General features: G+C 32.1%; 4 protein-coding genes across 11 annotated transcripts in view; 2 read left to right on the top strand and 2 right to left on the bottom strand.

The window, feature by feature from the left end:
* Positions 1-6,247, top strand: part of LOC109357440 (ABC transporter D family member 2, chloroplastic-like) — an 8,277-nt gene extending 2,030 nt beyond the window's left edge. For 2 of the 3 annotated variants that reach the window (XM_019601403.1, XM_019601404.1), the window contains 7 exons: positions 1,044-1,370; positions 1,484-1,648; positions 2,045-2,273; positions 3,526-3,764; positions 3,882-4,185; positions 5,362-5,630; positions 5,910-6,247. In XM_019601403.1, the coding sequence (XP_019456948.1) occupies positions 1,044-1,370; positions 1,484-1,648; positions 2,045-2,273; positions 3,526-3,764; positions 3,882-4,185; positions 5,362-5,630; positions 5,910-6,077 (1,701 nt within the window). In that variant the 3' untranslated portion in view covers positions 6,078-6,247. Of the gene's footprint in view, positions 1-1,043; positions 1,371-1,483; positions 1,649-2,044; positions 2,274-3,525; positions 3,765-3,881; positions 4,186-5,328; positions 5,631-5,909 lie in introns of those variants that run through there. The other variant, XM_019601405.1, reaches the window with a different exon arrangement.
* LOC109357284 (CTP synthase-like) lies at positions 30,155-37,129 on the top strand. 4 transcript variants are annotated; one of them, XM_019601130.1, is made up of 23 exons: positions 30,156-30,398; positions 31,275-31,286; positions 31,317-31,437; positions 31,934-32,013; positions 32,263-32,349; positions 32,441-32,491; positions 32,583-32,700; positions 32,962-33,018; positions 33,123-33,187; positions 33,439-33,522; positions 33,618-33,668; positions 33,756-33,818; positions 34,030-34,076; positions 34,213-34,282; positions 34,394-34,456; positions 34,635-34,724; positions 34,825-34,863; positions 34,976-35,203; positions 35,291-35,376; positions 35,523-35,571; positions 35,654-35,734; positions 35,829-35,922; positions 36,503-37,129. In XM_019601130.1, exons 3-23 carry the CDS (start codon positions 31,320-31,322, stop codon positions 36,703-36,705), a joined length of 1,824 nt encoding a protein of 607 aa, XP_019456675.1. In that variant the 5' UTR covers positions 30,156-30,398; positions 31,275-31,286; positions 31,317-31,319; the 3' UTR covers positions 36,706-37,129. The 4 variants fall into 4 exon arrangements, with proteins under 4 accessions (XP_019456677.1, XP_019456675.1, XP_019456674.1 ...); XM_019601131.1 differs by having other exon boundaries at positions 30,174-30,248; positions 31,277-31,286; XM_019601129.1 differs by having other exon boundaries at positions 30,156-30,399; positions 31,277-31,437.
* On the bottom strand, positions 47,542-52,036 carry LOC109356061 (protein SOMBRERO-like). Of its 2 annotated transcripts, XM_019599391.1 has the most exons (5): positions 51,854-52,036; positions 50,308-50,509; positions 49,498-49,769; positions 48,090-48,393; positions 47,542-48,047 (listed from the first exon to the last, which is right to left on the bottom strand). In XM_019599391.1, exons 2-5 carry the CDS (start codon positions 50,474-50,476, stop codon positions 47,887-47,889), a joined length of 906 nt encoding a protein of 301 aa, XP_019454936.1. In that variant the 5' UTR covers positions 50,477-50,509; positions 51,854-52,036; the 3' UTR covers positions 47,542-47,886. The 2 variants fall into 2 exon arrangements, with proteins under 2 accessions (XP_019454936.1, XP_019454935.1); XM_019599390.1 differs by having other exon boundaries at positions 47,542-48,393.
* Positions 67,201-69,197, bottom strand: part of LOC109355792 (myosin-12-like) — a 15,079-nt gene continuing 13,082 nt past the window's right edge. For both annotated transcript variants that reach the window (XM_019599011.1, XM_019599012.1), the window contains 8 exons: positions 69,096-69,197; positions 68,906-68,976; positions 68,700-68,799; positions 68,555-68,611; positions 68,408-68,464; positions 68,092-68,172; positions 67,500-67,582; positions 67,201-67,386 (listed from right to left, as the gene is read on the bottom strand). The exon at positions 69,096-69,197 is cut by the window's right edge and continues 48 nt beyond it. In XM_019599011.1, the coding sequence (XP_019454556.1) occupies positions 67,248-67,386; positions 67,500-67,582; positions 68,092-68,172; positions 68,408-68,464; positions 68,555-68,611; positions 68,700-68,799; positions 68,906-68,976; positions 69,096-69,197 (690 nt within the window). In that variant the 3' untranslated portion in view covers positions 67,201-67,247. The remainder of the gene's footprint in view (positions 67,387-67,499; positions 67,583-68,091; positions 68,173-68,407; positions 68,465-68,554; positions 68,612-68,699; positions 68,800-68,905; positions 68,977-69,095) is intronic.

Raw genomic sequence — 69,197 nt, 5'->3', positions numbered from 1 at the left:
CCCCCCCCAAAAAAAGAAGAGAAATTATAACATCATGACCATTTTTCCGACAGTAATTTCATTGTGTACCTTAGTTAAATACTTTGTTTTCTTTGAAGCAGTTATCAACTGGTTATCTGCAGGTCTGTAAAAGAAGTGCACTGAAGTTTCACGCCTATCATTTGTTCCTGAAGATTTTTGTAACATCAATGAAAACAAGCTCTATGGATGCCATGTCTCTGTTATTTATTGGTTTTTTGTATGCTATTCCATTCCTAAAGAATTCCTGAACAGTATCACATATGTCTTTTTTCTAATAATGGGCCAACCATGTTTAAATAACCCTGTGTAAAATCCATCTGGTCCAGGGCTCTTGCTCTTTGGAATTGAGAAGAAAATGCTTTTGATTTCCTCATTTGAAAAGGGTTTTAGAAGTCCTGTTTGATGTTCAATATTCAAACATGGGCCAACTTTGAAGACCAAATCATCCACACACCATGCATTGCTTTGATTATTGCTGAACAGGTCCTTACAGTATTCTTCAAAATCTTATAGACTTCTGCTTTATCATGGTCCCAATTACAAGCTCTCCGTTATCCTTCATGATTGATGTAATCTTGTTTCTGTACTCATTCTTCTTCAACACTTGGTGAAAATAGCTTGTGTTCTTGTCTCCCTCCTTTATCCAAGTTGCTTTAGATTTCTGTCTCAGAAATGATTCTGCAATTCTGCCTGTTGCCGTATAGTTACTCACTTCCTCTTCTCCTTCATTTGCTTCTCTTCATTCTGAGGGTTTGCTTGTAATTCCTGCTGAGATTGGATAATAATCTCCCTTTGTTCCTTCTCTCTGCCTAGCATGTCAGAGTATTCTTTTCTATTAGCTTTGACAAATCACCCTTCAACATTTTCATCCTAGTTACAATCTTAAACATCTTTCACACAGACATATTCTTCTGCCATGTGTTCCTGACAATTCCCTCACTGAGGGTTTGCAGACCATATATTAAAATCGTAAACTTCCATGTGTTCCCATGCTTCTAACATTGTTTATCATTCTGTTGCAGTTTTTTGTTTTGAGAGATTATGCAAGAGACTCCCTTTCCTTGAGATGGAGGTCTTGGATGACGAGATATTACATGGATCGCTATCTTAAGGATCATAATTTCTATAAAATTCAGTCACAGTCAATCATTGATAATCCAGACCAGCGAATTGTTGATGATCTAAGTTCTTTCACCGGGACTGCCCTTTCTTTATCCCTGAAACTCTTCAATGCAGTTGTAGACTTAATCACATTCAGTAACATCTTATATGGAATCTATCGTCCTCTATTTTTTGTTCTTATAGTATACTCCATTGGTGGGACGGCTATTAGTGTTTTCCTTGGAAAGGTAACATGTCTTTTTTCTTCTTGTTTTAGTGACAGTTTAATGATTAGTCAAAACTACCGCATCTCCTTTAAGATAGTTCTGTTTTTATTTACTTGAAATTGTCAAAATTACAGGGACTGGTAAACTTAAATTTCCTGCAAGAGAAAAAAGAAGCAGACTTTCGTTATGGGCTTGTACGAATTCGGGAAAATGCTGAATCGATTGCTTTCTATGGTGGTGAAGAAAGTGAAATGCAACTTCTTCTGCAGCGCTTCAGTAGTGCTTTTGAGAATTTGAGTGTGAGTTGTTTCTTGTTTATGCTAAATTTTTTTCCTTTTAAAACTATTCTTGTACAAGATGTTACCAGTATCAATCCGTGTACCCAAATTTTAAAAATAAGTGCTGCGTACCGGTACCTGGTACGTGTGCATCACTCTTTTTGGCTGTAATGAGTACTGGAATGGACCAATTGCTTTGACTGTATTTGCTACAAATCATTGTGGTTAAACCCCCCAATGGGGTTGGTTAACTTGTTCGTAGCAGTTGGACTGGCTTAGGAAATTCTATTGAATGCCTAGTGTAACCTTGTTGCAGCATCATTTATTTTTCTTTATTAAGTTATGCAATGTACTTCCATCGTCAAACTTACCATAAAATAATTGAGAGATGTGGTAACCTATATTTTTACTTTACAGAAAATGTTGATTTCTTCTAGAAACCTGGAGTTCTTCACCGATAGCTACCGCTATGTCATTCGAGTTCTTCCTGCTGCTGTTGTTGCTCCGATGTACTTCTCTGGAAAAATTGAATTTGGTGTCATCAGTCAGTCAGTCTCTGCATTTAATCATATCCTTGGGGACTTTTCCCTCATTGTGTACCAGTTTCAAGCAATAACTGCTTTTTCTGCTGTTCTTAACCGGCTCGGTACAATATTCCTTTTCTTTTCCTCTTGTTTTTCCTGTTAGATGTCAACATATAAAAGGATATGCACACAAGTGATTAAAGTTTTACTCTGAAGAAATGAAAAAACTTTTAAAACAGTTCTGTTTGCATATAGACAAACTAAAGGCCCTAGAAAAGAAAAAAATATGGTACAACTATGTTCATGAAGAGGTTATTTGTGACACAAATATAAATGTCCTTTTCTATCTATATGGTAAGACCCACAAACCAACAATTGAAATGTGTAATATAGCTAGTGGAACCAGAGTTTTTTCTTTTTTCATAGGCAAATAATTTTTTCTTTTATTTGGGGGTGAGAAAGCACACTTCCTTGGATTTGAATGGTGTGTTCACATTTCATGATTCACAACCCTACAAACTGAATTGACTCTTACATGACTTATAGGGTTGTAAGGAGCAAATATAGCTAAGTGGATTATGCCAAACAAACTGGTAGTCATTAGACAGAATTGTTGATATTGTGAATATTTGTAAGGCCGAAGTCTTTGAGAGGCTCATAGTCTTTCTTTGCATTCTTTTATATATTGTACATCCTTTAACATTAATGATACGAAGTTTTCTCTCCTTCATCTCTTTCAACAATAATAAATATGATGTTGAGGGGAGCTGGTTGGGTCCACCCCAAGAACTCCAACTTCCAGAATATCCCAACTAATATTTTAAATTGCGGTTGCGGTCGCGAGTGGTCATTGTGGCTGTTGCAATGTGGGTTGCGGACGTTGCAGTGTGAATTATCTTATAACTAAAAAAACATTTTCGAATCCGATGCGGCCTGATGCGATCCGATGCGGTTGCAATGCATTCGAATCATTGTGATTCAGAGTCACACTGCAATTGTGGTGTGATGCGATTGCGGCGGTCACCGCAACCACAATATTGCAGCCACATCAGGTGATGCGGTCCGCAATTTAAGTCACTGATCCAACCAAGCTCCTCACTAACTACCTTTTGATTTGCCATAACCCCCTTAGGTAAATACTAATTGTTGCCCTCTTAATTCTCTCCACCCCCACTAACTGTAAATGCCCCTTATTGTCAAAGTAAACATTCTTTGCTCCTTTGTTATATTTTTGTCAGTAACTTTCCTCTTAATTTTCAGATGTTGCTTTTCTGAAACCTTATCGGTTATTGATCGATATATGTATGCTTTGACATGCTAGATTTGTTGCTTTGAATGTACTTAACACTAATACTGTCTTCATCACATATGCAGGTGAATTTGATGATGTTTTGGACAGGAGCAGCTCTAAATCTCTCTCCAATACTGTAGAAGATATACGTATTTCATACAATAATTTTAGGAGCTCATCTGTATTGGAATCTAATGGATCCATGCCAGGAGAGAAATATGAGACATTGCTAGAGGTAGAAAGTTTGACTCTGAAGACACCATGTGAATCTACCCTTATTAGGGACTTGTCATTGATTATCAAGGATAAGGATAATTTACTGGTAAGCAATTCACTGGCCTCAACCCCAACACTTAAAATATATTGAGATCTGTATTGTTAAGTTCATAATACTGTAGTGCTTTACAAATACATTTTATGTATATAACTAATTTAACAGGTGATGGGACCAAGTGGAAGTGGTAAGACTTCTCTCTTAAGAGCTATGGCTGGTCTATGGAAAACTGGAACTGGAAAGATCTCATACTACGTAAAAGATGGAGAAGATCCTAAGCAATCCATGTGTTCAGATGTGAATTATTATCATGATGCATCTGAAGAACATGGAAAATTGATAGGCAAAAGATCCCAAATATTTTTCCTACCTCAAAGGCCATATATGGTTTTGGGTACACTTCGTCAACAATTACTTTATCCAAGATGGGCTGATGCCACAGTTCCGAGATCAGATTCTAAGCCGATAAGTAAGTGATTTCTAGTTTCTTTTTCCCTCAGACCTAAATATTTTGTTGAGTTCTCATGGAGACTCATTAACATTTTAGTAAAAGAATAATGTCTTTTGCAGTATGAATGCCAGAAATAATAATAATCTGAGATTTTTTAGGGAGCCTTTATAATGATGATAAGATTCAAGGGGAAAAAAATCTGACCCTTTCATTGAATAGATGAGTTATAGATAGGGCTTGAGAAAACATATTACTTTTATGCATAGGGTATTTTTAGCTTATTTGTTTTCAAGATGCAACTGTGAAGAGACTTCGGGTGAATAAAAGTGATGACATATTTTTGTTAAACTCTGCCTATACATTAAGCTAATCTAATGCTGAACCAAGCCTAACCAACACCTTCCAAATATTCATACAAAAATTTCTCTTAAATCTGAACTTTCATTGAGCTCAACTAAATGGAGAATTAGTCATCCAGAATCTTGCAAAGATTATGTTAATTCCTGTTTTTTAGGATCAATCCATGTCCACAAGATGAATACATCTTGGTATTTTTGTAAGTTAAGAGTCCTACACCCAGTTGAGAATATGATCTAAGAGCCATTTATAATAACATTGGTAATCCTACCTCTATCAGATAGCTTTTGGGGTGGAGTTAGGCCCAATAATTCTAAGTTCTAACACATATCAGACCCACCTTGATGTTGTGCCACCCAGTGATGTTCATTCTTGCAAGCTTCATGCTCTAGATGTTCATTCCTAGGTGTGTTAAGTGTCAAAGTCCCACCTTGGTTTTCAAACATGAGCCAAGAGTCATTTATAGTAACATAGACAATCTTCCCTCCGAGCTAACTTTTGAGGTGGAGTTAGACCAAATTATTTTAGCACTATCCATGCCCTTCCCCATTAGAATTGAAGACTTTATTATCAAGTGAACAAATTCAAAATATTAATTTTGAGAATTAACTTTTATGCTGGAACCATTTCTTTGAGATTATATAATTCATCTTAAAAATATTGTTCTACCAAATTATTTATGAAGAGCCTGAAAAACCACATAACTCTGTCAAATAAATACTATCATGACATCCGATTAAATAGAAAATCCTTTCTGATTTATGTCATAGTTATATTGATTTATTAGCAGGTAATATTTGTTAGATTTACTGATTTAGTTTAAGCATTGGTCTGCAGATATGCTTCCTTTCTTGGCAAACTTGCCAAACTCAGATCACGTGAAAGATAAGCCTATGAAGCCTACAACAGATGAGCTGATAAAAGTCTTAGAGGATGTCCGCCTTGGCTATTTGTTGGCTCGTTTCAGTTTAGATTCGACACATGAATGGTCTAGTGTTCTTTCTCTCGGAGAGCAGCAACGCCTTGCGTTTGCTCGTCTTTTGCTTTCAAAACCTCAGTTGGTTTTATTGGATGAGTCTACAAGTGCACTTGATGAAGCCAATGAGGTATTCCTTGATACCTAGTGCATCTAACATACTGTGAATGAGATATATCATGTTGAACTTCATGTTATTCAATAAATTTACAACAATTATCCATTCAGACACTTGCCATATTCTACATTCATGTTTTTGTGAAGTATTGCTTGAAGTAAACCCATTTTCTATTCTTTGTTGTTCGATTACTTGTGCTATTTCAAAAGAGTGTCAGGTTTTAATCAATGTCATGATTTTATAACCCTTCATATGATGTTTATGTTCATTTTCTTGTGCTTTGACTTACAGGTTCATTTGTACAATAAGATTGGAGAAGCAGGCATAACATACATCAGCGTCGGCCATCGATCAACCTTGTGTAATTACCACAACAGGATCTTACGTGTATCCACAACGGATGCTAAAAATGAACAGCCAAATTGGTACATTGAACCCACTAAACATAATCTTCTCTAAAAAAAATACAAATCTACCATTTTAGGAGACTTCAGTATTGATTACATTCTTTTGCTGCTTAACATCTTAGCAGACATCTAAACTTCAAATTCATTTAACATTTTTTATGTTATGTCACTAAAGAAATTTCACTGCAGTTAAAGATTCTAGTTTTATATACAAGTTGATAGGGACTCTTGTTAGCCCTTAAGTTATGTTCTAGTGTCCTTATTGGTCTTGTTAGAGACTTTGACAGGAACTACATATTGCACCTCCAATCTTCTTTTATGGGCAAACTCAAGAAGATCCTCAAAGGCCACATGTCTTCTCTATATAGTCATTGCATGAGCTTGTGCTCTTTATCAGCTTGAGTCTTAGAGGCCACGTAACACTTAGACAAATATAGATGATAGTTCGGTTGAGTTTGTCATGGTTCTAGAAAATTTTAGAAGAAGTTTAGTATTTGTAGAAGGTTTGTTTGGAGTAATAGGTGTTGTTATTTTACCACATATGTAGAATAATAGTTGAATGACGATGCCCAATATATGACCAAACGTAGCTATGATATCACTTGTTGATTTTAGTGGGTGATAGAAATAATAGTTGAACATAGTAGGAAATTGTCAACAAATATCTAATTGATCAATAATTGGATGAGTAATTTTGATGGGTTGAAGGATTTACATTTTCACACATAGAAGAATAGCCTTCACTACCATACCTTACATTTCACCTCATAAGTCCTATTTATAGGACTATCATCACCATCTAAAGAATCTCATGAAGCTTCTATGCAATGCACATTATATCTATCATAATGTAATTTATCTAGAACTGTCTAGATATAAGCTAAATATTATCTCTTTATTCTTCTAGAATTCTTTACAAAATTATGCCACATTTCAACATAAGTTCTTGTGAGTATTACAACAGTTGAAAAGATTGATCAAACATGGTGAATGCATATTTGTTATATTATATTTATTGTCCACGGCAAGCACAATATTAAACGAATGCAACAATCTTATGGAACTTTACATTATATTTTGAAAGGGTAATTACACTTCTTTGTCCAAGACATATGTTTCATTAAAGATTTGTGTTAGTTTAGTGGTATAAGGTCTCGTTAGATCCCAAAATGATCAGAAGGTTAAAAAATTGATTTCTGGGAGCAATACTTGTTGGGAGAAACAACAACACACTCTGAAAGAGATTAGTTCTTTACTCATAGGGTGAGAGGATACCCTTCTAAAAAAAGGTTTATATTGCTTATAAATTTTGCATTTTTTAGAAACCATAATAAACATTTGTCTCTTACTCAACTCCACTCACTATAACTTCACAGTGATGAGAAAATGCCTAGCAAGTACCATACATTATGAAGCCAATTGACCAAAGCATTATGGTGTTGGGAACAAGCGAACAATCAAATAATAAAGAGTATAGAGACAAGAGAATAACACAAGAGATTTGGTAACGAGGTTCGGCCAATTGTGCCTACGTCCCCGGGAGCGTTGAGCGGCTACCACTATATATTATTAGAGAATAAGGATTAGTGTTTTACTATTCTTCTCCTTGTTACATTAGGTTTACATAACATAAATATATAGCCCTCTGCACCAACCCTTTTACATCAGCCCAAGCCCAGAACTTATATTGTTGTTATCTAGAGATATGAGTCATTGCACAACAATCTCCACCTTGGCGAATATCATCAATCTCCATCTTCCGCCATTGGGTTGGGGGCGCTCCATAGTCCATCATCAGTGAATGTTCAACAAGCTCAGGCAATGCCTGAACTTGTCCACGGTAACCGGTTTGGTTAACATATCAGCTGCATTTTCTGAAGTGTGAACCTTCTGCAATAGTATCTGCCCACAAGCTACCAACTCTCTGATCTTATGAAATCTCACATCAATATGTTTGGTCCTAGCATGATACACCTAATTCTTTGCTAAGAAGATATCATTCTGACTGTCACAATGCAACGAAACTCCACCTTGCTCAATGTCTAACTCATTTACTAGCCCCATAAGCCACAGGGCTTCCTTAGAAGCTTCACCAGCTGTCATGTACTCTGCTTCAGTTGTGGACATAGCAACAACAGACTGAACTGATGATCTCCACATAATTGGTCCACCTGCAAGGGTGAAGACAAACCCCGTTGTGGACCTTCTATCATCCAAGTCTCCTGCATAGTCCGAATCAACATAACCAATAACTGAAGGCTTACTCTGTTGGCTACCAAACATGATACCGAGACCTGTAGTCCCCTTCAAATATCTGAAAATCCATTTGACTGCTTCCCAATGTTGCTTCCCTGGTTTCGACATGTACTTGCATACTTGACTAACTGCTTGTGCCAAGTCCGGTCTAGTACAAACCATAGCATACATCAAACAACCCACTACACTGGCATATGGAACCTTTGACATGTATTTCTTCTCTTCATCTGTCTTTGGACACTGATCTAGGGAAAGCTTGAAGTGATTTGCCAAAGGAGTGCTCACTACTTTAGCATTGCTCATATCAAAACTCTCTAAGATCTTTTCAACATAGCTTTGCTGGGAGAGCCATAGTTTTATAGCTCTCCTATCCCTGTGAATCTTCATCCCAAGAATCTTCCTAGAAGCCCCTAAATCTTTCATGTCAAACTCCTTACCTAGCATGACTTTCAGCTCATTGATATCACTCAAATGATTGGCAACAATCAACATATCATCAACATAAAGTAACAGAAAAATAAACGAACAAATGTCAAGGCTTCTGACATAAACACAACAATCATACTCACAACGCTTATAACCAAGCTTCAACATATAAGTGTCAAACCGCTTGTACCACTGTCTGGGAGACTACTTCAACCCATATAGAGACTTCTTCAACTTGCAAACCAAGTGACTCTGTCCAGCTGCACTGAACCCCTCTGGTTGTGTCATGTAAATTTTCTCCTCTAATTCACCATGGAGAAAGACAGTCTTCACATCCATATGTTCTAAGTGCATATCCCGAATGGCTACCAAGACAAGCATTACCCTGATAGAAGTGTGTCTCACCACTGGGGAGAAAATCTCATTGTAGTCGATCCCCTTCTGCTGTGAATACCCTTTTGCTACAAGACGAGCCTTGAATTTTTCCCCTTCTTTTTCTGATACTGCTGGCTTCCTCTTGTACACCCACTTGCACCCAACTGCACGCTTGTCTGGGGGCAATGGAACAAGCTCCCAAGTTTGGTTCTTTTGTAAAGATTCCATCTCCTCCATCATGACACTCATCCATTGTTCTTTCTCCTGGCTGTTTATAGCCTCTTGAAAGCTACATGGATCTCCTGAACTGATATGGAGAACAAATGAAGCCATATCCTCAAAGACATATCTCTCTGGAGGTTTGATAGGACGTATATCACTGTCTCTAACAAGTAGATACTCCTACACACCTGAACTCTCTACCTGATAATCATCATGTTCTTGACTTGAACTAGTGCATGGTTCCTTGCCTTTATTCACCTGATCCATTTCATTGCTCACTGGAATCATATTTGAACCCAAAGTCTCTCCATTTGGCATGGGCACCTCTGTCAAAACTGACTGTTTCATCATGAAATCTTCATCAAACACTGCATCTCTGCTCAACACCACCTTTCTGGAAACTGGATCCCAGAACTTGAACCCCTTCACACCTTTGGTATATCCAATGAAGATACACCTCTTTGACTTAGGATCAAGTTTAGATCCTTCATCACTGGATACATGTACATAAACAGGACAACCAAATATGCGTAACATATTATAATTAACTGGGTTACCTGTCCATACTTCTTCTGCAACTTTACCATCCAATGAAGCTCGTGGTGATCTATTGATGACATAACATGCCATACTAAGTGCCTCTGCCCAAAATCCTTTGGAAAGTCCAGCATTCAGTCTCATACATCTGGCCCTCTCTGTAAGAGTTCTATTCATCCTATCTGCAACACCATTCTGCTGAGGAGTCTTCTTCACTGAAAAGTGTCTCTGAATGCCATGTTCCTCACAGAATTTCTGAAACTGTGAGTTTTTGTACTCTGTGCCATTATCTGACCTCATGTATTTGATTTTCCTACCAGTCTGGTTCTCTACCTCTGCCTTCCAAACCTTGAATTTGGCAAAGACTTCTGACTTATGCTTCAGAAAATATACCCAGACCTTGCGAGAAAAGTCATCAACGAAAGTAACAAAATACCTAGAACCTCCTAGGGATGGTTCCTGAGTGGGTCCCCATACATCAGTGTGGACATAATCTAGAATGCCTCGAGTCATGTGTTGGCCAACCTTGAAACTAACTCGTGTCTGTTTCCCGAGCACACAATAATTGCACGAATCTAGCTTGCATTTGCTGACTCCCCTCAACAGTCCTCTTTTGCATAGTTCTGTCATACCACGCACACTCATGTGTCCCAAACGCATGTGCCATAATTTTGTAGCACCATGGTCTGAATCTACTGAGATCTCTTCAGCCACTCCAGCAACTCCACCTACAACTGTTCTCCCTAACAACTTGTAAGTGTTCCCTGCAGTCCTTTTACCCTTCATCACAGTCAGAGCACCTTTGCATACTCGAAGAATATCACTGTCCCCATCAGCTCTATAGCTAAACCCTTTGGCCTGCAATGTCCCCAAAGAAACCAAATTCTTCTTCAAATCTGGTATGTGCCTAACCTCACATAACGTCTTCACTACACCATCATCCATCACAATTCTGAGTTCTCCCATACCAATAATTTCACATGCTTTATTATTTCCGAGATACACGAAACCAAAATTGCCTGCCCTGTATGTGGTGAACCATTCCCTGTTAGGCGTCATGTGGTGGGAACAACCAGTGTCAAGTATCCACTCATCTGTATTGTGATTTGATGATACAGATAGTAGATCAACTTCACTATTGTAACCAGAATCATCTTTCTGTGCAACATTTGCAGATGTAGATACCCCATCTTTCCCCACCGGCTTGCTAGGACTCCATTCATTGGGACAATCCTTTTTGAGAGTAGATCAACTTCACTATTGTAACCAGAGTCATCTTTATGTGCAACATTTGCAGATGTAGATACTCCATCCTTCCCCACCGGCTGGCTAGGACTCCATTCATTGGGACAATCCTTTTTATAATGCCCAGTCTTTTTGAAGTATGCTTATCTCAGAAAACTTCACTTTCAAAAAGATGTTGGTTTATCATCAACAAAAAAAAGGAGATTGTGAAGAAGATCTTGCTCTTGACCTTGACACGGTTTTGATAAAGACACCAAGATCACAAAAGGAAGAAAAATGAAGAAGACTTTGAAGATAAAGAAAATCAAGCTTCAAGGCAAATAAAGTCTAAGTTTTCAATAGGTACTTCTATCCTTTAACTCTAAATGTGTTTAGTAAACAATGCTAAAAAAGATGTTAAAACTATTTTAAAAGACATTGGAAACTCTTAGACAATTTAAAAATAAAAAATTTAAAATACTAAGTAATGGGTTATTTGACCTCGTAATAGGTTACTAGACCTAGGTAATAGGTTACTTGACTGTGTAACAGTGAGTAGCAGGTTACTGAGATTACGTACTAGGTTACGTGACTGAGTAAATAGTTACCCAGCAAAAATAATAGTGTAATTGATTACTATAAAGTAGTAACTAGTTATTTACTAAACAAAAAGTTTATGTAATCAATTACACGAAGTTGTAACTGATTTCAGGAATTGAACTTTCGACCTTGAGGATCCAATGAGGCCTTACACCACAAGATTAATGTTTTGTTGGTTCTTCAACCATTTTTTGGTTAATAAAATTGCAGCATCTATTAAAAACAACACATAATTTTAATTATGTTTTCCAATATTTAATTTTTTGAATAAATATCACAATTTTATTGGATGAGATAGGATTTACAAGTTACAACCCACTTTAAGAACAGATGCGATTGAAATATTCTTTTTCTGTTGTCATGTATAAGTATCTCAAGAAAATTGTTTAAATCACGAAAACCAATAACTTTCTCTTTTTGAGCGAACAAAACCTCACTAGGCACTTATGGTTGTTCTATTGGACCACCTACGAGTGGTTTACTCATGTGAATATATACTTATGTTAATGTAAATCATTTTTTACTAACCTATCTAATGAAATATACATTCTTTTAGAAAAATAAGTCTTAACTGTTAAATCTTATATACGAAAATTAAATTATAGGTACATTGATTTTTTTAAAATGTAATAATCTAATGATATCTAACCAATTTTTTTATCCTCATTCGTAGGTTATGTAATAAATTATCTTTCCTTCTCTCTCTCACTGTAATCTTCATTTATGAGGTTTAATTTGTTGAGAATAAACAAAAACTTTAAATGATCCTCGCTTCACTTTATATATATGTTGATATTTTCATTTTTATATTTTATAAATTCAATATATATTATACTCTATTTTACAATCATGTCCTTATTTATTATATTATTTATTTTTATCACTCTTGTATTATTTTTCAATGTTTATTTAATGTAGTTTTCAATATCTAAATAGGGTAATATAATTAAATTATATCAAATTTGATAATGATTTCTTAAATCATATACATAACCCTAAAATAAAAATGTATAGAGTACTAAAACTCTAGTATATTATGTTAAGTTAATCTTCGTTTTTTTTTTAATTATTTCTCTTTAGTTCATCATCTAAAATTCCAACTTTCAAATATTCTCATAATAAAAGAATAAATTGAGTCTATCATTATATATGTTAAGTTTATGAAGTACTCTTTCACATCTTTTAATTTTTAATTTTTTCATATTATTCTAAATCTTTTAATATTTTAGAAATTCAATACATATTTATACTTTATTTTTGTTTGTATTCTTATTTATTATTCATCTTTTTTACCATGTATTTCCCGTTTCTTTTTAACTCAATTTCTAACCTTCATTAAATGATATTATTTTAATTAAGTTGTATTAAACTCTTATATTATTTATTAACTGTATTTATAACTTTAAACATTACAAAATTGAATAAATATATTAAAGAAAAAAGATATACGCGCCTATAGTATAAGTGATTTTTATAATGTTATTATATCATCTACCACTTATTTTTAATGATTGTTGATAAGGGTGAGCAAGACCCGACCTGATCTATAGACCCGTCTAAACCCGATGACTTAGTGACAGACCTGACTCGTCCAAATAAATAAAAAAGGACAGACCCGATTAAAAGGGTAGACCCGTCGTCAGAAAAGGACGGGTTCAGGACTATGTTCCGGTCACCCGGTCCGTCCTTTATAGTTATATATCAAGAATAGTTGAATTAGTGTCTATCAATACACATTATGTTCAGTCCACATAACTCAAGTATTTGCAAGCTCATGAAACTTGATTGATAGAAAATCAGTCAATTTTTAGTTTTTGAGTACTTTGTGTGAACTCCAATTTAAGTTTCATTTTTAAGTTAATAGCAAGTTATTGTATTCATCTTTGTATGGACTTTTGAGTATTGGCATGTTGTTATCATTTTAGTTCTCATGTGTTTTTTTATCATTTACAAGAACACTTCAGCTTATGTTGATATCTTCTATAATTTTCAATATCTTCTATAATTTTCAGTCACAGGATTGTGATATTTTTAGTTTGAAGGATGTAATCTATAGTTTGTAGTTTATATACTGATGCATGTGGAAGACAGGTTTTAGTTGAGTTTATATATAGATTGTAATAATTTTGATTGTGCATGCTTAAAGATTTAAGAAAAAATCTATGTTTGTCATTTTGTCTTTTCCAACTCGGGCTCGTGCCTATCTTGACCCGTCTTATTTTGGACTCATCTCAATCTTGACCTGTCTTATTTTAGACTTGTCCTTCACGCATCTCATCCTAAGTAGAGACGAGTACAAAATTTAACTCGACCAATATTTAGGAACAAGTGAGGGACATACTTAACTCGTCTCAACTCGTCCCACGCCCACCCCTAATTGTTAACTTATAAATGAATATTAGATGACTAACTATGTATAAGTCTTTACACAATGAATATATAGATCTTAAACTCTATATTAAATCATAAAACAGTAGTTGAAGTTGATGAACTCGCATTTCGGTGCACCGATTAATTTAATTAAAAAATTAAGAATCAGTATATATCACTCACATGTGAGTCAGGAAGCAGAACACAATGAAATGCAGCAGGTGCATGTGGGTTGTCTTTGTTCTTATGTGACTTTTAAAATAATGAAAGAAACAAAACAAACACATAAATAGGCGCGCACCTCCAATAAAGACAAATGGTCCTAGGGATTGACCATGTTTCTATCTTTTTTAACTCTAATTTATTCATCTCTTTTAACCCTATGGATAGTAGTAAATGGTTTTTCTAATGTACGTGTAATACCATATTTTAATTTAGAGATTGTGTGTATTATTAAGTGTATTATTTTATTAAGGAATTAATCTATTTTGATGTGTGTAATTATTTCTCTTAACAAATGTTAGTCATATAAATTGAACTTTTTACTTTTTAATTTGTCTGAAAATCTATTTTAATCTTATACCACGATATCAACATTTTATTAATATTTTAATTTAGAGCTGATTTAAGGTATATTCTAACGCATTTTTAAAAATTATAATTTATAAACTGGTTAATGTTTGTGATATCCAAAAGCCACTCTTTACACTATATTTGGTTATATAGAAAATTATCTTCTATAATTTTCAATATCTTCTATAATTTTCAGTCACAGGATTGTGATATTTTTAGTTTGAAGGATGTAATCTATAGTTTGTAGTTTATATACTGATGCATGTGGAAGACAGGTTTTAGTTGAGTTTATATATAGATTGTAATAATTTTGATTGTGCATGCTTAAAGATTTAAGAAAAAATCTATGTTTGTCATTTTGTCTTTTCCAACTCGGGCTCGTGCCTATCTTGACCCGTCTTATTTTGGACTCATCTCAATCTTGACCTGTCTTATTTTAGACTTGTCCTTCACGCATCTCATCCTAAGTAGAGACGAGTACAAAATTTAACTCGACCAATATTTAGGAACAAGTGAGGGACATACTTAACTCGTCTCAACTCGTCCCACGCCCACCCCTAATTGTTAACTTATAAATGAATATTAGATGACTAACTATGTATAAGTCTTTACACAATGAATATATAGATCTTAAACTCTATATTAAATCATAAAACAGTAGTTGAAGTTGATGAACTCGCATTTCGGTGCACCGATTAATTTAATTAAAAAATTAAGAATCAGTATATATCACTCACATGTGAGTCAGGAAGCAGAACACAATGAAATGCAGCAGGTGCATGTGGGTTGTCTTTGTTCTTATGTGACTTTTAAAATAATGAAAGAAACAAAACAAACACATAAATAGGCGCGCACCTCCAATAAAGACAAATGGTCCTAGGGATTGACCATGTTTCTATCTTTTTTAACTCTAATTTATTCATCTCTTTTAACCCTATGGATAGTAGTAAATGGTTTTTCTAATGTACGTGTAATACCATATTTTAATTTAGAGATTGTGTGTATTATTAAGTGTATTATTTTATTAAGGAATTAATCTATTTTGATGTGTGTAATTATTTCTCTTAACAAATGTTAGTCATATAAATTGAACTTTTTACTTTTTAATTTGTCTGAAAATCTATTTTAATCTTATACCACGATATCAACATTTTATTAATATTTTAATTTAGAGCTGATTTAAGGTATATTCTAACGCATTTTTAAAAATTATAATTTATAAACTGGTTAATGTTTGTGATATCCAAAAGCCACTCTTTACACTATATTTGGTTATATAGAAAATAAGAGGAAAGAAAAGAGGAGGAAAGAAAAATGGTGGAAAATTTCATTTCCATCATTTGGTTCCAAAATTAAATAGGGAGGAAGGAAAAAATATGGGTCCCACAAAAAACTTTTCCTCCCTAAATTGGAAAGAAAATAAAGGAAGAAATGAAAACCATAAAAAAATTTCAAATTTCCGATTGAATTGAAAAAACAATAATCTAGGTGAAAATAATTACAATGTAGTAAATTTCTTTATTTATATTCATTTTTATGTGAAATTAGTTAACTTAATTTTATTTTTGTTATTTTTAAGCTCACAAATAAATAGTAATTATGTATGCAAAAGATGAAGTGAAAAGAAAAAAGAAATATCATTACTTAAAGTTATCAACAAAGTAACAAATACTAAATTAAAAATATAAAAGTGATTGTCGAATATTAGTTATATTTTCTTCCAGACACACTATTGTGAAAAAAAATATGTAAAGTGTTAATGATTTTCTTTGAATTTTATAAACAAATATTGTTATTGAACTTAGATTATATGTTACTTAAAAAATATTAATTAATATTATTAAAAATAAATTATTTAGCTATGTAATTTTAAAAATTAGATATCTACATAATTATATAGATATAATGAGGGCACTTATGTCATTTTTAATACATTATATATAAATGTGTTTTTCTTTTCTCTCACTTTCCTTTCATTTTCAATCATACCAAATAATAAAATTATCATCTCATTTTCTACTACTTTTCTTTCCTTCAATTCTCTTCCACTTTCTTTCCTTCTACTTTCATTTCAAAACCAAAGCCTAAAGAAGGTCTATATAATTATATTCATCTTTGTTATGGGGATATTAATCTAACAATTTAATATATATATTAATAGTGTAAGTATTTTTTACACTGTCAGCAAATCATTCACTATTGATTTGTAATCCACGTTGACTTTCAAACAAAAGTAATATAAGTCAATGATGGATAATGATCTGACTGTGTAAAAAATTTACATCGGCAGTTTATAGATTTTAAACTGTAAATCTAATGTTTGAATATAAATTAGATGTGATTTATATAAATGTAAAAGTTTGGCACTATTTGTCATTTTATTAAACCTTAGGAAGTGCCAATGTGATTTAATGTAAGAAAAATCCATATATTAATTCTAAATTATGCTAATACATTTTCTAAAGATTATCCTAATTGAAACCCATATAATAATACTTTTTATATTCTTAAGAAAATGATATGTTAAAAAAATTTGCTTCACTTTTTCCTTAGATAATAACATCATAAGAATCTGATATATAAAGAGCATATATACCACAACTCAAATATTTTATTTAAGATATGTTTTTTTACTAATATATGTTTAATGTAACATTTTAACTCTTTAGAAATGATCAGTTTGTATTAATCAATTTATCTGTGAGTTCAAAATTATGAATCCAATTTTTTTATAAATTAAAATATGCTCTTCAACACATACCAGAAAAACTCTTACGAGGATAATCTTTAAAATTGAAATGATGAATAAGTAATACTTTTGAAAATGACAACTTTAGCATTTAAATATATAACTTGTAAAATTTATCCAAAGCACACTACACTTTACTACCTACTATTATTTGAGCACATGGGACCATTAATTTGATTTGATGAGTTTCATGGCTTAAAATTTCCAACCAAACTATACAGCATGTGACATCAAACCGAACAAACTGTCATGTGATATCAAATCTATGTTAACCAACTTAAACAGTTGAAATTTTTATATTCGAATCTGGAATCAATATTAATAATAAATAATTCATTAAAATATACTATGTTCATATGGAAATATACCCTTGATGTTTAAGACCCCAATGTGTTCTTATATAATTTTAATAAGTGTTATTTATTATTAATTTAAAGTATTAGAGAATAAGTTTAATTGTCATAATTTTTATTGATTTTTGTGGTTTCATTTTCAGAATATGAGTTCTTTTTTATATTTTAAAAAATTAATCTTGAAATACTTTTAATTTGTTGAGTATTTTGACGTTGGTGGTTTTGATTTATATTCTGAATTGAATGGAAGAACTGCTAGCAGGAAAAAAGTGATAATCAATTAACGTATTAACTATATATCAAGAAATTTATATTATTTTCCAAGTGTAAGAATTGTGTACAAATTATTATTTACAATACTCTTAACTGCCAAAAGCAATTAGAAAATTTTCAAAATCAAACAACATAAAATTGATTTGATATGAGCTATAAATGTTACCAGATAAATGGATGAAATCATCATTTTATGATCATGAAATTTATGCCCTCAAAAGTTTTAAATATGGGGAAGTGTGCTATGTCCCCTCCTCTCATAAAAAGTGAACAATAAATATAAAAATTAAATGTATAATTATAAACATTAGTAAATGATATTGCAACTCTAAGGGTAAAATAAGTAATTAACAAATTATATATATTGGTAAGGATATTATTTTATAAAAATAGTATATAATTATAATAAATTGGGAGTACATCTGTTATCTTACAATTTTGTCACTCCAAGTGTTATCCATTGTAATTGGTTAAAAAATATATTTAAATTAAAAATTTAATTATTAAGTATTTTTCTAACCAATGTAATTACAACTGATGACATATGTAGTGACACAAAATATTTAATGGTTGACTCACACTAACACATGTTCACTATCATAATGTATAGTAGAATTTATATGTTTATTTTGTAGGATGATTATCATTACTCTTTTTATATTTATCACATGAATGTGTTCTGGATCTACCATTAATAACAACTGATTAGAAAAGATATAGTATATTCTCAGTCAATGTTAAAGCCATAACAAAATTATCCTAACACGCATAGTCATATACTCATATAGGATGGTCGAAAAGAACAATAAGATATGGATTTGTTGACCTTAATTTATGGAAGATAAAAAAATGGTCATAGATGTAACCTAAGTAAGGGATAATGTAAAATAAATACAAGATGAACGTAATCTAAGGAGGTGGTAGGGTCCTAGAGCCAAGGGAATGGCATTTCAATTTCAAGGTTTGGCATTGACATTAGTAGTAATAGCCAATAGCCTCAAGGTCTATGCAGAGAAAGGGAACTTTCTAAATTTTAATTTCAAGGTTTGCTAAGTGTTGCTTTATGTAATTTATAGTAAAAATAATTATTTGTCTTGTGTGAATGAGTGACTCTAATGTGGAACAACTTAACCTTTTATCTTTGATTCTAATATGTTCAAATTGCTTTTATGGAAGCAACCAATATAAGGAAAAATATTATTCCTCATAGACCCGTCTAGGTGTAAAGGAGGTGAGAGAGAAAATGATAAATACCTTCAAATGGTTCCAAAACTTTTTGGAGTGGTATTCCACGTCCTTAAAAAATAAGTATCTTGAGAAATTAAAAAGATTACTGTGATGACATGGGATTAACCGTATATATTAACACACATATAAGTTATAAAATATAGGAAATATAAGACAAAATATGTGTATCAAACCACATATATAAACATATCAAAACAAACAATCACTACATAGAATTCTTATTTAACAAGTAACATTGAATAACGCAGATCAGTAGAATGTTACTAAATGTAAAGTAGGAAAGAATAAACAGTGCTAGAAGAAAATGATATTAAATATAATAGACGGATATATATTTAACAACGCTTATTGCAATAATCACCGTTGAATGTATGCCTCAAAGATTCAACAATGTTATGTGAAGCAAATGTTTTATATTTGCATAGATTCAATGGCGCTCCTTGTAATGAGTATTGTTAAAACTCTGTATATTTTCATGATTTTGCATTTTTTTAAGCAAAAAGTAAATGAATATTAACATATTTTTTTTATTATGATTAAATTAGATAATTGATACATTTTCTAATCTCAAATTATATCTATGAATCTTTAATAATAACTTTAAAACATTTCTAGCACTAATATTAATAATCTAAAATTCTATTTAATTAATCTACTAAATGCATGCATGAATATGAAATTTATTTATTAAGGAAAAATAATCAATAGCGCTTAATAAAACAAGTGTTGATGAATGTATATTTGCCTATTACATTTAACAGCACTTGCTTAAATGAACGTTGTTAAATATCATAGGCGGAAATACATTCAACAATGCTCATTGTAGTGAACGTTGATGAATGTCAAAATCAAACACATTCATCAACGCTCACTTCAATGAGCATTGTTAAATGTCAGGAATCAACAACACTCAGTACAACGAGCGTTACTGAATGTTACGAGTGTTTAAAACACAAAACATTTTTCATTTCTCTCTACACTCAAAAATTTTCACACAAAAAACCTCATACACTCAAAAAACCTCATTTACTCAGATAACCCTCATTCAATCAAAAAACTTCAACGATTGGATTCTCACAATGGTGATGATGTGACCTCATAGAGTCGAAAACAGACTATAGTGGAATGACGATCATGAAGAAGGTCATTCATGCTAAGAGTAAGAATATCAAGTTACCGGTTGAATGGAATGCAAAAGGCAAACCATTAAATATGAAGGGTGACAATATATTGGTAAGCTACATCTGAGTTGTGGTTAGACAAAATGTATCAATATCATTCAGCTCTTGAAATGATAAGATGTTGGATAGTTTGAAGGATATCATTTAGAATGATATAACAGTAAGTTTTTATATATATTGTTTATTATGTTTAATGAGTTTGATATGTATTTATGAGTTTAGTAGTTTGATATGTATTTGTATTTAATTAGTTTGTATATTCCAAATATGCAAATATACCTATAATATTTTTCATGCAATGATCTTTTTCATTCGGCTTTTGATGTTGTTGAGGAACACAATAATTATATCCTTAAATTTGTCGACAAGAGTCATCGACAATTTAGAACTGATGTCATGAAGTATGTCAGAGATGTTGATATAAACATCAACCTTAAACCTCCAACCAAATATACAAATATCATTGATGAGGCTCATTGGAAAGCTTTTGTCACTAGACACAAAGAAGACGAGTCGTTCTTAGTAAAGTCATCCTATTTTTATGTATAATTTATCCCTTTTTATATATGATAATAGTACATATTGATATAAATGATGTTTTTTTGTAGAAAATAAGTGAAGAAAACGGAAATAGAGCATATAAGCCATTGTATCCATATCGAGCTTCTAGAACATGGTATATTGGTATAGAGGAGTCGAGGAAAAAATTATAAGTATGGTTTATTTGTAAGTATGTGAATAAGTGTGAATTTTTTTTCTAATTACATTTTTTGTTATGTTTTGGAAGCTGGAACAAAACAACACACCTTTGAATATATCGTCAATACACCTTGACATTCTATGGTTCAATGTCCGTAAGAAGAAGGACAGTGTCATTGACAATGAAAACATTTGAGAAGTGGCAAACTGTGTTGTAAGAACATATCATTTAAATTTGATTTTCATACTTTATTTATAAATGTGATTAACAAAATGTTTTTTTATTAATGTGTCAGGTTGGCCTAAAAGAAAATAGTACTACTATATCAGAAGGATAGATACAGACCCCAAATAGTCAGATGGTACTTGATAAGGCACTAGGACTGCTTGGGGACTTTGGTTGTATCTAGGGCGCAAGATTTGGGGTTAGCAAACGAGGCTATTTACCCCCTCAAAAGCGTGCAACCAGAGCCAACATGACTCATATATATGACATGTGAATGCCCTTCTGAACCGCGTCAATGTTTTAGAAAGTACCATTAAAGAGAAGGCCATGGAGGGGCATCAACAATGCGACAGTCCTAACATCAAAGGCAGTTGCACACTTGCTACTCATAGCATTCTCGGGGTAATATTTAGTTGAATTTAGTTTAAGAGTAAATACCTATTTCAGTCCATCATGTTTTTCGACCTTACCAATTTGGCCTCTCAAAAATTGAAAACCCGAAAATGGTCTCCAAAAATTTTAAATTGTGGTCAAATTAGTCCTTTTTAACATGTTTTATGACACATAATAGGGATTAATTTGACCATAAAAAGGACTAATATGACTATCATTTAAATTTTTTAAGGACCATCTTGGGTTTTTCATTTTTTGAGGGATCAAATTAGTAAGGTAAAAAACATGAGAGATTGAAATGAATATTTACTCTTAGTTTAATTATAGTCATAAACTCATATGTTATCACTAACATTTAGGGTGTCAACACTTGCAATGCTGGTAAAGTGCACAACGTATCAGATGTTATGTTGCATAATGTATCCCCCCAATCATGTGCATACCAGAATTGATATTGTTGTCAACAGTGGTGCTTTGTTGCCAATTCCTATTGATGAGGATACCTTGATAGTGGGAGAGGCTATAAGCACTTATGTGGTTTGACAAATAAATCTTGTAGTTGTAGATCCTAAGGTGGGATTTTCAATATATTAACTTGCACTTATTCTTATTATGTTTATTAATTGATTTATAATTGAGATGTTGCCTTAAAAATTTCATGTACATGAACACTCTAGACGCAATGAAAATGAAGAAGATGGCTCAATGATATTCCATCATAGAGAAGATGTTCATGTACCAAAAAAATTCAAAGTGATGAGGTCTAAACATAGCAAACAAAGTAGTGGTCTACTTAGGTCTAAAGGAGCGATTTTCATAATTTCAACAATACCCCTTTAAATGAGCATTATTGAATGTCATAATTTTTATTAAAATACATATTACTACACAATTATTAAAAGAAATTATTAGAAATATTATATATTTTATTTAAAATTATCTAGTTAGTTCTGAAAAGGACAATTTTTAATAAAATATAATAATTTAATGATTCAACAACGCTCTTTTAAGTGAGCTATGTTAAATGTCATATCTTCAATAATACTTTCTTAAGTGAGTGTTGTTGAATGTCATGAATGCATAGATTCAACAATGCTCTCTTAAATTAGCATTGTTGAATTATTAATTCTCAGCACTCCCAAGTGCTATCAGACGGGAAAAACTTACAATTTTCCCGGAACTCATTCAATACCGAAAATCATTCAACATCGAAACTCATTCACTCATTCCAAAAATGAAACTTATTCACTCATTCAACACTGAAAATAATATTCAACATCAAAATCATTACTCATTCACATCCAAATCATTTACTCGTTTAATCTCAAATTCATTTACTCATTCAACCTCAAATCAGTTTAGATTATTCATCTCAAATTCATTTACTCGTTTAATATCATATATATTAGTTTAGATTATTTAAATCAGTTGGTTCCAACATATATCTTTTTATCTACACCAAATCAATTCAACTCTCAAATACACAGCTATACTTTATGATTCATTTTTTTGTTGCAAAAACTATCAAATGTAGACTCTCTAGATGAGGGCATAAAAGGTAGCTAAATTTGCACCTGGATTCGGGTGAAGGAGTAAGAGAAATAAGCTAAATTTACGTAAGAAGACCGAAATTAAGGTTTGGTTTTGTTAATTATTAATAAAGCTATAAAAAGTTAAAAACGGGTATCTTTCATGCACAAAATAAAACATAAGTGTCAAATTAATTTAAAATTTTTGTTCACCAAAAAATAAATTATTAAATTCTATTTGATGAATCATGAAACACACAGCAGGACGTGGCAGATTTATCATCTGATTTTGTGAAGCATGTAGTTTCACATTAAGTCAAACATCCAACACGAGATGAATGAATGTGAGACATGATGTTGAATTAGACAATAATACTTCCCCAAATAAGAATCGGTTTACAAGAATTTCTTTAGAAATTAATTTATAAATACCAACAAAACATTGATTCTAATGATATAAAGTCTTAATGAATCCTAGATCGATTAAAATGTGAAATATTTGATTCCTAATAGTAACACTTATCGAGAGAGACAACCACATTTTCGAAGATGATTAATTCTTTACCCTTAAAACGAGTAGATATCATTGATTATACAAAAAGATAATCGGTGTATAACTAATCATTTATCATTCCTATATTAATAATGGTTGATTATTTAATTAAAATAGTATAGATCAATTGTAGATAATGTAAGAAAATTTACGTAGCGAATATGAATATATTAATCTATAAATGTATGGTTTAGGTTTTAATCTATGAACGCACCAGTTATTTGTTTACTTTATCTATTTATATTGAGTACAAAACTTTATCAGTCTTCATTTTTTTAACAGGCATTGACTCAATGGAAATGTGAGGGGGTAAAAAAATGAATGGTTGAGTTTTTTGTTCTTGTCACAAGTATTTGTTTAATTTTAACCCGTGAGTTGCACCGATCAGATATATATCATTTATATATTTAGGTATTCATTTTTTCTATTTAGTGGACGAATTTAATTGTCATTTTGTTTGTAATTAAAAATTAATTTAAAATCATTTTCAAGCATTTTGATTTATCGTAAGTATTTTTTGTTTTTAAATCAAGTTTTATGCTAGGTTGATTAATGAGCGGATTATAACAATTGTATTATGTAAAAAGGGAGGGAACAATCAATAGTATAATATTAAATTTATTTTGATTAGGATTATGAATTATTTTTAAACATAAAATAGATTTGGAAGCTTTGGACTGTGTATTAAAAATAGAATGATAACCTATAACTATCACGGCCTGTATAATATGACGTGTAACATGCCTGTTGAAGGATTTTGTGGTAAAGAACAAATTTAAGAAAAACTATGGTTAGGGGAAAAGTGTTCTCATTAATATATAGAATGTGGATAACTTCAAAGATAAACATGTTTTTCTATCTTTATATGAAATTCTTTATCATCTATATTTGTATATCATATATTTATTATATACTATTATACTTCTATATATAAAGTCAACACTTATAAAACCAAAACTTGAAATAATTACCATCATGATTCTATTTTTTCTATTTTGCCCTTAATATTTTTTATTTCTAAAGTAAAACCATATAATCCTAAATAACTATAATTAATATATATCACTTTAAGTTGGATATTATAATATGAAGTGCATCTAATAAAAAACATTCTAATTTTCTAAAATAAAAAATACAAATTTAATATTTAATATCATAAAATCAGAATACGGGTCGACAGACACGAAGTATCTGTCAATACACTAGTATATATAAAGTCAAAACAATTAGTAACTATCATGACATAATATTCATATTCCAATTTTATCCTTTTGAAACATTCTTCATTAATAATAAGAAACTTCCACACATTTCTTATATTTAAATTCTTTTTTTTTCTAAACGAATTATAACAAGATGATACATTCTATATCAGAAAAAATAAGAATGTGAGACGACATACATGAAGTTTTGGTCGACATGTTTATAAAGCCACGACATATTATAACTATCTACATGATTTAATTTTTATTCGACTATTTTATTCTTATAATTAACAATTATTTGTAATATTTTAATATACACCTAATGAAAAAATATGAGGGTTAAAAAGTATACATATTAATGCCAATTTAGAAGTTAGAGGAAATTACCTATACTAATAATATCAAATTATTAATGTAGTTTTTAATTGAAGTTTTAATAATAATACAATTCATTTTCATATTTTTATGATAAAAATTATAATATCATATATACTTAATAGAAAAAATGTAACATAGTTCTTCAAAATGACACATTATGGTGGAATTCATATTTAACAATTTTCATTTAATAAGGCATGTGTGTAGAACATTATTAAATGATAGGCAGAAGGAAATCAACAATGTTCAATGAAATAAATGACGTTCAATGTGATAGACAAATATACAACCAATGACTCTTACTTCACTAAGTGAAGTTGGTTGTATGACTCAAAGATTGAACAACGTTCAATGAAGCTACGATGTTCTTTCTCACACATTCAAGATGGGGCTTTCTTTGTTGATAAAAAATAGATGAAAGTCATTTGATTAGCGAATGAATATAATGATAGAGTAACATCATTTATTTGGTTTGCCAATAAGCTTGCTAAAATAATACCTCATTTGTTGTATATTCAATAACCCTTTTTTTTCTTAGTTTTTTTAATATATGGACTAACTTTAAGTCTATAGAAGAATTCTTGAAGATTATAAAGAAATATAATAATAGTATTTCTTTATAATTGCCTTGACTTTATAAGTTGAACATAAAAATTGTATTCAACAACTTGTGAAATTGACATATGCCAATTGGTAGAAAATGTAACACAACATGTTGGTTTGGTCTACAAGAGAGGAATGAAAGATTGTTTTACAAACTTCACATTGATAGTGTTGAGGGTTGCTCCCAATTGTATATACACCTATTATTGGTGATGCTTGCATGAAATATGGGAGCATCTTCCACCATCCTCGCGGTCATTACATTAGTTTGAAAGAGAAGTATGAACTTCATTTCTCCTATATTTATATGCAATTTTTTATTACATTTGGTGCATTGGTTATTCAATTGTTTTCCTTTTGCAATTTATAGGGGGAAGATTCTTGAGGTTTTGAAAAACTAGTTTGAGAGGAGTATTCAAGTTATTGTTGTAATCTATGGTGATAGAATTGTAGGTGTTGGGCATCTTGGATGTCATATATGTTGGCAAGGAAATCAAACATATTATTTATTTAAAATTCAGACAAGGAAAAGGTAGAATTAGCCTTGATATAATGAATAATGTTGGATACACTTCATTATTATAATATCATGTACACTTAATAAAAAAATGCAACACAATTCTCCAACTATGCTTGAATTCACATTTAAAATTGTTCATTCAAGAACGTTATTAAATGAAAGGCGGAATAAAATCAACAACATTCAATGAAACATGTGTTGTTCAATATGGCAGGCAAATATACAATCAATGGCGCTTGCTTTACTAAACATTGTTGATTGTATAACTCAAAGATTTCACGACGCTTAGTGAAACAAACGCTATTGTTTCTCACACATTCAACACATCTTGATTCACTAAGTTTTGTTGAAAGTCATAGATTCAACAACATTTGTTTATTGAGTGTTGTTAAATATTTCCATGTTTAAAAATACAACCTCACACACTACTTGTTCATTTGGACACTAAAACACAGAAAACATTCATATGATTCAAAAGACTCACCTTCACACAAAACCTTCATATGACACTCACCTTCCCACAAGACTCACTTTGTCACATCACCCATTCATTTAACTCATCTTCCCACCACCAAAAATGAAGATACCGAAAATGAGTTTTTGTCTTTTTTGTTAGTTTTCCTTTTTTTATAGCATCCACATGTTTTTCATTTTTGTATTTCTTACTGTTGCTAATCATTATATTTAAGTTAGGTTATGATTTATGCTCATTATAGATAAGTTCTGATTGTTAGTGTTTACATGTTACAATTTCTGTGAGGACAAATAATTAGAAATTACTAAGTGATGAGTTTTTTATTGGACTTAAACAAAATAGGGTAACATGCCAGGTTTTATGACATATATATGTCTTTCTCAATTATTTTTTTATCTTAGCCTAATTTTCTATCTGTATAATTTAAATTGTATTGACCAAAAGCACAAATGGTTTATTATTATAAATATTATGATCTTCTACATGAGTTCATGTCCATATTGAAGCAAAACTATGGAGAAAGAGTTCTTGTACAAGTCGAGAAAAAATAATGCATGATTTATGTCCATAGTGTTGTTGAAAAAATAATGCATGATTTATATGAACATGAATTATGATGTTATTAAAAACTACAGTGATGGTTTGATATTTTCAATGGAGGTAACTTCTTCTATCTTATGTGAGAAGATGCTATCGTTAAAATACTTTAACCCTTATATTTTTTCATTTGGTGTATGCGAAAATATTGTAAATAGTAGTTAATTATAAAGGCAAAATAGTCAAGTGAAAATTACACCTGTATGATTATAACCTATAACATGTTTTTTAGAATTATTTTTGTTAAAATAGTTAATAAGACATATATCATGATTTTAGTGAGACGATATAACTTATATCCTCATATGTGTAGATAACTTATCTCCTAATATGAACAAATACTTTATTTTCATAATATATACTATTTCTAATTAACTATTATATTATGTTCTCTTATTTAGTTTTTATATGTTTCATTTTGAAGAATTGCAACATTTTTTTCCTATTACGTGTACATGATATTATAATTTTTGTGATAAAAATTATGAAAATGAATTATGATATTATAAACAAGTGCACTGATAATTTGATATTTTTAGTGGAGGTAATTTCTTCTCTTATATGAGAAACTGTCATTAAAATACATTTTAACCCTCACATTTTTTCATTTGGTGTTTGCCAAAATATTGTAAATAATAGTTAATTGTAAGGGCAAAATAGTCAAGTGAAAATTACACAATGTATGATTATAACTTATAACATATTTTGGCTATATAGATAATAAAAAACATAACTTGTTGTTTCGTGTCTATCTTTCCACATTGTAGATACCACGTATTCAATTTTATATATTTCATTTGGGAGAATTAGAATATGTTTTATGTGTTCAATGTAATTTATATTATAATTTTTTGCCATTATTACAACTAGTGTGTACAGGCACTTTGTGACTGCCGATGAATATTGTGTGATACTACATATTCAATTTTTATATATTTCATTTTTTTGAATTAGAATGTATTTGTTGTGTTCGGTGTACTTTATATTATATTTTTTGTGTTTATGATAATGTTTAATTTAAGGTGAGATATGTGGTTAATTAATGTATTGGTGATGATTGCTTATGATTATATAATTTTTTTGTAAAAATTAAATAATGTGAAGGGCAAAATAGGAAATGAAAATTATACCATGATGGTAGTTATTTCAAGTTTTGACTTTATTATATTTTTTGTGTACAGGCACTTCGTGTCTGCCGGCGAATATTGTGTGATACTACATAATCAATTTTTATATATTTCATTTTTTTGAATTAAAATGTATTTGTTGTGTTCGGTGTAGTTTATATTATATTTTTTTGTGTTTATGATAATTTTTAATTTAAGGTAAGATATGTGGTTAATTAATGTATTAATGGTGGTGCTTAGGATTATATAGTTTTTTTGTAAAAATTAAATAATATTAAGGGCAATATAGGAAATAAAAATTACACCATGAGGGAAGTTATTTCAAGTTTTGGCTTTATATATAGTATAGAAGTATAGATGTTCAATTTTAGGTGAGAAATGTGGTTAATGTGTTGGTGGTTATCTAAGACTATATAATTTTTTTATGGAAATTAAATAATATTAAGGATAAAATATGAAAATGAAAATTACACAATGGTGATAGGTACACCTAATGTTGTGAAACCCAAGCCGGACATCAAACTGGAAGATGTCTCGTATTAGGTGTAACCAGTTTAAATGATTAAACCGTCCGTTCGGACCGGATGATTTCATATATAATTTAACATTTTTATTTATAAATATATAGTTATATATAAGTACAATATTTTAAATAATTAATAATTATATATAATTATATTGAAATAATATATTTCTGTCTTTTTTGGACCAGAGTAAAACAAAACATTAGAGTAGTGTTTATTTTTTAAATTTTTTAAGTGAATCGTCCGATTCACTTTACGGGTTTTTGCGGCTCAACCATGTTTAACATGGTTGGAGTGGAATTTCTCCGATTCAAAGCGGTCAAACCCCTCACTCGTTTAAGACTACAAACCAGAGCAGTATTCAAGTGCAGTCAGTGGTCAAACCGGTCGGACTGTCTGATCCGATCCATTTATCACAACATTGAGTAACCATGTTTTGCCTTTATATATAGTATAAAAAATAAAAGTATATACAATGACCGTATATGAGATATATATACTATCACCACATCATTCGACATTGCTATTTAATCATGATTAATTCAATAAAAAATAATCTAAATGAATAATAGATAATATAGTGATTACATATAAATTTGTATATTGAGAATACATTAATATTATATGAAAGTAAAAGATTTTTGTAATACTATATTTTATTTATGATTTAATACATATACAGTAACATTGTGTAAGTATTTTTACACTCTCAGCCATTATTCATTATTAATTTATTAAACATCATTCACTCTTAAACAAAAGAAATAAAAATATCATTGGTGGCCACATATATTGTAAACTTTTTTATTTATACCTAAACCAGTAACCGTAAAAGGTGGAAGAAGTTTTTTATATTATCATTTTCAATTAATATTTTCTTGGAATATGGTTTTTTCTTCTTTATATAGTTGAAACTTGAAAGGTATAGTTAACCTCCATTCTCACCAGCCGCTTGTAACAACAACATAGGACACAGAGAGAGAGAGAGTAAGAACAGAACACTCAGTGTACGTGTCTTCCTTTTGTTTCATATTTCATAACCATAGAACCAAAGCAAAAAGCACCCACAATTTAAATTCACACAAATCATTCTAATCTCATGCACCCCATTTGTGAGAAAGAGTTTTGAACCATTCTAGAGGCACCCAAAACAAAAAGGTACAATATTTTTCACTTTGTTATTGTTGGGTGTGTTCTATTGCTATATAGTGACATAAGGCTTTTGGTAGATTTACAGGATAAACAAAAGGTCAAAGTTCGATTCTATGAGCGACAGTTATTGGAAAATGACTGTCACGATCCAAAAGAGATTAATTACTTATCCTTGTAATACCCACACAAAAAAGAGAAAGGCTTTTGGGTCTATTTTCAATACATTAACCTAGAAAAGAAGGAAAGGAAGTACCTTGTAAAACCCGTCATTGTGTTAACAAGGTTCCCTTCATTATTCTCTCTCTTGTAGAGTGGGGTTTGCTGAAAATAAAATTTCACACCTTTTTTTTCTTAGGAAGATATCTATGTTAATGTCTGTCACTGCCATGTAGTTATATATAGCAAACTAGCTATTTAATATGTCTCTCTTATCTTATCCAAATCACTATCCTTTTTTTGTTCAATGCCAAATTTTAATAAAAAAACGTGACTTTACATTGTTTTTTTTTGTATTTTTGTTGTCATCATTTCTTAGTTTTATGAGAGGGGGTTAGCGGGTCTTAGTAAGACTCTGCTAAATCCTTAGAATGACTAGAGTGTAAGGGTTAGATTCCTGACAGCGACATTTTTTGAGAGGGCAACGATATCCTTCGAAAGTATTAGTTTCTGACTCATAAGATGAGATACCTTTTGGCACTATCAAAAAATAAGAGGGTGTTAGTGGGTCTTAGTAGCATAATAACTACTTAACTGGTTCCTCCTACTTCCACTATACAATATTTGTGTGTTTTTTCAGTCCTAGTAGCTTATATATCTTTGATTTTTTCATAGTGCTGATATATATTGTTGTTCTGGGTTTGTGCATTTTGTTTGGTACAAGCAGGTGAGGAATAATTTCCAGTGTCTTAACATTTAAGGGAGAAGAAATGAAGTATGTGTTGGTGACAGGTGGTGTTGTTAGTGGACTTGGTAAAGGAGTCACTGCTAGCAGTATTGGGGTTCTACTGAAAGCATGTGGTCTTAGAGTTACTTCTATCAAGATTGGTATATACTATTTTCCTTCTTTTTGTTCTTTGAACTCAAATCTCAAATTTTTTATTATGGTTTATAATTTTTTTCCACCATCTTATGCTAATACTAGAAGGGAATGCATTTTTATATTTCTAATGTTAGGGAACTGGGTTTGTTAGTAAAGCTTTCTTTCAGTTAATTGGCTCACTGGATAATCAACTTGTTTGTTTCGCTTAATTATGCGAGGTTTTTTACTTTCGTTTGAACGGAACCCCTCTTTCTAGTTGAACAAAAATACAAAGAGATTGGTGGTTTGTTCTTTTTAGCTATGTATTTCTTCTCTGATTTTTGAGAATTCCTGATCCACATGCATTATTTCCTGTCTCAAAAATGATAACAAAAGGATAAGTTCCAGTTATATCCTCAGGATTTATCTTCCATACTATTAAGCAATGAAATTCTTCTTTTTTCTTACTATTATGTTACGTAAAAATATCCCCTTTTTAACTTATCTATTGGTTTTTTGCAGATCCCTACCTGAACACTGATGCAGGGACTATGTCTCCTTTTGAACATGGAGAGGTGTTTGTCTTAGATGATGGCGGTGAGGTAAGTAGATTAGTTTTTCTACCCCAGGGATGCCAATTAATTATTTATGTTTTTTTCGGATTATAGCGCGAGACTGAGATTTCATTATTTGCTTTTTAGTGACACACCATTAGCCATGGTGTAAATCTTTACATATGTTGTATTTTTATTTTCTCCCCTCCTTTAAATTTAGTCATTTCATTTTTTTACTATAAAGTTTTGTTATTCACTTCCTAATCTTTTTATTTGTATTTTTGGTGTGTGCTGAAGGTTGACCTTGATCTTGGAAACTACGAACGTTTCTTGGACATCAAATTAACCCGTGATAATAATATCACTACCGGAAAAATATATCAGGTGAACAAATGACCTTTGAAGTTATTCTTTATTTTTTTACTAGCTGTGCCTACAGTTTCTTATTGGTATATTTTATTTTGAATGTTTTTAGTCTGTTATTGAGAAAGAGCGAAGAGGAGATTATCTCGGCAAGACTGTCCAGGTCTGTTTAATCATTCTAATTTTTCTCTTCGAAGCTATCTGTAATAGTTGCTAGTGCCTTAGTTTTCATTTTGTCTTTTATTTATTGGTAGGTTGTTCCACACATAACTGATGCCATCCAAGACTGGATAGAGCGTGTTGCAAGGGTACCGGTTGATGGGAAAGAAGAACCAGCTGATGTTTGTGTCATCGAATTAGGTGGAACTATAGGTAAATTAAGACTTCTAGAAAAAACTTTATACTTAATACTAATGCAATTTGCATTTGTACTGTTATAATTTCTATTTGTCCATTCTGTTAGGAAAACAGCGAGAAGAAAGTGTTATGAAAATTATATCTTGAAATAACGACAACAATCAAGCCTTTATTCCACTAGGTGGGGTCTGCTACATGGATCGAATGACACCTTCCTTGTGGGATAAAGGCTTTTATCGTGAAAGCTTTATTTAAAATGACTTTGATTTAATGCAGGGGATATTGAGTCTATGCCTTTTATTGAAGCACTCGGCCAATTTTCATACCGTGTAGGTAATGCTTCAAAGCTCACACTTTACTAATTCGTACACACCAACTGGGTATTTGGTTTGCTTCATGGATCACTCTCACTATAATATATTCTTTTCATCATATAGGCCCTGGCAACTTCTGTTTGATTCATGTCAGCCTAGTTCCGGTACTTAATGTTGTTGGAGAACAGGTATACTGCAAAAATATGCCATTGGTGCAATACTTGTAGCTGCTTATTAGAAATAAACAATAAATAAAATTTAGGCAAGTATACAAATACAATTTAAATTTTAAAATTTAGTCAAGTAGAAAATTGGAATTTTTTGTTTCTTTTAATTGTTTCAGACCATGAAATGGAATGTTCTTGTATCTTTTCGATTTGTATAGTGAACTTAGTATTGTCTTTGTGTGTTACATTCTTGTTGAAATTTCACTCTGCAGAAAACAAAGCCAACTCAGCATAGTGTTCGACAACTTAGAGGATTAGGTTTGACCCCAAATCTTCTTGCTTGTCGCAGCACAAAGGTATTTCTCTTGTCCTTTTTTGCTTTTCCTTATTGTCATCGTGGTCGCATGTAACACTGATCAAAGAATCTATATTTTACTTGTCCTCTTATCAGGAACTTGATGACAATGTTAGGGCAAAACTTGCTCAATTTTGCCATGTGCCGGTAATGTAACATTGATGTTGAGATTTTTTATTTTGCTTATCATAAAAGCCTTACATATATTCTAAGGATAAACTTTTGTATCTGCAGTTGTCAAACATAGTTACTCTCCATGATGTTCCAAATATTTGGCACATTCCTTTGCTATTAAAAGTAAGTAATTCTATCGTATTTTTTGAAATTTTTGTTGGTGGTTGTATTGTACCACTGATGCAACTTAATTTATGTGGTTCAGTTTATTTATTACTTGGTTTGATAACTGTAATTATTTCCCTATAGGTTGCATTTTATTTTTTGAATTATGTCGTTTAACTCATTTCAGAACCTGAAATTTTCTTTTAAATTGATTTCCTTAAACAAATAGGACCAGAAAGTACATGAGGCAATCCTGAAAGCTCTAGACATGTTAAGGTTTGTATGACAAACTCCTTCTTCCCGGCAAAAGTTCTCGTCTATTATGACTGTGTTCCGAGGATGTACTGTTACTTAGCTACAGCCGTTAGTTAATGTCTTTTCTTTATTTGTCTAATGGTCCTATTATTTGCAGTGTTACTACAGAGCCTAATTTGAAGGACTGGATCACCACGACAAAAGTTTACGATGACTGTCATGACAATGTGAGTCTCGAACATCTCAAATATATCTAAAAAAATTCCAATGTATGAATAATTACTCATTTGTCTCAATAGTGGCAAGTGTTGGTCTCACAATTGTTTTGCGCTTCACAGGTCAGAATTGCGATGGTAGGAAAATACACTGGCCTTTCTGATGCATATCTTTCTGTTCTGAAGGTAGCATGCTTTATAATTTAACAAATCTAAGTTCCAATCCATTTATTTTTGCATTCTTGGCAACTAGAATTTTTTAATATCTAAGTTTATTAAGGGATATATCAAACTTTATGTTCTAAAACATTATTGAACTGAACTCCAATATACCTTAAGCTAATCAACTTGCATTTTCATGCAGGCACTTTTGCATGCTGCTGTTGCACGTGGCCGTAAACTTATTGTGGACTGGGTTCCAGCGGGGGATCTTGAAGATGTTACTTCTGAACAGGTACTTACCGATCTTTGTACTGTACTCTATATTTTTGTCAACTATTTAATTTTGCTTTATAGTCTATGCGAACCTTCTGATGGTTAATGTACTATTGCAGGATCCCGATGCATACAAAGCAGCTTGGGAACTTCTGAAGGTTTTTTTATTATTATTTGGACTCTCGATGCAATGTCTTTCTTAATTTCTCATATTATAATACGAATTTACATTTGTTTAAATGCATTTGAATGTGAGATTATTTGCTGCAGGGTGCTCATGGGGTTCTAGTTCCAGGTGGTTTTGGTGATAGAGGAGTGGAAGGGAAAATTCTTGCTGCGAAGTATGCTCGAGAAAATAATGTCCCATATCTTGGCATTTGCTTGGGAATGCAAATTGCTGTCATTGAGTTTGCACGATCTATCCTTGGTCTGCGTGATACTACTAGCACGGAATTTGATCCCGAAGCCAAGAACCCTTGTGTCATATTTATGCCAGAAGTATATTATCCTATACTACCGCACCACAAATATGTAATATTGCTCCTTTTGATAATCTAGTTAAACTGTTCTATTTTCTATTGATAGGGTTCAAAGACTCATATGGGAGGAACTATGCGTCTTGGTTCAAGGAGAACTTACTTCCAAGTTGCTGACTGCAAATCTGCACAGTTGTAAGAATTAAGAACCAAACCCGAGCTTACATATAAATGCACATGCCATCACCTCCTAAGGAGATGCCGATGTGCTTCCGTACTTTGGATTTATTTAACTGATTTACATATCTTGGTTGATACTAAAGTTTGGAATTTTTTCATAGGTATGGTAATGTAAGCTTTGTCGATGAGAGACACCGGCACAGATATGAGGTAAATTCTGTTTCTATGCAGAAATTTATTTTTATGCAAGTATGCTACCAGAGTCATTAACAATAGTTGTTATGCCGTTCAGGTTAATCCCGGCATGATATCACAGCTAGAGAGTGCGGGTCTATCTTTTGTCGGCAAAGATGAAACTGGTAGTCGCATGGAGGTGTGTAATTTACATGAAACCATATTGTTATGGATCTTATGATTGTAATGCAAAATTAATGATTATAATGTGGTAAATGTGTGCATGAGTACAGATAGTTGAACTGCCCAGCCATCCTTTTTTTATCGGCGTTCAGTTTCACCCCGAGTTCAAGTCCAGACCAGGGAAACCTTCTCCCGTCTTCTCAGGTATTCTCTCTTGAAAGTCATTACACATCTTTTTTCCATTCAAATTCACATACTGATGTTTTCATTACAGTCACGAAATATTATAGTTATTGATTAACCTTTTATGTGAATTGAACTGTTTTATACATATTTTTGTCGTACGAATTTGTCATCGGGTTCTTGTTGATTTTCTTCAAATGGATATTCTTGATGAACCCATATCAGGATTGAAGTTTACATAGAAAATGATGCACTGGCCAAGACAGATTCGATCTTATCGCTAATAAAATGAATCAATCTTGTTCGACTTAACACAAATATGTATGCTTAACTTGGAAAGTTCCAAGCTTAGTTGAAAGCTTTATATCCTAGTTTCTTGTAATCTTTCATGGCAGTCTAGTGTATAATGACCAAAACACATTATAGTCACCTTTCATTCTCTGTTCAAAATATTTCGCGGATCAATTTTAATAAATAATGAACATCGTTAAGAATTACAATCCCTTTCCCTTTATATTAAACTATAGTCCTTTATATATTACTGTGCTAAGAGCATCATTTGCATTCTATACACTAATAAATGCCTTATTGTCAAAAACAGGATTAATAGCTGCAGCATGTGAACTGAAGAGGGCAATTATGTCAGCAAGCTATGGCCACACCAAGTTAACTAATGGAATATATAATGGACACTCACCAATACTGAAATCACACCAAAATGGAAAGACCTTCAAAACAACCAATGGTTCCTTAAATGGTATATATATGAATGGCAACGGCGTGCACGTGGACGGGAGTGTTTAGTTGTCGTCTGTGCAATAACTGTGGTATAATTTTCTCGAACGATATTCTGGTTTGATGTCGATTATCGTGTACAGTTAGGGGGTTGGATAGATCTTCTAGATGGGGACTTATGCATGAAAGAAATTTTGAGTCTAACAGATTTTATGTTTCCTAGTACACTTTGTGCTATGGTGTGGCTGTGGCTGGCTGTTGAAGCCAACATTGATTTCAGTTTTAGTTTTGGTCAAACACTGTCAAAACTACACTTGGTCATGCCAAATATTTGGGCTTGTAGTGGCTTTTTCATGCTATTTTAGGATTTTTCTTCTGAGTATACAGGCTGAAGGGGCAAAATTACTTCCAATCATGTTTCTTTTGAGTGGCTATTAATGTAAAACTCTTAATTATGTTATGAACTTTGAAGTTGAATTTTGTTTGTGGTACAGATGAACTTTGATGTTGATTTTTGTTTGGTAAAGATAAACTTTGATGTTGAACTTTGTTTGGTACATATGAACTTTGAAGTTGAATTTTGTTTGCTACACATGCTTTGATAATAGAAAAAAAAGGAAAGAGGAACATGTTGTGCTTCTAAGACAAAAACAAAAGAACAAAAAGGAAGAACATACATGTAGCTATCAGTTCTCATGTAGAATATTGTGAAGAGATCAGGAGGGGAAGGACATAGAAAACGTGTGATCGTAACTAGGATCTTAAGATCTTATCAAACATGGAAAAAATAAAAAATGTGTGATCGTAACTTGGATCTTAAGATCTTATCAAACATGGAAAAATTAAAAACAAATATATGCACAAAATAAGTTTAAAACCTTTACGAACCAAATTTATCATTTTCGATAAATCACAAAATTAGTAAGTAATTGATATTTGATAAAACTTAAAAGTTTTGGTTATAATCAACTATGAACACCAAAATATAGCATACTAAAGTCTTAAGCCTCACATAACATAAAACTAATATGCCAACACAATCAACTAAAGAGTTTGATAGTAAATAATCATCTCTATTGAGCTCTTCATCTTTATCAATTTCATCAAGTGGCTCCTCGCTATGTGCTTCATCTCCATTAAGTTCATCACCATATTCAAATTGTGCAATCTCAAACTCTGCATAGATATGACAAATATCATCAAGCTTCACTGTCTCTATCAATATTCTCGTCATCTTCATTATTATTTACAATCCATTCCCCATCATCAGAAATGTCATCAATCTTAAAGTGAATCTCAATTTTGCTTGTTTGTATTTTGTTGGTCTATTTTGAATTAACCATCATGATGATAACATCATTCATTGTTTTTTTTGTTTCAAACACTTCCTTCTTTTTGTGTAAATCTAAAAATAAACATAAAAAAATTAACATATAACAAACCAACCAATACATTATTTTGTAAAGGACAAGATAACTCATTTTAAATTTTTACCATCTCAAAAGCATTCTAATTGCATTCACATCCATATGAACTATATGTCAAACTTGATATATAAATTGCAACTCTGGATGTTGATCGCCATACGACTCTCACCATTGTGCTAGAGTTTTGGTTTCAAGTGAAGTTGTGACCATTATACTACAAAAAATTCTTCCAATCCTTGAAGTCTTCAAGTTGAGAATCAACCTTCTTAATTATCTCAATATCACCCCACCATCCTTTTCAATTAGTCATTCATCTATTGTTAAACTTCATAATTGGCCTTAAATCCAAGAGCATAGTGTAACATTGGATTAAGATAAGAGCCCACATCATGCAAAGGCTGATGAAATTGATTGTCCTACTTTTTTGATGGATTATTCCCAAAGAGACATATAACTAAAAATATAAAGAAAAAAAATTACTTATGCAGAATTTGGCCTATGCAGTTGCAGAATTTACCTGTTTAAGGCATCAAACCTTTTTTATGTTTTTCTTAGCTGAGTCTATTGCTTCATAAATATACTCCATGACTAGTTTCTCACCTCAGTCCACCAATTTGAGCACTTTGATTAGAGGTAAGGTACTCTTCAAGCAAGTCACAATATTTCTCAAAAATCTATTATCTATGATCACTTTCTCAACACTATTCCCATATATTGTCCTTGAAAACTGACATGCATTTCATTCACTAAATGTTAACATTCTTAATGAACATATGTTTTCCAATAAGCAACCCATTGTAAGGTAAGATGTTGCAGAACATGTCATGACCGACCTCATAGAGTCTTTTCCTTTGATGAATTTTTGCAATATGGAAATAAAAGAACTTGTATTGTCTTCTTTCCTATCTATACTGTCTCTTTGTGAACTTGTATCTTCTCAAAGTCCTCTAATATGAAGTTGATACAATGAGTATCATAAAGAGTCTAATACAATTTTGTCATTTTCTCCATCAACAATTGTCTCGTGGCTTTGTAATTTGCAGCATTATGTGTCACAATTTGGACTAAATTTTTCTCACTAGCTTCTTCCATAATATTCTCCATCATCTTAAAATTTTGTTGCATGTTTTTTTAATATAAGATGTATTACTTCAAAACCTTTAATGATATTCAATAAGGACTTCAATATGGTGAGCCTCCTTTTGTGAGTCCACCTACCGGAACCGTGCATCCCATATCCTTTCAATAAGCTCTATGTTCCTCAATAATATTCTTTGTTGATCCAAATATTTAACTGTAAGCACATAATAGAAGGCTAAGTACATAATAGGATGGTGGCTAAAGTATCAAACCATGCCTTGCAACCTTCTCAAACATGCTATTAAATTTTGAATACCTTAACACATTGATGACATAGCATTTTCATATATGAATGTTATAATTTCTTTGCAAGTTTCCTCTTGCAACTTCTTCTTATAAATTTCATTGATGATAGTTTGAGTGCTAATTCCCCTTTTCTTGAAAGAACTATTGTCCAACTTGCATAACAAACAACACTTCACTTTAGTTGAACATCCTCAGACGAATGGACAGGCGGAAGCAGTCAGCAAGGTCATCCTAAAGGGAATCCAGAAAAGATTGGATGAAGCTAAAGGCACCTGGCACGACCAACTTCACCATGTACTTTGAGCTTACCGAACGACTCCTCATTACACTACTAGAGAATCACCATTCAACCTCACATACAATGCCGAGGCCATGATCCCAATTGAAGTAGGCGAACCCACTTGGAGGACCATGCAGTTTGATGAAGAAACCAATTTGATCATCCTAAGACACAATCTGGATTCGATCAAAGAGAAAATGGACCATACTCGGATAAGAGAGGCGGCTCTAAAAAGACGAACAATAGATAAATACAACTCGTCGGTGGTCCCCAGAAGCTTCGAGGCTAAAACTTAAGTTCTCCGAAGAGCAGATATTGGTCGGGCCAAAGAAAATGTGGCACCCAATTGGGAAGGGCCTTACCGAGTGGTTAGTATGATCGGTAAGGGCGCTTCCAACGAAAGTAAAAACATTCCCTCCACCCTCGAGTATGAGTTCATGGGATCCTGCATGATTCACAAGGATCAATCGTCAAGCTAATGATGTTAAATGAGCACTTCATGAGAGATAACTCACATTGAAGGTACATTTTTAAGCTCATTAATTTTAGTGTCATCTTTAGTGCCTCCTTGAGTTTGGAGCCTTTGTAAGGGGATATATATAGTGTCGGCCATACAAAAAAAATCATAAACTAAAAAAATTATTACTGGAAAAGTGCTAACACGACATTGCCTATTAGTTTCCCCTTCAAAATAGGTATTTGCACCTGGTCCATCTAGGACACATAGGCCGTTTGGGACATTTCCCCCCTTCTTCTGCAGGTACTTTCACTACACCCAATGAAACCAACAAATTATAATTGGCACATAAGTCAGGGACACTTCCCACTAAACCTGTGAGTTTTCTTATTCTTTCTCTTATTGTTTAGATTTTTACATTGGGGACAATGTAAATTTGTAAGTTTGATGGGGGTTTTGCATTTACATAGTTCATTCATGTCATTCATACCATATAGATTTTAATTTTTTTAGGTTGAACATACATATTATCATGCATTTGCATATGTTTCATATCTCATTTATCTTCTACTTTGTTCTATGTGTTGTTTGTCTACTTTAAATGAAAATGTTTTAAATGAAAAAGTATGAATTAATGATGATTGTTTATGTGTGACCCCATTGAAGGAATAAAACTTTTGATAGAATAATAACATGAAAGACATTAGATTTGATAATTGTGAATTAACTTTGATTTAATAATAGTCTTTGCTTCATAACTATTGCTGAATATACCAAATGTGAGAAATTTGTACCAAAAATAATAAGGGTCCTGATTTAAATTGGCAATTGCATAAAAACCCTTTTTTCTTTCATGAGTGCATAATTTTCTATGATTTTACATTCTAGAACTTCATTTGTGATCGTTTCAAGATTAAAGTCTCTCTATATGTATTAAAAGGATAGAGGCTATTATGACTTTTTCTTTTGACCTTCAACCACTTGCTATATATAAACATTGAAAACTCATTAGTTGCCCACGTTTGAGCCTGAACTTTAATGATTTTTCATAACTACTCAAATGAGGGTTTGGGGTAATTTATAATGTTTAGTTGAAGCAATGCGAAAGGTAAAAAAGGCCATGTGTAGTGAAAGAAACCATAAAAAGGTGAAAAAGAAAAAAAAGTCCATCCTTTCTCTTTTAGTGAAAATAATAAGAACGAATCAATAAAAATAAAAGAGAAAGGATTGAAAAAGTATGTTGTAAACAGAAGTGTTGATCAAAAAAGGATCATAGGACAAAGTAAGGCATATTAAGACAATCTCAATGCTTCAATCGAATATCTAAAAAGTTGATATATTTTGGAAAACAATATGAAGCCTTTTGAATTATCCTTTCTTTGTTTATCTCATCTAAAATCATTTACCTTCGCTCCATTACAACCACTTAAAGACCTCTTGATTTTTGCATGCATTCATATACAGTCAGCGACGATTTGGTCTATAACCAAGCCTATGGTAATTTACTTTCACAAATTTTTTTGAGCAAAACACTAGGACCTTTAAACTAATCAGAGTGATGAGAGAAGAGTGATCATAATTCTTGCAATTGTTATGATTCAAAGACTTAGTTTAAATTGAATTTGTTTATGATTGTCATATCTTGATGTCTAGATTCTTTCAAAACTATCACGAGATTGCTTATAATTTTGGGTCATGTGTTCTATATCATCATCCATACATGATTATGAAAGTTAGATATAATATTTGCTTGAGGACAAACAAGAGATAAGCTTGAGGGGATTTGATGAGTGTAAATTATGCTACATTTGCATTACATTTAACTTGCATTTTAGGACATAATTAGGATTTTATAATTATTTTTAGCTTTTATTTCTCTTTGTTCGGGTTGAGCGGGTGTTTTTGGCTATGTTGCATAGTTTGGATGGACACAGGCCAAAAAGAATAGAGATTGGGTGCAAGAATATGGAATTTAATGTTGAGGCTATGCGAAGACCAATTGAAGGGTCAAAAGAAGTCGCTTTGGAGTCTAGATAGACGAGAATCATTTGAAGCGAAGGCACCACATACACCCACGGTCATGTATCTTATATTCTATTCCTATTTTTAGATTTGTTTTGTTGGGCTTAGCCCAATATTTTATAATTATGATAAATGAATGTTCTCCCTCAAGGATGGAACACACTTTATTTTATAATTCTCTAATTTAGAATTTGGTATTCTCTTTTCCATTATGAGTGAGTAATTACTTTTGTTTCTAGGATTGAGGCTATGCCCTTTTACATTCAATAAACACTTATTCTTACATCTATTTTATTGAGTGTTGTGATTTGAATCATTAAATTGTGTTTTATTCATGTGAGTTGTCTAGCCAACAAATTACACCTCTTAGATACATTGGAGAAGGACCGAGAGATGAACCCAACTATCCGACCATTCGGTTATTCAAACTAGAAACCTAATTCATGAGAATAGTCTTAGGATTCTTGTGGGTTTCTGGAATTCACCTTGGGTTGCTACAAAGCGATTGGATAGAAAGATCCAAGTAAATGATTCAGTTGATAATCATATCACGAGAGTAGGTGCAACTTCAATTGAGTACATGTGTCGGAGCTCGAGAGAGAATGACATATATTAAAGAGCAATTCACCCTCACAACTTAAAGTTCATGAAAAGTTTGTGGATGTAAAGGCGGTAACCCTTATCCTAGGAACTCTTCCTAAATTAGATTTCATTCATTTATAATATTTTCGTAATTATTCTTGTCAACTGTTTAATTGTTCTAAATTAAATTTTATTCCTTATTTGAGTTAAGTATAAATTAATTGTTATAATTAAAGGAATTCTCTAGTCCTCGTGGGCTCGATAATTTATTACCTGACGACATAATTGTCCACTTGCGATTTGCCCTACCAAAATGCATATATGCTAATGGGGAATTATTCATCTTCTTTTCATTGCAGAATCAGAAAATCACTTTCCTTAAGTAATAAAACAATGCCCCTCAAAGGCGTGGATCATGTCCCACTTTGACGGCGGTCTCACTCAATCACCCAAAGGTGCGGACCAAATCCCCCTTGGTCGGTGATCAACAATACCCCTCAACGGTGTGGATCATATCCCACTTTGATGACGGTCTCACTCAATCACCCAACGCTGCGGACCAAGTCCCCCTTGGTCAATGATCAACAATGCCCCTCGAAGGCGTGGATCATGTCCCACTTTGCTGGCGACCTCACTCAAGTACCCAAAGGTGTGGACCAAGTCCCCCTTGGTCGGTGATCAACAACACCCCTCAAAGGCATGGATCATGTCCCACTTTGGCGCCAGTCTCACTCATTCACCAAAAGGCACATACCAAGTCCCCCATGGTCGGTGTTCAACAACACCCCTCAAAGGTGTGGATCATGTTCCACTTTGACGACAGTCTCACTCAATCACCCCAAGGCGCGAACCAAGACCCCCTTGGTCAGTGATCAACAATGCCCCTCGAAGGCGTGGATCATGTCCCACTTTACTAGCGACCTCACTCAATCACCCAAAAGCAACCTTAATTATCCAAAGACGATGGTCCCATTCACCCGGCTCCGAGCAAAGGTTGCTTGACATTATCAAAAGATCATTTCAGTTATTATTCATCTTGCTCTGAGCAAATGTTACTTGACTTTATCAAAAGATCATTTCAGTTAATGTGTATATGACTCTAAGCAAGGATTACTTGACTTCGCAATGATTTATTCGGTTATTTACTACCCATTTCCGGATAATGATTACTTCGGTTAATATGACTAGTCTTCAAGTTGTTATCCGTCGGTTATGGATAAAGATTGCTTCATTTTATTATTTAGTTGCTTATAATCCAATCTTGGTCAAAGATTACTCGATCTAAAATGTGTAACACAATTCGTCATTCAGTGACCATCTGTTATTTCCGATCATCAAATACATGTAATTAATTAAGAAACAACAATTATAAGGAAGACGAATAAAAAAAGTATGAAAATTTCATTGATAACGAAAAAGCAAATACAACTCCTACCTCTATTACATCAAGAATTAAAAAACAAAATAACAAAAGGGAACTCAAGTTGCACTTCCATCCTTGTCTAGCACTAGAAGCTTGATGAGGACGTTGTTATCCTCGACCATCAGCTCCCCTTTCCGGGTAACCCTAGCATCAAGGCGCCTCCATGACCAATTCTGGTCTGGATAAACTAGTCAAACCTGGGCTAAGGCGTTGTCCCAACTAGCATTGGCAGCATCGTTCCCCTCATCCTCCAGCTGCTTCCGCTCCTCATTTATGCTAGCTACCTTTCGAGTCAGGGGAGCAATATCAGCCTGAGCAGACTCTTCCCGCCTTTCCGATAGCTTCAAATTGACATCAAGTCACAATATTTCTCAAAAATCTATTATCCATGATCACTTTCTCAACACTATTCCCATATATTGTCCTTGAAAACTGACATGCATTTCATTCACTAAATGTTAACATTCTTAATGAACATATGTTTTCCAATAAGCAACCCATTGTAACGTAAGATGTTGCAGAACATGTCATGACTGACCTCATAGAATCTTTTCCTTTGATGAATTTTTGCAATATGGAAATAAAAGAACTTGTATTGTCTTCTTTCCTATCTATACTGTCTCTTTGTGAACTTGTATCTTCTCAAAGTCCTCTAATATGAAGTTGATACAATGAGTATCATAAAGAGTCTAATACAATTTTGTCATTTTCTCCATCAACAATTGTCTCGTGGCTTTGTAATTTGCAGCATTATGTGTCACAATTTGGACTAAATTTTTCTCACTAGCTTCTTCCATAATATTCTCCATCGTCTTAAAATTTTGTCGCATGTTTTTTTAATGTAAGATGTATTACTTCAAAATAACAGCCCCTTTAATGCTATTCAATAAGGACTTCAATATGGTGAGCCTCCATTTGTTAGTCCACCTACCGGATATTATGGTGCATCCCATATCCTTTCAATAAGCTCTATGTTCCTCAATAATATTCTTGGTTGATCCAGATATTTAACTCTAAGCACATAATAGGATGGTGGCTAAAGTATCAAACCATGCCTTGCAACCTTCTCAAACATGCTATTAAATTTTGATTACCTTAACACATTGATGACATAGCCTTTTCATATATGAATGTTATAAATTCTTTGCAAGTTTCCTCTTGCAACTTCTTCTTATAAATTTCATTGATGATAGTTTGAGTGTTAATTCCCCTTTTCTTAAAAGAACTATTGTCCAACTTGCATAACAAACAACACTTCACTTCAGTTGAACATCCTCAAACGAATGGACAGGCGGAAGCAGTCAGCAAGGTCATCCTAAAGGGAATCCAGAAAAGATTGGATGAAGCTAAAGGCGCCTGGCCCGACCAACTTCACCATGTACTTTGAGCTTACCGAACGACTCCTCATTACACTACCAGAGAATCACCATTCAACCTCACATTCAATGTCGAGGCCATGATCCCAATTGAAGTAGGCGAACCTACTTGGAGGACCGTGCAGTTTGATGAAGAAACCAATTTGACCCTCCTAAGACACAATCTGGATTCGATCAAAGAGAAAATGGACCATACTCGGATAAGAGAGGCGACTCTAAAAAGACGAACAATAGATAAATACAACTCGTCGGTGGTCCCCAGAAGCTTCGACAATGTTTCTGAAAAAGCTCTCATCCTTAACCATGTGGTTACTACAACCACTACCCAAGTACCAGTTTTATTCTTTATCACGACTAGAGACTTGGTTGGCATAGAATAGTTGTTGGTCATATTGACACTCTTCGGTGAAATTGGCATGATGATTAATTTGTTGCGACAATTTTGCTCTAATTGCCCAAATCTTTAGTAATATTAGCATTTTATCTTCCCTCGATATCGATAATATTTTTCTGAATGGCCTTGCTTCTTGCATATGTCACATGGAGGATATTTGTTTTTACTGTTTCTAGAGAAATCTTTAGAGTTCTCCTTGCTTCTAGAGAACTCTTTAGAGATCTCTTAGTTTCTAGAATATTCCACACCATTATTATTTCTTCTTTCATATTTTGTATTCTGAGACCTTAGTCCGAGCTTTGATTGAAAGGCATTTTCAAATGAACCTTCATCATGTCTATTCAATCTTTGCTCTAAGCTTCTAGAGAGCCCATTAGTTCTATCACTGATAGAGTAGATAGATCTTTGGTTTGCTCAATTGCAGTAACTATTGAGTCATATTTTTGGGGAATAGAAATTAGAATTTTTTTCAACAATTCTTTTCTCAAGAATATTTCCCCCATATGTTTTCGTTTGATTGACTATTTTTTTTATTCTAGAATAATAGTCTTTTATGCTCTCAGACTCTCTTATCTTAAATAATTCAAACTCACGCCTAAGAGTTTGAAGTTTAAAGGTGCGTACCTTGTCACTACCATGGAACTCCTCCTTTAGTGTATCTCACACTTCTTTGGCACTTGTAGTTCCCATGAAACTCCTCATTTAGTGTATCTCATGCTTCTTTTCATCCTTTTGCACATTTTCTTTCAACTCCTTTATCTGAGTTACAGTAAGAGTTGAAGTATTCTCTAGAGTAGTGAACCCTTCTTCTACAATGTCCCATAAAATCTTGGGACCGGAAGAAAATAGTCATTTTTGTACTCCAAAAGTCATAGTTTTCTCTGGCGAAAGTTGGGATAGGAGTAGATGATGATTGAATAGTGTTAGTCATAGCTTAAAATGTATAAAAATGGTTTAGTAAGGATATGAGAATTTTAGAAGTAGTTCAAATGGATAGAGTGATATTCAATGCACAATGTATGATCAAACGTAGCTCTGATGCCACTAATATTATTTGAGAAATGGGAAGATTTTAGGGATGAAAATAGAACTTTAGAATTGTTAGAAGATAATATATTTAGCAATGTATAAATACTTAATAGATAGAGAGCTTTTTGGGTTACATCTCTTCAAATGATCTTCTTCCCTATTTATAGCCTAAGTTTCACAGCCTCATCTCAATTTTCTAGTTTTCTAGATGTTTCTTCATGTTACAAGATATAGTATATTCTAGATAGTTCATGTTACACATCGCTTTTCTTATACTACTTTTTTCTACATGGCTCTATATTGAATGAAAAGCGTGCTCTAAAGTGTCTTTTGATAACCATGTTTGGATGAGTGCTATCAGCGCTGTGACACTAAATGTGGGTTATTGAGGGCTCTTTGGTTAGCTTTGTGATTGAAGTAATTATATTCCTTCACTATTTAATAAAACTTTTACTTATAAATAAATTGATCAATCAATTATGAGCATTTTAATCGGTAAACCTGGCGACCCATAGTTTTATATGTGCAAATGGACAGCATTGTGTTATTATTACTCAGCTTGAGAACATGACATATACGTTTATACAATTCATACTAAAAAAGATAACTAAATTAATGAATGGAAATTTCAACGTGCATCTAACAGGATGCTTCATTACTTGTAGTAGGAAACAAATTTCTCACCTCTCTTAATGTATTAATTTCGTCACATAGCGTTTATCACAATTGTGGAAAATTGCGGCTGATACGACCATAATTGTTTTCCTAATATTATTGCAAAGACTTCCAAAATTGCAATACCTTCCATAGTGTAATTTAAACACTTAAGACAACTATTAATAATAACACATTAACACATCTAAATGTAAATACCCTACTTAGAAAATTTCATAATATCCTGGGTGTCACAGCCAAGGTAATGAAATGGAAATTTCTGAACTGAACTAGCAGCAGCAGCTTGATGGGTAGGAGGGTTACTATTATGGGAAGCAAGGAGTTTGTCCAAGAATGACCAATCACCATTGAACCTCTCTCCTGGTTGTTGTTGTTGTTGTTGCATAAGATTAAGTCCACAGCCAGATGTTGTTGTGAGCCTCAACAAGTTTTGAGAGCACTCAAGGATATCCATGGCATTCATGGATGAAGCCATGCAAGGAGTTGGTGCTATAGCTGTTTCTGAAGTGAATAGCTGTGGAAGGTGCATTGATCCATCAAAGTTGTTGTAATCATATAGTCCTTGTATGTGATGATGTTTTGGCTCTAGAATTTGGGAAGGGCCAGTTGTTCTCATATTGGTGAAGTGCTCTTCTTCAATTTCTTGTTGGTAACATCTGTTTTGGTTTTTCTTTTTGAAAACCCTGCAGACCACCCACCCATCTTCCTGAAAAAGTACAAACATGGAAATTTGGTCATTAGATTTATAGTAACTTCATGGAAATAGTTGCAGCTGTGATTACAATCGGTAGTTAATGTGATTGTGGTAATTGTAGTCTGATATGCCGATACAATTGCAGTACTGTCCGATGTGACCATATCATTATGGTTCTGTGTTATATTGTAATTATAGTATGATATAATTATGGTCATCATCACAACCGTCTTCCCCAACTTGAATTACTGCTTATACCCATATGGCTTTTTCAATTTTTTTTAATAACCAGTTTTAGAAGTATATATGTGTTTCACAAATGTCAAACTTCACTAAAACTATAATGACTTCTTCCGGAATAGAATATATAGTTGAAGCGACTCTACAAAATTGGTAGAGGACCTAGGTTTGACTCTCCCGCATTTGCACCTTAAAATTTACTATTACATGTATAATCTTATTATTTGAACAAGTGTTTTAAATTGTGGTTATATTCGCGATTACGATTGTGGTTACTGTAATCATTGTGGCCGTTGTTGCAATACGGATTATTATTATTTGAACAAGTGTTTTAAATTATTTTTTGAGTAGAAACACATTTTTGACATTGATGCGGATGCGACCTGATACGATTGCATTGCAGCTCAATGCAGACTAAATGCGGTCCATTGTGGCTTATTGCGGTCGCGCCACTATGAATGGTATCACACCATAATTGCGGTGTGATGCGGTTGCGGCGGTCACAGCAACCACAATATAGCGGTCGTATCATTGTGATGTGGTCCGCAATTTGAAACACCGATTTAAATTTTATGATATTCAACTTATATATCTATCCTGCATGTTGTATATTTATTCCAGTTTTACATGTACTAAATCTAATCATGGGTATAAACTTTGGCACCAATCGTGGTTATAGTTACATTATATTTATTGAGGCTGCAATGACTACTAAAACAATTACATATCACCACTGCAATTATGGGTCATGACTTAGATTTAAAACCTTACCTGAAAATCAAATAAAATCTTACATGCAGATATGATATGCCAAAATAAGAATGAAAAAACTAAAGTATGTAATTGAAGTGTATGTATATGTACTAGCTTTCTGACCTGAACCTCAGCATCATCTTCATCAAGGCGATACTCATGCATGATCCACTCAGTCTTGTGGCCATGAGGAGCGCGACCGGTGTAGAACACTAGGGTTTTCCTCATCCCAATCCTCTTGGAACTGCTATGGTAAATGGCCTTGTCTCTTCCCGTTGCTTTCCAAAAACCAACTGTTGTTGCTCGATTTGTTCGGGTTCCGGTCGGATACTTCTTGTCCTTGTGGCTGAAGAAATACCACTCATTCTGAGGCCCTGACCCAATGCTACATTTATCTGCAACTCCAGACACAAATAATTCAACACAAAAATAACAAACATTACTCAAGCAATATATGTAGCAATTTATAACCTCTATTGTTGACAACACTGTTGTGTTTTTTTCCATGAAAATAAAACCCTAGAGTAATGAAACAAAGAAATGGTAGTTTTGACTATGTTTAAGTATGTTATATGGTGTATATTATAGACCAATAACAAGCCCTTTGATCATGCCATACGTGATTTTTTTTTGTTTTTGTATTACAGTATATACCTGGTATGCCACTAATTTCCTATGACTTTAGAAATTATTCATTTTCTATTGCCCATTTGAAATTTTGTGTAGTAGTGGACTTTCCAGTTTTGGAATGTGGGAGAAAGAAAATATTTATAAATTTTCAAATTTTTTACTTGAATAATCATTAAATATCTCTACTTAATACTGGACTCTCGAGTATCGGAGAGGATGTAGACTACCCTGAAAACCTAGTTTTGGAAGTATTTTGATTATGAGATTTTGAAACTACTGCATGAAATATGAATTATATTATACCTTTGAGATCCCAAGGCTCAAGTTTGTTCAGATCTACTTCTCTTATGACATCAAGGTCAATGGCTTCATAAGAAACTTTCTTCCTCAGGTAATAGTAAAGAAGCTCTTCATCAGTAGGGTGGAACCTGAAGCCTGGAGGAACTGTTAATTGTCCACTACCTGGCATCATTTTGCACTGCTTGCAAGTTTATTATTCTTCTACCTGAAAAATGAAAATAAAGATTTATTTGTATATATTAAAGAATTTGATATATAATACACAAGTTAATTACTTAATTCATGAGTGTCACTTATAGAAAGCAAAGTTGATAAAAAGGTTTTGTTCTCATGTAGGCTATGATATAGAAATTCAAACATAGTGGCTGAAGATTGATAATCTCGAGATCACTAATGTTTTCAACATTTTCACTGTAAAGAAAAGTATTTGATGACAAAAGAATAATAGATAGAGAAACTTAAAAGATTGTATAATATTCTCCAACAACACATTAAAGTAGAAAAAGCTTGAGATATTATAAGCTATATAAAAAGGGCGGTTGGATACATGAGTTCTCATTTGATAGATTCTGGGATGATATATGTATGCAGTTTATAATCACTCTTATTTTCAGGATTTGAACCATGACATTCAAGTCATAAAATATACGATCTTATAGTTGCTTTCAGGCTCACCAGATCTTATTAAGATACATATAAAATGAAATTAATGAGTATGTTAGAATTAAAAGTGTGGCCATCCATATGCAGGAGACATTTCCTGACACGAGGAATATGAATATGAGATCTAACCCTAGGAAGTAAATATCCTTACTCTTGTGACCTTATAAAGATTCAGAATCTAGACCTATTACCATGATATTCAAGTAATTAAATATATTTGATCCGAACCAACTTATAAGAACAATAACAAGAAAGTTTTGTCCATGCTTCCAACTACATGAAGCATTAAAACACAACCCCTTAGAAACAGCAGAAATACAGGAACATGTGTGCCTCATATTAATGGATTTGTTTCAACAAATAACTGCAATAACTCATGTCCAGGGAAGCATTCCAAAAGGGGTAGAAAGAAAAATGAGAGGATATAGAAATGAAAGTGTTCATTCTTCATTTTAATATGCTACTGTATGTTTCTAAATGAAAACATGGAGTACTTTTCCATTTAATAAAATTCCTTTAAAACTGACAAAGTTGAATAGAATTAAATGAAAAACCAAGAAGCAAAAAAACCATGTTGCTTCTATTCTTAAAACTTTCTATTTCAACCAAACATATTTATGTTGTTATAAAAAACAAACAGATGCATGTATTTTATGTGTATGTATCTCTCAAATCTAATTAAAACAAGAGTAATTATTATATGATGAAAGCTCAATTTATGATTTATGCAAGAGTTTCAAAGTTATAATTAAGCAAGAAAAGACTCAAAAAGGGTTCTGAAATGATGTAATAAAGACAAAGGATAAATGCAAAAGAAGAACAAAAACAAAAAAATCAACAAGAGAAACAAGAAGTGAAGGCAAAACAACACTAGATAAGTACAAACCTTGAGCAATAAGCAAAATGAGACCCTTCAGGACAAAGGAATGAAGACAAAGAACTAAACAGGTGAAGCAGACAACTAGGAAAACTTAGGTTACACAGTTCCTTAACTTGAAGGGCACGGACATAGGATGTAAGAGAGAGAGAGAGAGATGTGTGGATTAGTGCAGAATGGTAGCTTCTCTTCTCTAACAAATACTGACAACCAAGAATGGGCACAGAAATATATAAAAAGTGTATTTTATTTTGTCATGTGTATTTCAGAAAAAGAGAAATGAAGAATTGTAATAAAAATAAGTAAGTTTTTGAAGCATAGTTGGATATAGCTGTTTGTTTTGTCATGTTGATGAAGTGAGTAAAAGATTTTAAATTGGGTGGCAATTGAATTGAGTTTATGTTGTTAATCATAATTAGAAATATCAATAACGTATTCTTTTAGTGATATAAGACACTGTTTGACTTTTAGATAAATGTTAAATATTGAGAATAATATTTATTAGGAAGGATAATTACGCATGTAAGAAGAGAGATTAATTCATTTCTATACAATGAAGAAATACCTTTAATTGCATTAAAAAATCATAACTACAAATTATTATGGGAAAATGTGTCTAATTAGAGTCGCACACAACATGCTTATAAAAACTATCAAAACCTTTAGATTCTTGTATTTAGTAGAATTTCGGACTTAAATTCAAAATCTGGATCATTACTAAGGAGAAAAGAGAATATAGAGTATTTGACCCTTTAATATGTTATAAATTCATTTTCTTGTTACAAATATGTTTTAGTCCTATCAAATATTGTTTTTATCACTCAAATTTGGGTGTGAAGTGCGATGAAAGTTAGAAATTTTAGTCTTCAATGTTAACTTCCATTTATTTTGAGTAGTACTTCTAATAAAGTTTGATTTTCCTTTATTAATCTCTACTACCACATAGTATATCACCAATTTGAATATTGTTGTTTCCTTCCATACTTTATATGAAAGCCCAATTTTATGTAGAATAAAATAGGATTGAATATCAACATTGTAAAATTATATTCTCACCTATTTAATTATTTTATTTTTCTCTTTATTTTCATTAAAAAAAGTTATCTCATGCATATACGGTTACAATGTCTATGTTGAAATTTTATTCAAAGAAATTAATTCCTTTACGGATAGTTGCCCTTTTAAATATTAGTAATGCATGTTCGTAAAAATCGAATATCGTAAGAATCGCATTTTGATTTTTGACTTAGTATAATATATGAAATTCAATTAGATCTTGTATTATTAGATCACTACACCGTTAGTAATTTTAATACACTTTGGTTACAAAAAAATATATATATTACCCTCTAAATATGAATAGCTTATTCTCACATATGAATTGTTTGTGTAATAAAATATGAATTGAGACTTGAGAAATGTCCGTTGAATGGGAGACCTTATTCCCAACTTTCGCCTCATTAGAATGAAGAAAATCTGCTTAACTGTCTATTACTAATTCATTCACACATTAATTTCTTTTGGTTTTTTATCATCATTTAAATTACTTAATAAAATAATAAAGTTGATATTGTTTTTTCCCATTTAATTATAACCTGAAAATCCATGTGTCTTCTAAATACCCCTGGCTCACGAACAAATAGTCAAAGTCAAAGAAGAATGATAGAAGCATTTTTAGCTCTTTCCAATGAAATCAGTAATACAGGTGTCGATGAAATATTTTATGGATGCAAATTTTAAATTATTTTTAAATAAAAAATAATAAATTATAAAACTGATTTTTATATCTTATATTCTAGTAGTGGACTATAAGAGAGTATCTCATCCCCTTTCAAATATGAGTGTAATATTGATGCACTGATAGTGTAAAGAATTATGCACAATTAGTGCATCATCTATCTTCATTTGGATTACTTTTTGTGAAAAGTCAAACATAATTGAAAATAAATGATATATAATAGAGTGACAGTGTGAAAAACTCTTACACTGTCTGTGTATATATCTTTATCTCTTCCGATATTCTCAATTCATGCACCTTAATGTTATTAAAATATCTCGATTCTTAAAACTGTGGTTTTTGTTGTCATCAAACAAAAACAATTTCTTAAGTATTTCTTATTTCAAAAAGTTGAAATTGGTACTATCATATGATTCACAAGTCCAAAATTATGAATTTGAATCTGTACAACGCGTGTGTGCTTCTTTTTTGGCTTGTCATGAGTTTATTTAATAATCAATATTTTAAATTTGGTTGGGATAATTAACAACTTTATGATTGGGTTAAGGGCTTGTTAAGCTGCAGTCAACTAAATCAAAATGAAGATCCACACATCCAGTGGCTAGCCTTGAATCATGTACATGAAAGTGAAGAATTTGCCTCAATTTCAGTGTAGTGTCAAACCTAGGGCTCAAATTCCATCCCTATGCATATATTTTTCACTCCTATGAATATTTTAATATATGGTGTTAACTAGGAACGACAACATGGTAGATTAGGATCGAGTTTGTGCTTACCCAAATAAATCTGAAATTCAAAACCCTGACTCGAATTAAGCGGGATCGAAAATGATGCTACCATCTCCAAACCTATCACCTTTCGGGTAACCCGAACTCGACGAGAAATCGCAAGAAACATATATTTCTATATATAGGTCAAATTTCTATTTATTTATTTATATATATATATATATATTATATGTATTTATTTCTAATTTTTTATTTTACATATAGTAATTGGGTTCGGGGCGAATTCGGGGTAGGTATTAACTATATCAAACTTGAATCCGAAAGTTGAACTCTGGTAACATCCGAACTCAGTTATATTGAGTTTTCCGCATTAAATTTGGGATATGTTCCGATAGATATTCATGATTCGATTTTCATTGTCATCCTAAGTATCAACAAATATTGTAAAGATAGTTTAATGAATACAAAGGAAAAAATGTTAATCTAAAAAACTACCTCCAACATTTCTCATAAATGTGAAAACATTATTTTTGATGCAAAAATTTTCATTTTATATTCTTTAAACATTATTATTGCTCTTAAAACACTTGTAAATGTTTATATGGTATGATATAGGGATGGCATCTATGATGATGCATAACTATTCCGGATCCTATGCAATAATAAAAATAAATTAAGTTAATCTTGCTAATCCGAAATAACTATTAAACCATTTTCTACTTTGGATGAATTTGTCCTGGATTATTTCTCTTTTATCCTCTAATTATCACTTAATCATTTATATCTCAAGTTTGATATTTTAATTTATGATCACGATTATGGTTATATGTTTATTGTAATTGAAAAAGCTATCAAAATTTGTATCCGGAATTGCAATATAGACATAAAATGTGGCTGATGAAGTCACATGCTCTTATAGAAACTATCAAAATTGTAATATTACAGACATAATTAAAGTTGTTAAATGAGACAACATTTGTTTGCTGGCATATGATACATGAATCATCATATACTTGACCACACTCTTTTCTACAAAATTTTCATATATACGCATTAACCTTGTTGTCATATATAATCTTAACTATAAACCACGTAAACAGCTTATATATCCGGAATTACGGAGAAACATGTGGTGAAAGACAACAAAATTTGACTGTACCTTAATTACATTTTATAATTTGCAATTATATGACTTGTATAAGCAAGCACCTTTGTACCTTTGTTTTATGATAGGTCATTTTATTAAAAGATTAAGCGTAATATCTATATATTTTTGTGTAAAGATTCAACATAGTCATTACGTAGTCTAACATTCATTTATATTACTTTTTTGAAGAATCAATAATGATTAAAAATAAACGATAGTTTATATATTATCATGCAGCGCATATATTTTTTCTAATAAAAATTTAGTAAAACACGTGTTGCTAAATATTTGTACATTGTTGTTTTAACAAATAATCATATATTTATCTAAAAATTGTTGAAATCTGTGTTAAAATGTGGTAAGCGTTATAAAAAGAAAGTTTTTTTGATGAATCAAGGAGTGTATAAAAGAAAGCTTAAAAAAAATTAAAGATAGAAGAATGAGAAACAAAGATTGATAATATTCTCATTGAAGGAATTGAATTGATTGAATAAGAAGTGAGGCAATATGACTTATTTATACAAGAGAAAAGAATGAAAAGAAAGCTTTTAAAGTAAGTAACTAACATAAACCTAACTTGTTAATTCCTAACTTTCTAACCAACTATCATCTTCCAAGATAATCTATCATATATGTTTAATAACCTGTTTACCTTCAACATTGGGGATTCGAATTTATAATCATGAATTGGGAATTTTCCAAGTTGATTTGGTTATAAATGTTTCAGTTATTAAAAATTGACTAGCATACAAAATGAGAGAGAAAATGTCATTACCACTTTGAAGGGTGTACATTGTTAGAGGGATAATTTAAGCTCGATCTTTAAACAAGAAAAAACTCCTAATTTTAAATATTATTTTCCAAAATTTCCAAAAAAGTTACCAGGTCCATCTCATTACATTAGCCCCATATGTGATAGATATAATGTTAATTACTAATTCTCTTTCTTCAAAACACAAAACACCATCTTATTATTTTAGATCTCAAAAGTTTGGGCAAATATTTAATATTACTTATTCTAGGTGATCTAAAACTTTTCCAACTTAATATTTTTGAGACTAATTAAGACTTGTTCTTACCTGACTTCTAAATATTAATCAGGTCATTTTTAAATTCGACACGATCCTAGACCTGACTAAATATCATATATACTCATTTTAGATAAAATATTATCAATATTATTTATTATTATGAGTATGTAATTTGATATATAAAATGAGATATGTGTATACATTTTTAATAATGTATATATAATAAAAATTTAGATAATCAATAATATTTTCGCCAAAAAAGTGTTATTAATTTGTACATATTTGAATAGAGACATATATATATATATATGATGAGTGAGGGATCATGAGACAGGTCGAGTCAGGTCATATTTGGTCTCTACCCAGTCCTAAATATTAACCGCGTCTAATTTTTGAATCAAAACCCGACCCTATACTCGACCCTATTCGAACCCGATCATGATCAAATCATACTGCGTAAATTGGTAGGGTCGGGTCCTACTCACTCCTATACCTGTATATATTGTGCCATACAATTTATTTTATATAAAATTATATTATGGTTGTTTAATATGTGCTGGAGACAATGTTACATTTTTAATAAAAAAGTACAGGAAACTTTCATTGAAAAGTTTTTGATATAACAACATTCTTTTACTTTCCTATTACAACTTGCTTTTTCTGTCTGAAATATGTCACGGGGCAAACATTAAAGACAAAAATGTAAATACATTGATAATATAAAAGTTTTTTATATTATTATTGTACCATTATTGTTATTCATATTCAACTACTATTAATTTTTAAATATAAGAAAAATAAATAAATGTGAATAATGTCTTATTTCTTTACATTAATAGTGTATATTTTCTATAAAAACCATTATAATTAATTTGCTTATGTGGTTCTTGTGTATTAATTATATGCCGAATGCTTTAGATTTTGGATAAGTATCAGCCCAAAGTGTGGATATTATTATTCCTACTGTATTATTATCTGCGCAAATTTAACAACAGTAATATTTATGCACCAATAATATAAAAATATATATGGTAAATATATTATTTATCATTCAATTACATTATTTTTATTTAAAAGTTAATAATAATTGAAAGTGAATAATGACTAATGTAGTAACAATGTAAAAAATTATTATGCTATCAATATATATATATTTTTCATTTAAGAAAAAGAACAAAGGATAGGGTATTACATAGAAAGCAAAATTCCTGAAAGTCCGTGGTTTATACACGTGCTGATCCAACACATAATGCAAAATTCAATGTCTCTGTCACATAAATCTCCATAACAAAATATGTGGAAAACCCTCATCTTTATGACTTTGTTTCAGTGATTTTCACACACACAAAATTCACCAAAGGGATTCCCACGCAACCTTCTCAGTCCCCACATGAAAAATGAATCTTACTTTGTAGAGTGTTACTTAGCTGGTCAATCACGCTGATGAGTGTAATGAATGCATCAAATTAAAGAATGGGATCATCTGTCCCACTTTTTGGTGTCCCGTTGTGTCTCAATCTAATGGAAATTTGACACATACCTAAAAAGAAAATTAAAAAGTATATAAATAACATTTTTATATAGTTGGTGAGATATAATTGACTTGGAACATGTGGACATGAAGCTTTTGGGATAGAGAATCTTCGTTCCAAATTAAGAGCCACACATTATCATTATCAGGAAAAAAAAATATATGTACAAATAAATGTGAGTTTTGTACATTTCCATTACATAATCTACGATTTATGTTTTACAATTCATGTTTTATTATCATTAACTCTTAAAAAAAGTAATATAAATAAATAATAAATAATGTGTATAAATCTTTATACTAATAAAGTATACAAATTATACTCTATCATTATTATTGTTAGTTTATATATAAACACACCCACTATATACTCGTATAGATTTACTTTACATATAAACACACCCACTATATACTCTTATAGCTATAAATATGCTAAACCATTTATAAATTATAACCATTTTCCTGGCTAATTAGTACTTGTATATATATTAATTAAACTGTTTACACATGCATTTGCTTGCTAGTGCTTGTGCCGTTACCTTTACGAACACTGCATAACATTATTATTTTTAGCTTTTAGGATATATGGGAATCCTATGACTGGTCTGCTTCAACATCTAAATGTTGTACGATGACATGCTAAGAGGATTATATAACATATGTGTTCTATACATCTATCATACTTAGTGTATTTTATAAATAGAATATGTTAGAAATAAATTAAAAACAATTAATGGCATCCCAAAAAAGTATTGGCTAAGTCCAAGATTAAGTCACATTTTAAGTTGTTCGTGATACTGCCAACTTTTGTGGAAGCAGAGTACCAACTATGACGTCCTCGGTATAAAACACCTCAACTCAATGTATTAGGCACTTACTGTATATAGTAACAGATCTAGAATTACACTTACAAAGTATCATGAAAAGAAAGAGGAAGTAGGAGGCCGAAAATTCCTCGACAAAGAAAGAGAATGAGAAAGAAAAAGCTATGGAATTGTGATATGAATCCACCAAGGCCCATCAATAAGGAAGAACTAAGTGGGTTAGGAGGGCCAATGACCCGGACCAGAACCAAGAAAGCACACAAAACTCCCAACCTATTAGTGGAGGAAGTGACTAAATCAACAAAGCGCAACAAGGAGATTAAACCCATACATTGCACTATTTTCATAGAAGTAACCCAAGTTGGCCACGACTAAGGAGAGGCAAATTGAGGCGTGTGGGAGTTCTAATTAATAAGTGGGGGATTATCATGCCCACATGTAGTTTAGAATTTAATTCCCTTTCCTTATTTGTCAAACAATAACTATTTGTCTTTCCGGGCTTTAAGTGGCCGAACTTCTAGTTGTAATAAATGGCATTAGGAATCATGTAATCCAGGTACAAGACATGTGTTAAAGAAGGCATCAATACCTTCCTTTCTTGGAAAAGGACGTGCAAATCAAGGAAAGACTTCCCTTATTGACCTAGCCGTAAATCCACCTTTGAAAGACCATGAAGACACAATAAATTCTTACCTATTTTGGAAGAGCACGTGGGGATCTTCCTAAGGCAAATACCAAGGGCTCATCAAACCATATAATTTGTTTCCTAATCCAAGCAAATCAGATTGGAATGTCATCAAGGAGATTCATACCTTCCTTATTTGAAGCTGACGTGTAAATGCAAAGGGAATCCATTCAAAAACTTTCCTTAATGGTTCAACTCATATTGGCACTTCATTATCTTCCTTATTCAAAAGTAGCACATGCGAGATATTAGGCCAAGGCAATCAAAATTCAAATTTGCTTTAAATCATGAAGTAATGGTGAAGTTTCAAAACTTACCAAATTGAATTTCCCCATGTGGGAATTTGGCCAAAGTAAGCTATACAAGGAAAGAATTTCTCTCATTCACAACCTTCCTAATTAAGCACTCCATGCATGAAGGCATTTGATGGCAATGTATCTTTTCCTTAAACAAATTCAAAGCAAGCAACCAGCCTACTCACAATGAACTTGGACGTGTGCAAGCAAGGGAATTCATCCAACCGACTCACTAAATGCACTAAACACAAAAAAAAACATGTGTAAATTAAAATAGGCAAGTCATCAATAGGAATTACTCCTTGTTCACGTGGGAAATGCAGGCCTTGTTGAATTCCCTTTTACTATATGTAACTGAATTGCCTTATGAATAAAACAATTCAAATTTTACATGGAAAATATTCCTTTCTAGTTTAGTTTTTCTCCTAGTTTATTGGTTGAACCAAGGTCATTTCTTATCAAGGTTTTCTTCCTTGTGGTGAAATTCCTTAGGCTTATCAAGCATCCAAGCTTGTGGCGCCTTCATGTTCCTACCTACTCCACGTTCTTTTATCCCTTGATCATCAAATAACCCATGACCATAAACAACCAAAAACCACCTAAGTACTCAGCCTAAATATTCCCCAAACAAATCAAACACATCCCTCACCAACAACCCTCAACTCTCAGCCAAAACACCTTTACAAATAACCTACTCACCCTTACCCACAACCCTACCCACACGGCCAAATAAACCACAAATCACCAAAGAAAATACTCGCCCAACCATATAATCCTCTCGGGCAAAAATCACACACATTACCCTAACCAAGTTTCAATTACAAAACTCCCAATTCCTCAAAAGACTTACATTCAAGAACGATAAAAAACAAAATTCAGAATCTCATAAAAAAGGATTCTATCAAATTGTGTCTCAATTGGTGCAATTTGCCAAGAGCTTGAAGGCTCTCTCTACAATTATGGGAACCTAAACGACCAGGAAAACAATGACCGAAATCACATTCATAATAAAATATAATAGTTAGCTGAAGCGCAAGCGAAGCAAGATCTGGTGTAAGTGGATCGTGCACTAGCGTATGTCCAAAGTTCATAAACATATATCAAACACTTGCTGACGTGTGAGAACTTGTAAGAAAACAATTAGTGGCAGTAAGGGACTAGGCCACCCTATTTGAGACAGTTTGTGTTAGTGCTAAAAATTGTCTAATTAAGGAGACTGTGAACTATGACATTCCAAGGATAAAATAATCCAAATCAAAGTATCTGACACCTAGTGCATTGTTGGAACCGTTTTAGAATTAATTAACATCACAAATATAGTTAATGTCACATTGTATGACTATTGTCACTCTAAATTATAACGGAAAGAAAGATGAAAATAAGGCCGAAAATGCCTTGCTGGAGAAAGAGATCGATGAGGAAAAAAAAAGATGAGGAATTACGTCTCAACGGGTGCAACTACCAAGAGCTCGAAGATAATATTTATAGGTCTAGGAACCCAAAAGACCAGAAAGCATCAACCCAGATCGAATCCATTATAAAAAACAAACGACTAGATGAAGCGTAAGCAAAATAGAAGGTGGTGTGGGTTGATCATTGTTGGCGTGTGCGAGACATATGTTGGAGTGTGCCTAATGTCCAAAAACCTGTGTACACACTTGCTAACCTATTTTTCTTTAAATAATTAAAATAAATGTCAGTTTGTCCAAAAAGGTTTACACCTTAAGGCCCAACCCCAAACACATACCAAGTCAAGTTGTGTCAAGTCGATCTAGTAGCGGCGTGCATATATGTTAGTCATGTTGTGTGCGTCCTCCAGACCACAAAACCTTTGCTCCCCTTTGGACACATCTTAATTAGCACATATCTTACTTATAAATACTCTAAGTGTTTCCTCTACCCAAAGTGATACTTCTTTTGTTTTTCATTTTACACTCTCCAAAAAAAAAAAAGATCTCTAACTTGTAATTAAAAAGAAAAATAGAATAGCAACAACAATGTTGGGTATCAGTAAGGTAAAACACATCTAGAGGGGGATGGGGTGAATAGGTGTAGTGGATCACTAGTCCAACTTTTCTGATAAATGCGCAAAATAGAAACTCACTATTGTCTATCGATTATGAGTCTTGCTAATCGATTATTCTCAGCTCTGTTTAATTGATTATTAATAGCCTTAATGAATTATATTGAATCTTGTTATTCTAGAAAATCTAATTTCTTACAATACAATCAAAGTGATTATCAATCTTTATGACCCTAATTTGATTCTTGATTTTATCACAAATTATGAATAGTAAGAACAAATCATAGAAATAAAAAACTGAAGGAATCATTAAAAACTGAAAAGTAAAATAGATAGGGAAAATAAGAATGTTCAAGGATTTTTATCCTGGTTCGTTTGCGGATCCATTTTCAAATTGCACCCAGGACTCCCCTTCTGATCTCGGGAGATTTTCTTCACTATGGAAAATAATTGTTCTTACAATTACACTTCAAATACAAGCAACAAGAACTCCCTTATCGGATCCATTCAGCCCTAACTCGGTTTGACCACTCCACTTGCCTACTCGGATACCCACACCTTTCATGACTTTGGCCTAGCCGTTTTCTCGCTCTATCCAAGACTTCTTTTCCTCGTGAAGATACAAATTCTCTTTTTTCGGTGATACTAACACAACAAGAGAATAACTCCTTGATTTTCAATATTTGTCGAGTTATGATGCACACTTAATGTGCTAATGTAACTCTAAAACTCAGCTCTAAACCATATGCAGAACTCTCACAAGAAGCCTTACTATATGTGATAAGATGCAATGGTTTATGAAAAATATATGAAAGTGATGCACTCTTTTGAAAAGATTTTCATCTTTTTTCTCTCAATGGTTTCAACGAAAACTATGCAAGAATTCACTCTATGCTTTCACTCAAAGAATAAGCAAGATGATATGAAATTTCTAAATTTCCTTATGATTATTATGAACATGAGTTGAAAATACAACTATTATATAAAATTGTTTTTACCTGTCATTAATCGATTAACAACTTCTTTAATCGATAATGAACCAGAACTACACTGGAATATGTTTTTATGCCTAACATTAATCGATTAAGTCGTGTATTTAATCGATTAAATATTTTAAAATTTTCATTCTTCAGAAATTTGAGCTCAAGCAATCGATTAAGTACATTGTTAATCGATTAAAATATGATAAAAAATCATTTTCATGACTCAAATTAATCGATTAAAAAATAGAACAATTGGTTAATGATAGAACTAAGACATATATTAGTGCATTTGTGAGATTCTAGGGGATGCTAAGATACTATACTCAAGACTCTAACCTAAAAGGTATGTGACACACTAAAAGAAGTATAAAACAATCATGAATTCAGTTATGCATAGGAATCATGCATTCCTATCAATTATCACACATAAGCATATATTAAACATCAAGACAAGGCATATAATACTCTAAAGCAAATTAGTTGAGATATTTTTCATCAAGTATGCCAAGTTCTCTGTATAATACAAAGAATGTATCATGTGGAAGGGATTTGGTGAAAATATCGGCTAATTGCTTTGAAGTTTCAACAAATTCAAGAATGCAATCACCTTTTTCTACATGATCTCTTAAAAAGCAGTGTCTTATTTCAATATGTTTAGTTCAAGAATATAGAATGAGATTCTTAGATAGGTTGATAGCACTAGCGTTATCATACTTTATCGATATTATCACAAACTTTAGAACGAAGTCTAACAGTTGTCGCTTTATCCATAATATTTGAGTGCAACACACATTGGCGGCAATGTATTCCGCTTCGGTAGTTGATAAAGTAACACAAACTTGCTTTTTGCTGTACCAAGACACTAAGGAGCTTCCCAAAAGGTGGCAAGTTCCACTAGTACTTTTCCGGTCCAACTTATATCCAACAAAGTCGGAGTCGAAGTATCCTATCAAGGATAATGAGGCATTTCTAGGATACCATAAACCTATAGATAATGTTACTTTTAGTTACTTCATAATACGTTTTGCAACACTAAAATGTGATTCCTTAGGTGATGCTTGATATCTAACACACATACATACACTAAATATAATATCGGGATGACTAGACGTTGGGTATATCAATGAACCAATTATGCCTCGACATTTTGTTACCTCAATAGCTTTACCCTTTTCATCCTTGTCGAGATAGCAGGACAATGACATATGTGTTGTTGTTTCTTTACATTTGTCCATCTCGAATTTTCATAGAAGTTCCTTGCAATATTTTATTTGGTGAACGAATATCCCGCTGCTTATCAGCTTTATTTGTAATCCTAGGAAGAATGTCTGTTCTTCCATCATTGACATCTCGAACTCTCCTTTCATTAAATCAAAAAATTCCTTACAAATAAAATCGTTAGTAGCATCAAATATAATATCAACAACATAAATATGTACTAACTGTTGAAAGGAAAAATTCATCTTCTCCTCTCAACAAATCGTCATAGCAGTAGTGCCAATTTGTTGAAAGCGGAATTCCTCTTCTTTGGTGTTTTTCCTTTTTATTTGGTTAAGTAAGTGAACTCGATTTTATTCTTTTTTCGTCATCTTGGTTTTTTTGAAATAAATTCAAACGTCGGTATAATGGTTTCAAGAATATTCCAGTTACAACTTACTTCTAATAATCATGTGAGTAAGTTATTCCTTCTTTGCCCCATCTCGGCTTTGTTAGAATAAATTCTAACGCCGGTACAATGGTATTGAAGCAATCCCCTATTACATAATTATTAAGTATCTTTGAATACCATCTCGGTTTTGTGGAATAAATTCCAACACCGATTTAATGATATTCTAATGTACAAAAGTGATGAATAGTTAGTTGTTAAAAACAAATAAATAAATAAAGAACAAAAGAATGATAAAGTTAAGTGACATTTATTTATTTACTCCCTTTTGGATTCCTTTTATTAACAAACCAAACTTCTTCCTTAAGGAATGTTGGTATTAAAGAATAAATAAATTGCGGAATATAAATAACAATAAATAAAAGTTAGTAAGTTAGTTTAATTACTTTTGTATATTAAAATGTGTTTCAACAAATAAATTTATTGATAACACTTTACTATTTTACAATTTACCTATTAAAATGAATAATATGAATGAGGAAAATACACAAATAATGAGTTAAACATATTTTGGTTTTGATATGAGTTGAATTGCATATAAACAATTAACAATAAACATAAACTAAATATTAACAAATCATTGAGGAGACAAGATCATTTTGAATGAGGAAAATATTTCTCAACTTGTTATAAATTTGAAATACTTAGACAAGTTCTTATATTTTACTTTGAGTAACTCCAAACATCAAGGTCTAAAATCCTCCTTTTAGTGTATGTCATAAAATGGTAGAATGATGATTACTTATATTTATTACTAAACAATATTACGTCCACAAGAGACTAGGTTGTCACACCCTAATCTTGCCTACTCTAATATTGAAGTAGTAATGAATATAAGATCTTAAGAAAAGTATGCTTAACTTGACAAATAAACTAAGTAGTACAACTATTTCTTAGTTTATTTGTTAAGTGTTTGAGACAAGTGATTTTTATAACTTGAAATCTGTTTTTAGGTGATCAATCTAAAAAGAGCATTAAGAATTTCTCAAACAAATAAAATTAACCAAATCACCAACTTGAATAATTAAAATTCAAATTTAAAATAAAAGAAGAAGTAGAAATACATAACCAACATTCAAAATAAATTGTTAGGAGCATGAGTCATCCATCCAAGAATTTGATGCTTTGAATTCCAAATGAGATTACAAAATTGATTTTTGCATCTCATTTTCCTTCTCCTTTCTCCTCTTGAATTATAAACTAAAATTACAAAACTTGCTTAAATAAAACTCCTATGAACTAAGAACAAGAAGAGAGAATTGTGTTTCCAGGGAAGAAGAATTTCAAGGCAAGATGGTGAATGATATGAAGTGCTGTGTAGTCCCTTTGTTCGAATGAAATGCCTTCTATTGTTAGAACTTTCTCTGGAGCCGCTGAGCTGCTTGTTAGTACCGCTCAACAGCTGACCAAACCCTTCAGCATGGGTTTGATCACTTGGTCAAGCAGCTTTGTCACCTCCTTAAGCATGACTGAGCTACTGGACCAGCTATGATGAGCTACTCTGAAAACCACTCAACCATTAATATTTCAACAACTAAGAAATGCATAACCACTCAACCATTCATATTTCAACAACTAAGAAATGCATAACCACTCAACCATTAATATTTTAATAACCAAGAAACGCATAACCACTCAACCATTAATATTTCAACAAACGAAGAGACGCATTATTAAGCAAGCGGTTATAAAACATCAACAACGCATAATTAAGCAAGCGGTTACTATGTTATCTTCAACAACGCTTCCTTTAAATATGCGTTGTTGAATATATTCACATCAACAACGTTTTCTATCAAATGAGCTGTTAAAAATAAATCATTCAAGTGAGTGCTAACGTTACTGATGTTCAACAACGCATTGTTAAGACTGCATTGTTGAAGTTACACAAATTGATAGTGTCTGCTTTGTTATGCGCGGTTGATGTTCTTCCGCCTCATTTTCAACAGCGTCGTTTAAAATTGCCCTGTTGAATGGTCGTTGTTTATTACGATATCTGGCGTAGTGACATTTCACTCTCTTTTTCTTCTGTCTTCTTCTCCTCTTTCACATTCCTTTCTTTTACAATTCTTTGTTTAGAATTTTAGAACAACCATATCATATGTTTATTATGTTTTATGAACTTTATGCACATATTTTATTAGCATATCTCAAATGTATCGTATTATAAGATTTTTAATAAAGTGTATCGATATATCAGATATGTATCATATCCGATACTCACATCCGTAACAATGTTTCAGAGAATATCATTATTTACCTTTCTTTTTATGCATATTACTTTGACCTCTTTTCATTGCAAAATCTTTATAAGAACATGCAAGAATTGCTCCTTCCTACTAGGTCTCATGATAAAATTTACTAAGTTGGTCCAAACCCAAACTTTCAATCATTTTATTCCTTTTTGAAGTAACATTATTCAACAATGTCAAAATTCACCATGCCATGTTTTCCCACAACAAACCTTATATGAATACAAAACTGTAATAATCCTCCCAAAACCAAGTGAAAAAAATTAGGAACGCATAATAATAACTACAATTCCTCTCCTCAACATTCAATTTACTTTAGAGTGTAAGATCTATCTATTGACAGTATAAAGATTTATACATTTTTTTTAATAAAAAAATTAGGAACGCATAAAACTCATACGTGGTCAGATTATACATTTTTTTTCTCTTTACTTTATCCACACCAAAGTCAAATTAAATCAATGTAAATGAGAAACTATAAGTATATATCAGCTCTAGCTCATTGAAAGCCACTGTCCTTTTGTTGCAGCAAGAATTGGAAATCAGACCTTTGGCTGAGAATTATGGGAGGATCCACATCCATATCGGATAGGCCGATTTCACTCATGGACTGGAACATCTCCATCAAGAATGATATGCTGAATTTTGTACAAGAAACCAGTGTAATAGTTTGTCAGCAAAGTATGTTCCTATTGCATTAGAAGTGACTATTAGAGTAAAATGATCTAGGAACATATTAGTAATTAATTACCTGGAATCCACCTCTAGAAGGAATGAGTTAGTGGTTATGTTTATTGAGTCTTCTGTCATAAGGACTCTCATTCTGCTAATGACCTGTAAAGAAGGATAGTGAAAAATGTAATATCTGTACATACATTGACAGTATAAAGATTTATATACACTCGGTGTTTAAGAGTTAGTGATTATTAAATATGAATGAATGATATACTGAGAGTATGAAACTCTCTTACATTGTCACTCTACACATCTTTGTCTCAACCAAAAAATGAAAGAATTTGATGTTTAGTCATCACTTAGGAAAAGGTCATTTAATGCAGAATGATGATATGATAATTATGTCAGTTGTATTAATTCTTTATGAATATAGAATTTTATAGTCAGGGATTGTCATTGGGAATTTAGGTGTTAGCATATATTTCTAGCTTTATTTCCTACTGTGAAATATGATTTCTTCAGTTTGAAGTTAAAATACATTGGAATATCCAAATATTTTGTTGTGTATTACTTATCATACTGCATGTTTAAAAGTTTCCTTCATGCATAATATGATTTTTAAAGCTTCGAAATAATGGACACAAACATGCAATAGAGGAAGGACTTACTTCTTGAGATAATCCTTGTGCTCCATATTTGTTATCCCAGAAAATGGTTCCGATTCGATATATTTGCGGAACACTTAACACCTGATATAGTAAACAACAAAATATTATAAGTTACATTAATAACAGTAGAAGTGTTCCTCTTTTTTCCTAGAAATTCCAATGTGATTTAAATAGAAACTCCAATTAAAAGCACATTCTAAAATCTTAATAGAAAGCATGAACTTGCAGAGAAACTACTTATCCGAATACGTTAGAAACAATGCTAGGAACTAATCAATCTTTATGGTGTCTTTGATAGAAAAGTTAGCTAAATTACCGTGCATAGTTCATTTGTGATCTCCTCCAAAGATATTTGAGCCTTTTGGTGTAAAACCTGCATATAAAAAGCATTTTAAAGAATTGAATATTGAAGAAGGTGGAAAGAAATATATATTCTCTTTAATCTTTATCTAAGAAAGTATACCAGAAAATCCACAGCTTGGCATATATATTTGAGTTCATCCCATGATGACCCAGCAAACTGCGAAGTGAACCACAAAATAAAATAAGTGTCTTGCCATTGTTCCCTTTTCAGTTAGGCATAGGTTATGGAGTATATCCAAAATCACCTTATCTGTTGCCTTAAGACACCATAGTTCCAACTCATGCAAACCTGCCTTCAAGTATTCTCCATTGCTAAAGGAGCAGCACTCACGGCGAAGCAACAAACTGCCAGACCATAGTTTTCATAATTTAATGGGAAATTGTATTAAATTTTTATGAACATTTACTACTATAGGATGTTTTACTGTAATCGAACGGAAATGCTGCTTACCTATTAAAGAGCTGGACATTCATGAATGAGAAAACCTGACTAAATATCTTCCTTGTTATGATTGAAGGGACCTGAACTCCCAAGATGTAGAATATTAGGAAACATCATCTCTGATATGTAAAACCAGCCAAAGCAATATTGCGTCAAGTATTCGACTTGCGTTCTTATCAAAAAAAAGTATTCGACTTACGACGTTTTCTGACAATATACTCAAGGCATGATCTAACTTGTTGACAATGCTTTTCCAGTGCATATGCAATGCTTGTTGTTTAGCTGCTATATTTGAATGAAT

The sequence above is a fragment of the Lupinus angustifolius genome, chromosome LG09, assembly GCF_001865875.1.
Source record: "Lupinus angustifolius cultivar Tanjil chromosome LG09, LupAngTanjil_v1.0, whole genome shotgun sequence".
In the NCBI taxonomy this organism is placed as follows: domain Eukaryota; kingdom Viridiplantae; phylum Streptophyta; class Magnoliopsida; order Fabales; family Fabaceae; genus Lupinus; species Lupinus angustifolius.
This window is presented reverse-complemented; position numbering and strand designations above follow the sequence as displayed.

Bases quoted from the DNA above. Each gene is read 5' to 3' on its own strand.
- LOC109356061 (XM_019599390.1), bottom strand. From the start codon at position 50,476: ATGATGCCAGGTAGTGGACAATTAACAGTTCCTCCAGGCTTCAGGTTC. The intron at 49,770-50,307 runs GTATAATATAAT...CTGGAGTTGCAG, and splicing joins TGAGCCTTGGGATCTCAAAG to ATAAATGTAGCATTGGGTCA. The intron at 48,394-49,497 runs GTCAGAAAGCTA...GTACTTTTTCAG, and splicing joins AAGATGATGCTGAGGTTCAG to GAAGATGGGTGGGTGGTCTG.
- LOC109357284 (XM_019601130.1), top strand. From the start codon at position 31,320: ATGAAGTATGTGTTGGTGACAGGTGGTGTTGTTAGTGGACTTGGTAAA. The intron at 33,669-33,755 runs GTAATGTAACAT...TTGTATCTGCAG, and splicing joins CTCAATTTTGCCATGTGCCG to TTGTCAAACATAGTTACTCT. The intron at 34,864-34,975 runs GTTTTTTTATTA...TATTTGCTGCAG, and splicing joins CAGCTTGGGAACTTCTGAAG to GGTGCTCATGGGGTTCTAGT.